The following is a 72,089-nucleotide window of genomic DNA, read 5'->3' on the forward strand; positions in this document are numbered from 1 at the left end:
ATCCTCACTGACTTCATGTTCCTCCATTAACCTCACTGACTTCATGTTCCTCCATTAGCTTCCCTGTTTTCATGTTCCTCCATTATCCTCACTGACTTCATGTTCCTCCATTAGCTTCACTGTTTTCATGTTCCTCCATTATCCTCACTGACTATTGTTCCTCCATTATCCTCACTGACCTCATTTTCCTTCATTATCCTCACTGACTTCATGTTCCTCCATTATCCTCACTGATGTCATGTTCCTCCATTATCCTCACTGACTTCATGTTCCTCCATTATCCTCACTGACTATTGTTCCTCCATTATCCTCACTGACTTCATGTTCCTCCATTATCTTCACTGACGTCATGTTCCTCCATTATCCTCACTGACTTCATGTTCCTCCATTAACCTCACTGACTTCATGTTCCTCCATTAGCTTCCCTGTTTTCATGTTCCTCCATTATCCTCACTGACTTCATGTTCCTCCATTAGCTTCACTGTTTTCATGTTCCTCCATTATCCTCACTGACTATTGTTCCTCCATTATCCTCACTGACCTCATTTTCCTTCATTATCCTCACTGACTTCATGTTCCTCCATTATCCTCACTGATGTCATGTTCCTCCATTATCCTCACTGACTTCATGTTCCTCCATTATCCTCACTGACTATTGTTCCTCCATTATCCTCACTGACCTCATTTTCCTTCATTATCCTCACTGACTCATGTTCCTCCATTAGCTTCACTTTTTCATGTTTCTCCATTATCCTCACTGACTACTGTTCCTCCATTATCCTCACTGATGTCATGTTCCTCCATTATCCTCACTGACTTCATGTTCCTCCATTATCCTCACTGACTATTGTTCCTCCATTATCCTCACTGACTTCATGTTCCTCCATTATCCTCACTGACTTCATGTTCCTCCATTATCCTCACTGACTTCATGTTCCTCCATTATCCTCACTGACGTCATGTTCCTCCATTATCCTCACTGACTTCATGTTCCTCCATTAGCTTCCCTGTTTTCATGTTCCTCCATTATCCTCACTGACTATTGTTCCTCCATTATCCTCACTGACTTCATGTTCCTCCATTATCCTCACTGACTTCATGTTCCTCCATTAGCTTCCCTGTTTTCATGTTCCTCCATTATCCTCACTGACTATTGTTCCTCCATTATCTTCACTGACTTCATGTTCCTCCATTATCCTCACTGACTTCATTTTCCTTCATTATCCTCACTGACTTCATGTTCCTCCATTATCCTCACTGACTTTATGTTCTTCATACACACAACAGCTGGTAGTCTAGTCTCCAAATGGTACTTGGGTCAGGCTCTTGGGTTCTGTGGCCAGCTGGTGAAACACATAAGGGAGGGGGGAGGATCTCTGAGAGGGTTCCTGACTTGACCTTGGGCATCAGAAACAACTGGCGAGGAGAGAGTTCGTAGCTGGTCCACACACGCACACACACACACACACAGTCATCTAAATTCGTACATGACTCGAAGAATGAGATTGTTTCTTATTGTTTCCATCTAATTCGCTACATACTAGGAATAAATATTTTCAGTAATCTAAGTTAAGTATATTTATTTCACAAAAGAAATACAAACGTAAATCAGATAGGAGGTTGTAGTACACTGTTCATGGTGCGATTACAGTGAGGAAAGTTTAGTATGACGAGATCAGTGGCTACACTTTAGTATCAAAGTGTCATGTTTATATTTGTTCAAAATAATGCTTTTTCTACACGTTTTAAGATGTTCCCATAATTATTTACATTAGGTATACTTATAATTAAAAAGGCGTGGTAATAATTAAACAGTAAATTATACGCCATTCTACTGTGAAATATATCTGAATCCAGTTTATCAGATTTTCACCTGGACAATCTGAAGTATTTTACTATTCAGAGAGGCTGGCTGCCTTTGACTAGGAATTGGTGAAAACTAAATAAAAATACAACGTATAAGGCTGAACACCATTTAAATTTACATAAATAACTCTGTTCCGAAAATCGAATTGCTGTTGTTATCGAGGCAGGTGGAGGGGGCGTGAGGGGAAGGGGTAAGGGAGTAAAGGTAAGGGAAGTGAAGAAAGGGAACCAGGGTATAGGAAGTAAAGGAAGGAGAAGAATCGAAAAAATTACTAGAAGAAAAGGTAGAGTAGGGAACTATGAGAGGATAGGGTAATAGAGGGTAAGGGTGTGAAGGGAGACATACCACGGTGGTGGATGTCGTCAACAAAACACGAGTTCGGAGTATCAACACTATAACCACACTAACTGAGATACTGTACAGCAAAGCCTCGTAGTGGGAGAAACAATCACCACACCAGGGGTAGAAAAAGCCCTGGTTGTGTAAGTAATTCACTTCTGGCGAACTACAATGATGTCCAATAACATCCCTTAAAAATATTGTAATATTTACGTAGGACAATAATACACGATATGATGCTAGTGACTATAATTTGGGTTGCTAAATTAAACGTAATCTTGAATGCCAGAAAGTAAAAGAATGTTGCTGTCATTAAGTCATGAGTCAGTTATTATCGTATATTTATGATAAGCAAATCGTATTATCTGTAGACGTTACTTAGTGAAAAATGGTTCCCCTTGACAATAGCCACACTCCACCCCACACACTTTAGCCTCCAGATATGCATCTCTCTTATATTAATGTACTTCTTGTTATACTGTAATAACCATAATAACCATCCCCTTACCCGTCTTACAGAGATTAGAATCACAAATATCATAAACTTCAAACAATCAAGACATACCGAGTAAAATACTAATTTCTATAAGTTGTCAGTTGACTGGCAGTCAATCTTGCATTAGTATCTTCGTAAGTCAATCGTACTTCTCCTACACAATATTGCATAACACTATTTATATCCCTACAATTCATTCTCCAAACCTACTTTATGTCTTAATAACCAAAATTTAAAAATATATAAATTCTCTTTCCCTCTCCAAAAATCAAAGAAGAAATCAGTACTTCTCACCCTCTCCAAAAATCAAGGCAAAAATAAAAAATAAAATAGTCTTCACACATTAAAGAACTTACAACTAATTTTCATCCTTAATAAGTGAGGCAAGTGTCATCCAGGTGGTATAACCTGTGAATCTCCTAGAGTCCCTCACGCCTCCCCAGACTTACCGAGGCTCCCGCGACCTAGTCCCTCAAGGTAAAGCCGATTCCATCGACTTTCTGTAAAGTCGTCCCACGCGTCACACCCTCTCCTCCCCCCTCCCTCCTTCCCTCCCCCGTTCCCCATCCCCCTACCTCTTTCCTCCATCCGCTCTACCACCTTCCCTCATCTTCCCTACCACCTCCCTCATCCTCCCTACCTCATTCCCTCATCATTCCTCCTTCCCCCATCTTCCCTGCCACCTTCCCTCCTCATCTTCCCCTCCTCCCTCCCCCATCCCCCTGCTTCCTCCTGCCTCCCACTTCTTCCTCCCTCATCCTCCCTACCCCCTCCCTACTTTCCCTCTCCTTTCAGCCTTCCTCCCTTTATCACCCACACTCCTTTCCTACCTATCTCCTTCCTACCTCCCACGTCCATTCTCTTATGTCACCCTCCCTCCTTTATTCCTCCCTCCCTGCGTGGCTCCTACCATCCTCCCACTTGACTCCTGATAGAACCACATAAGGTGGGGAGGGTTGGGGGAGGCAGAAAGATTCGCAACGCCCTCATGGTCAAAGATTTAATAGTACGAGTATAATCAATATAAGAGTTCAGGTACAACGAATGATCCACAGGGGGAGTCTCGTGTTAGGAGGATTAACCCATGGGGGAGTTTATGTAAAGAGATTAACCCATGGATGGAACTTAGAGGTAAAGAGATTAACCCATAAAGGAATTTAGGTACAAAATTTAACCCATGTGGAGGTGAGTTTCGGTACAAAATTTAACCCATGTGGAGGGGAGTTTAGGAACAACATTTAACCCATGTGGAGGTGAGTTTCGGTACAAAATTTAACCCATGTGGAGGGGAGTTTAGGAAAAACATTTAACCCATGTGGAGGTGAGTTTAAGTACAAAATTCAACCCATGTGGAGGGGAGTTTAGGGACAGCCAGATGTGTCCTCGACATTTAGCATGAAGGACACATCATTTGAAATTTAGGGAAGTGAGATATACTTGTGTGTGTCATGCTGCTGGGCCATTAAGTGTAATACTTTAGCGTGATTACTGATCCACCGGTATAGACAGGGGTGAGGGGGGCCAGGGGAGAGAGGGGGTTGAGACAGGGGTGTGAGAGGTTGGGACGGGTGAGATGGGGCTGGAACAGGGGTGAGATGCGGCTGAGACATGAATGAGAGGTGACTGAGACAGGGGTGAGAGGGGCTGGGACAGGGGGTGAAAAGGCATGAGAGGGGACAGGGACCAAGGGTAAGAGGGAGCTGGGACTGGGGTGAGAGGGGACTGGGACAAGGGAGAGAAAGGACTGGAAGATTGGTGTGAGGGGGCTGGGACATGGGTGAGAGGGGGTTGGGACATACTGTAGGTGAGAGAGGCCAGCGTTGCCTCCTGCATTCATCACCTGTCAGTGTAATTATAATGGTCTTGGCACGCATATTAATTATCACACCCCGCGATATACACCTGGATGTGATTACTTTAATACCTGGTCTTGTTGGAAAAATACGCTGTAAAGTGATTTACCTTCGGCACGCACTACATTGTAGGCTGGGAATAGAGTCACCAAACCTTAGCATAAAGTATTGTAAATGAAAAAAATATACATACTATTGTAACAGAGTATATGCACGTCAGCTGTGTGTCTTGCCACTGACTACATCCACGCTAATCTTGACTCATACTGCCAAGATAAGTGCCCACATCTAGTATTAAATGAACAGAATAATGTTGACATTTGACCTCTTGGCCTTAATGAAACAACGTGGAAAACTTATGTCCTGGTCAATAAATGCAGTAATTTTGTAGTGTGAATTTACAGAGGTGACGTCACCTTTTACCAAGTTACAGTCTTGATACAGACCGAAAGAGTAACAGACTACCCAGAGCTTAGAAATAATAAAATAAAACATCTAAAAAATATCAAACTTTCAAGAACCAATAAAACAAACAGACGTGAACCAAGATCCTACCAAGAACTTAAAGCGGACAAAGAAAGACATATGAGTACACCTTGAAGGACGTATGGGACACGACACAGAGCAGTTGGATGGTATTCGTCAGGGCTGATCCTCGGCAATTCTTTATTAGTGGTAATAACTTGTGACCTTACCTCTTCCTCCTACCTGTGTAACGGAGGAGTCACTTCCTTCCCTCCCTCCCTGCGTCCTGCCAATTCCCTCCCCTCCTTCATCTGGTTACTCTTTCTTCAATTCTACTTATTCTTCCCTCATTCTAATCCCCTTCACCCTTTTCAATCCTTTCCCTCACTGATGCCGCCCTTCCTTTCACACTATCCTATTATCCCCTCACTAAACCACTCCTCCTTCAATCTAATCATTCCTCTCCTTACTCTAACCACCCATATTCTCATTCACAATCACTCGTCCCCCACCCAATCCACTACTACTTCCCTTTCATACCATTCGCCCTTACCCTCACCCTCCACAACTCTACTACGCAGGGAGGGGGGGGTGGGTGGGAGGGGAGGGAGGGGAGGTGGGAGAGGCTCAAAGTTTTCCTCGGGGGAGCTTCTGGCTTGACCGAGAGTTGCACAGACTGCTCCAGATGGTTTAAAGTGATGGTTGATGGGATTGAAAGTGTGTGATGAATGGTTTACGGAGTTCAAAGTAGCCGAGAGGTGTACATGGTGTATTGGACGGCGTGGAGGAACTTAAGGTGGCGTTGGGGAGGAGTGAGGGAAGTTTAAGTGGTGTGGGAGAGGAGTGGGGAGCTATATATTGTGTTGGGGAGGAGTGAGGAAGATTTAAGTGGCATTAGGGAAGAGTGAGGGAGCTTTATTTGGGGTTAGAGAAAAGTTTGGGATCTTTGTGTGGTGTTGGAAGGAGTCAGGGAGTTAAAACATGGTGATTGAGGGAGCTTATATGGTGTTGGTGATGATTGAGGGAGCTTATATGGTGTTGGTGATGATTGAGGGAGCTTATATGGTGTTGGTGATGATTGAGGGAGCATATATGGTGTTGGTGATGATTGAGGGAGCTTATGTGGTGTTGGTAATGATTGAGGGAGCTTATATGGTGTTGGTGATGATTGAGGGAGCTTATGTGGTGTTGGTAATGATTGAGGGAGCTTATGTGGTGTTGGTGATGATTGAGGGAATGGTGATTGAGGAGCTTATATGGTGTTGGTGATGATTGAGGAGCTTATATTGTGTTGGTGATGATTGAGGGAGCTTATGTGGTGTTGGTGATCATTGAGGGAGCTTATAGGGTGTTGGTAATGATTGAGGGAGCATATATGGTGTTGGTGATGATTGAGGGAGCTTATGTGGTGTTGGTGATCATTGAGGGAGCTTTATATGGTGTTGGTGATGATTGAGGGAGCTTTATATGGTGTTGGTGATGATTGAGGGAGCTTTATATGGTGTTGGTTATCATTGAGGGAGCTTTATATGGTGTTGGTTATCATTGAGGGAGCTTTATATGGTGTTGGTGATCATTGAGGGAGCTTTATATGGTGTTGGTGATCATTGAGGGAGCTGGAGATGGCTGAGGGGAAGATTTTTAATTATATAGCCGAGTGAGTTTTATTGACTATAGCCGAGAGTGTCTATTAGTACAGGAGTCGCCTTATGGTCAATTAACTTTTTCATAGGCTGGTTTAAGGCACATTTACGGTTGTTATAATGTAATAATTCTACTACCTTTAGGTGGCACTTATAGCTACCTAATGCTTAAGTGGTACATCCCTCTCAAGTAAAGAGTTAATTGGATTAAATTAAATATTCAAGTGGTATCCAACCCGTAAGTAGAGTTGATTGGATCTATCCAAGTAGTTCAGGTAAGTACATATCTCCGGTGAATCAATGCCGCTGTATATGATCAATAGGTGTACCACGAAGCTTAGGGAGTTGGGGTTCTCACATCTTCACTGTAGTAGTGAGAACGTGAGTCTGGTAACTTGAGAGAGAGAGAGAGAGAGAGAGAGAGAGAGAGAGAGAGAGAGAGAGAGAGAGAGAGAGAGAGAGAGAGAGAGAGAGAGAGAGGCTAGTAAATACTGAAGATACCTCCATTGTGGTTAATGAGGTCTGTATTACAGTACAACACTGTTGCTCCTGTACTTGTGCCTCCGCTATATCCATACTGACGTTTCCAATTGTTCAAGTGTCCACATAAAAGAATAAAATAATAATAGTTGAGGCAGTTAGGTGTGTGGCATATGGTTTTAACTGACAGCTTGATGGAAGATGGAGGAATATAAGTAAGCGGGGGCCAAAGCATTCTGGGGGGAAACAGTTTGTGTGTTTTTGCAAAGAGGGAGGACGCGTCTAAACTATGTAAACTCAGCCCTAAGTGTACGGTGTATGGGGTGAGGGTAAGCGAGAGTTCTAGACCGTATTACACGAGGGGAGCCATTATGATGCCAACCTCAAAAGCCTCTTCCTTTCACTTACCCTCACATTAAGCGGGAGGACCCACGCCTGTACCCAAGATGCTACACTAGGAAAGGTATTTTTATCAGGAAGGGAAAAAGAGAGGCAATTATACATCACCACTGAGCTGCTGCCACTGTGTTTTCCTGATATAACAAGACATTATATAGGTAAGCAGTACAAAAACACATCTGGTTAGGATTAGAAATTATTTAAAAAAAAAATCTATTGACATGTTAGGATGATGAAGGTGTTGCTATGTAGGCTGGAAAAAAATGAAAAATGGATATTACATTGTTACTAATGTGGATGTCACGTACGACCAAATATTCATGCAAACACACACTCATACACATTTGCATTAATTTATATTCATATACACGAACTAATGCAGAGAGACGAACAGTATAACAGGCAGACAGACAAACAGGCAGAAAGACCGAGAGAAAGACAAACAGAAATAGACATACAAAAGAGAGGCAAGTTCAGGCTGATAGGCAAACAGACATAAAGACTAGTAGAAAGCCAGACAAAGATAGTCAAACAGAAAGACAAAAGGAGACAAAAAGAAGGAACACACACACACACACACAGCAGTTGCAGGAAAGAGTGTGATGAGCCAGAGAGGAGGAAGAAGAGGAAGAGGAGGAGGAGGAGGGGGAGGAGGAGGAGGAGGGGGAGGAGGAGAGGGGCAGAGGGTGGCGAGGGAGTTTGTATTACCGCACCACAACCCTGAAATCATTTTCCAATCGTCCTCTCGCTCAGCCTCGCCGCCATGTCTCTCAAGTTCTTGGTCCTCCTCTTCACTTCTTGCAAGTTGGATGATCAATTTCTTCAAAGTTTGAAGGGTGCCTCCTCAAAAATTTTGGCGTGTTACTTGTGGGACGTTGGGTGTGTTTCTTGCGGGGCATCTGGTGTGAGTGTAGCTGGACTTGTGAATGAGACTGACTGAAAGTGTAGAGTCTTACTGAGTGAGTATTACTGAATGTGTGAATAAATTTTACTGAAGATATACAGTAGATGAATCACATTGAACGTTTGGATGAGTTTTGCTGGATGATTCTTACTGAACGTGTGAAGAAATTTTACTGAAGGTATGAATGAATCTTATTGTGCGTTTGGATGAGTCTTACTGAACGTATGGTTGATTTTTACTGAAGGTATGGATGGATTTTTTGAACGTTTGGTCTTGACTCGTGCTGTTGAATATATGTACAAGATTCCCTGGACGATTGGACGAATCTTGTTGAAAGTTTTAGCTTGAAACTCACTGGACGAAAAGCTTGGTTCGTGTTAAAAGATTTAGAATACTTCTTAGCGACAGTTTGAAGTGATTTATGTATAACATTTGTCGTAAGTTGTACTCCCTTTTACTCACTACTCCTGCTTCCTCTTGACGATCTGGAGGATGTTTGAAGCCTGAAATATCTTATCGGAAACCCCAAGAAATTTCGATAAACCTAAGACGACTCATACATATCGAGGTTTCTCGTGAGGGTCTGGCGTGTCTCCGGAAACCTACGACGTTCCCAACAGTCTAAAGTATCTCTAAGCGCCCAAGATTTCTTCAGTAGTCCAAACCATCTTGAGAAATCGAAGGTCTCTTTCTAGGAGCACATCACGTCTTTGAAAGCCCGGGGTCTCCTAAATTCAAAAACATTACGTTCAAGCCCAATCTAGGCATCTAAGTATGTTTATCGAGTCTCAAAATGACTACGCCACCTCTGGAAGATCACATCACCTTTGGAAGCCCACATCACCTCTGGAAGCCCACATCACCTCTGGAAGCCCACATCACCTCTGGAAGCCCACATCACCTTTGGAAGCCCACATCACCTCTGGAAATCCACATCACCTCTGGAAGCCTACATCACCCCCAGGAAGCCTACATCACCTCTGGAAGCCTACATCACCCCCAGGAAGCCCACATCACCTCTGAAAGCCCAGATCACCTCTGGAAGCCTACATCACCCCCAGGAAGCCCTCATCACCTCTGGAAGCCTACATCACCCCCAGGAAGTCCACATCATCTCTGGAAGATCACATCACCTCTGGAAGCCCACATCCTCTGGAAGCCCACATCACCTCTGGAAGCCCACATCACCTCTGGAAGCCCACATCACCTCTGGAAATCCACATCACCTCTGAAAGCCCAGATCACCTCTGGAAGCCTACATCACCCCCAGGAAGCCCACATCACCTCTGGAAGCTTACATCACCCCCAGGAAGCCCACACCACCTCTGTAAGCCTACATCACCTCTGGAAGCCCACATCACCTCTGGAAACCTACATCACCTATGGAAGCCCCGAGCGTCAGTGACAGTTCATGGCACTCGTACATATTGAAGTTGATGGCATTTTGGGAATCAAAACGCGTCTCAGGTTCCCAAAAACCATCTTTTAAAAGCCAGAATATTTCCAGAATATCAAAGAGTCACTGAAAATCCATGAAACCCTCATGAGACCAGACCATGACATTCTTAAAACGCCAAAACATTCGTATGAATTTCTTTACTATATATAATTAACAATTGTTGTTTAGAAAGAGTATGAGACTTTAGGCCAACATATATTATGTTTTATATGGTATTAGTAGATAACTAAAATAATTAACACATGAAGAACTTAGTAGTATGCAGTAAAGGTTTTCAAATAGTCTATAAGAGCTGCGAGAATAAATGTCTATATATATACTCAAAAGTTTTTGGTCGGAGTAAATCCAGCAGAAAAAAACGGAAATCCATTTTTCATCGTTGGCGTATCACGGTGATCGAGGTTAGGGAGTGTGACGAAAGTCGGGAGGGAAGGAAAGGCGTTTAAGGTGGAGGCAGAAATGGGGTTGGGAGTGGATCGTGTGAGGTGGGGGATTAAGGGGGAAGGGGGGGTGGAGTGTTGGCCGTAAAGAGGTCGGGCTGGAGACATGAGATTCAGGGAAGTCAAGGAAGAGTTGCCAAGCCATCTCATATTCCTACATTACCTGACTTTTATCTTACTTTCAGTGGCGGAGTCTTCAAAGCATAAAACCCACCGCTCGGTTCCCTAATGTTTCCAGTGTTTCGATGAGAGCGAACTCGACCGCGCTTGTTGGGCAAGCGAGGGAGACGAAAAAAAAATCTTTGCGGGTGATGGAAATAGAGAAAAGCAAGGCGGTTATCGCATCTAAGAGGAAGCACTCAAATACCTTCAGGCGTCTTCTGTATGTACTTGGAGAGCGAAAGGCTTTTTCAATATGACTCTGCATATGATCGCCCCTGGAGAAACAATGCTTTTTATCAGTCATCTCCTAAAAATGGCTTTCCTGGATGATTGCGATATTCATATTTACTTTTATTAATTCCCCATTTGTGGAAGCTTACAGAGGCTACAGTGACCACGACGAAATGAGATGAAGGAAGGGGTTGAGCCACCATTATGGGGTGAGCAACAAACCATGGCTGCCACAAAAAGGGTGAATTAGCAACACATTTGTACTCAAAGTCATGAGGATAATAAGTTACAGGCATGTGAAGGGGCGTTGAGATACAGCTAAGGATGAGGATAACAGGAGGCACTAATATACACAAACTGCAAGACAGACCTTGAGGTGGTGTATCGTGTGAAAATTGCCAGACAGACAGACAGACAGACAGACAGACACACACACACACACACACACACACACACACACACACACACACACACACACACAAACAGAGGTCAAACCAAGAGATGATACAATTTGTAGAGCAAGAGGTTAACATGCATATGCAAACACGCAATCGACCATTAGGGGATACACTGGGTACGTACACATAGGCAGACAACCGATCTCTCAGAAGACGGGGTTTATATATCAACACATACAAAACCACACAGACACCCGACTATGAATCCTCCTCCCCCCTCCCCTTGTACCCCGGCAGCACTACTATAACATTTAACAACGTCCCCTGCGACTGCTCGGCTGGACGGTCGGGCGGGCAGGCAAAGCGGGCCCCCTGGCACAGGTTCGGGGTGCGGGTTCCGGGTCTGGGTTCCGGAGAGCCGGGTCTTCGTGACGCTCCCGCCCCGCCTCGGGTAATAAAGCAGTTCCGGATATAAAATGCTGAGGTGGTAGAGGTTATTATCTCGGGTTGGCCGCCGAGGTTGGCTGTGGCGTCCTCCTAACTCATACACTCTGAGGCAATTAAATTTAAGTAGCGTACATTACATTACAGTAAATTTAGTTACAATAAATTACTGAAAGTGTAACGAAGATAAATTAAGTAAAACAAAGACTAAAATACAGTAATGAAATGTAAAGCAAAGCAGAGTAAAATGAAAACTGTGTCAAGTTACTAAAGTAGACGTTAAATGAGCTAAGATGAAGCAGAACAAGGCAGTGTTAGTAGAAATTATTTAAACAATAAGATTTCACGAAGGAAATAATGAATATGTCGAGGAAAGTTATATGTGAAATTAATGGGACTGACAACAAAGTTATTGGCGTTTATATGACCAATGAAACTGACCAGTGAAATTATCAAAGTGTCAGGCAAAGTTATTAATATCTGAGTTATGGAACTGACAGGTGAAGTGGAGAACCTTTCACGATTTGCGTTTCATTAAGAACCGTTAACTTTCAGAGAGAGAGAGAATATTAAACACCAATATATATATTGTGTAGAAATATTCCTCAGCATCAGTGAGAATGGCCGATTTGCTGACTTCAAGGTCTCTAAGAGCTTCAATAACTAAGACCCTTAAGCACACACTCTAGATGAAATCCCACATAAGGGGAGACAAGACATCTAAGAGTAAAAAACAACAATTGAGATGAAGTATAAGGAAAACAAACTACGGTAACTCGTAAAAATCAATGTAGTTAATCTCTTCACTGACCTCTCAACCTTATTCAGACACTACAACAAGAAATCAATCGCCATACATTTATTTACTCAGAGATGAAATTTTGAAACATACAAGTAATATAAACATGTACCATAACACACTCAAAAGACTCGCGGATCAAATCTCGGATGATATCTGTAATTATTCCTTAATCTGTGACTGTGATTAAACCTCGGATGTCACGCTGACCCCAAACGCTAAAACCGGAGTCAGATCTCAGATGCCATGTGAAGTTTATTGTGTTATTCCCTCTATGATCAGATTTGGTACGCTGTCATGATATGGACAATATTAACCAACATATCCCTTACAGTGAAGAGACTTTCCCTTCTCAGTGGAAACCCGATGTATACATCTCCATTGGTTTAATAAAAAAAAAGATCACAACGAAGTAATTACGAGCTTAAACTACATGCGCAAATTACAAGTGAAACAGATAATGATAAAATAAACTAGAAAATATGTGCCAAACCTAAAAATAATGTTACAAAAAGAGTAAAAATATACCAAGGCAGAGGGAAGGATAAGGTTATATAAACGAGTATAAAGGCAGGAAGGAAACAAGTCACGACCAGGAAGCGTAGTCACGACCAGGAAGCGTAGTCACGACCAGGAGGCGTAGACTCGGTGTATTAGATCTGTTCCCCCTCCCTCACCAATTCAATCTACAGTGGTCGTGAGCCTCCAAGTACTGTCGCTACTCGCTACCCCCGGCTGGCTGCTACGATGCTACTCTAGTTGTGGAAAGATTTTAGTGCGCACACGTGTGTGTGTGTCTTTCTCTCCCTTTGTCTGTCTGTCCCAAATTTGCTAGCTCACACTGATTAGTCCTCAATAGAATATGACTTACATGTATACCGTATATGAACCACTGTCCTGTCCTGTGTGGCAGTGATCAGTGAAATCACCCTCATGAATTTGACCTATACTATTTATCAATATGATCTATGTTGTTACCCCCTTTGTGTATGAACCTGCGTGGCCGTGAGAAGTGATAGCACCCTCAATGTCAAGACCTGACTGAAGTACTCAGATTAGGCAAACTGTACTCAAAGGTTTGCCAATAAAGTTGTTTACCGTTAAATCTTGCTTTAAGAGTACACGCACCAGTCAAGAAGGATGGCTGTTAGCTGTACGCTGGCAGTGCCGTACAAACAGTTATTGACTTATTCAAAAGTAATCATTTAAACTTGCGTATGACAACTCGTGTGTCTTCTGCTGTGTGAGGTGTGCTGGCTGGTGTATTTAAGTGAACGTGCATCTCCAGGTCTCTGCTTGCCTCGCACTCATGCAGAGCATCTCTTATATTTATGTCCTAGTTCTTTGTTCCGCAACAACAGAAAATATACCCCTATAGCCTATATACTGTACTACAATGATCTCCGAAGAACAGTGTGTGTGTGTGTGTGTGTGTGTGTGTGTGTGTGTGTGTGTGTGTGTGTGTGTGTGTGTGTGTGTGTGTGTGTGTGTGCTTGTTATGTGGTGTTGTGTGTGGGCACTCTTCAATACAACAATATTATTTTTTATCAAGTTCCTTATCATTGACACGATTTCATAGCTCACCACAAGAATCTCTTCATAACAAATGAAAATTTGAATATTTTTGTAACGATCCAATTATATATTGATAATTATCTCTAAGGGAAGTTTGATCTTGAACTTGGATTAAATTTGCCCCATAGTCTGTAGACGTAAGGTCGTACAAATGGTCATTTACACTAGTATCGGAAGTGTGCGTAAGAGGTTACCAAGAGTAGTGTCGTGTCTGCCTCAGTAACAAAGGAGAAAAAAATATACGTCTGAAGCTCCTTGAATCAGAGCCCAGAGGCGTTCTCGGGGCAACACAGAACATACACATCAAGCGAACACACGTGAAAACAACGCACAGTGCTCTCGCGCCTTGAGGAGTCTAGTATGATAAGCAGACACACTTCCCCCCCAAGACCACACTGTTAATGAACCTCTCCGTCAGATATGCCAGCATGAAGCCTCTTTCTTACAAACGCTAGTCCTCACTACATTAGATTGACCTGTGCTCACACACACACACACACACACACACACACACACACACACACACACACACACACACACACACACACACACACACGAATTAATCAAATGTTTACCTTAAGCATATTTATTCCCATTCGATTTGTCTTCATGCTAATAATTCTTTTCTATATATTTCTTAATTTTCTTCTCTTTCATCACTTCTACTTCTTATCTTTACTTCACTACTTAAATAATAATAATACAAATTACGGTTCAGTCCTCCCACAGTAGCTGGCGGTGACTGGGTTAGGAGGCTGGGACGAATCTCCAGCCCTTAGGGACAACTTTACTAATTAGGTCTTCCTTAACATGCAAACCAGATTCTCCCAGCCGCCGCAGCCAACACCTAACACCACCATCAGCCACACCACCAACCCCTAACACCATCACCAGCCAATGCCACACCATCACCAGCCATTGCCACACCATCACCAGCCCTTGCCCCCACTACCACCGCCCCCTGACACACCACCACCACCCCCTACCACACCATAACCACCTCCTGCCACACTACCACCACCCACTGCCACACCATCCCCTAGTCATACCACCACCGCTCTCTAACTCCAAAACTACCCCCCTGCTACACCACCACCACCCACTGTCATACCACCACCGCCCCTTGCCATACCACCTCCCCCTGCCACACCACAACCGCTCACTGCCACACCACCAACGCTCACTGCCACACCACCACTGCTCACTGCCACACCACCACAGCAACCTAACACATCACCACTGCGCCCTGTCACATCATCATCACCTACCACACCACCACCACCCACTGTCACACCACCACCTCCCCTGTCACACCACAACCACACCCAACATCACCACCACTACCACCACCCATCACCACCAATGCCCTCTGCCATACCACACCCACCCCCGCTCCTCCACAGCCCCTACACACCACCATCTCCCTGTATCCACACCACCACCGCCCCTGCCACACCCACAACCACTCCCTGTCACACCAACACCGCCCCTGCCACAACACCACCACCCCCCATCACACCACCACCACCACCACCATCTCCCTGCAGCACCACCACCACCCACCGCCACACCACCACCCCATAGTCATACTACCACCGTCCCCACCACACAACCACCACCCCCTGTCACACCATCACCCCCTGTCCACCTTGTCATACCAACGCCCCTGCCACACCAACACCACCCCCTGCCCCACCACCACAACCTCCTGCCACACCACACCTCCTGCCACCGTCACACTACGATCAACCCCTGCAACACCACCACCACCATCACCCCCTGTCACACCTTGCCATACCAACGCCCCTGCCACACCACACCACCCCCTGCCCCACCACCACCTTCCACTGTCACACACGACCACACCCCTAACATCACCACCAACTAACACCACACCACTACCCCTGCCACAACACCACCACCATCTCCCGTAACCACACCACCACCTCCCCCTGTCACACCTCGACCACACCCAAACATCATCACCAACTAACACCACCACTACCCCCTACCACACCACATTCACCCCTACCACACCACATTCACCCCCACCACACCTCCACAGCCCTGCCACACCACCACCGCTCCCTGCCACACCACCACCGCTCCCTGCCACACCACCACCGCTCCCTGCCACACCACCACCGCTCCCTGCCACACCACCACCGCCCCCTGCCACACCACTATCGCCCATCTGTCACATCACCACCGCCCCTTGTCACACCATTGCCCCTTGCCACACCACTACCGCCCCCGGCCACACCAGCACTACTCACTTGGCACACCACAACCCAACCTCTTTACACTTTAATTTCCTCTCCGTGTTCCTGTCCACCTTCCTCAGCAGAGATTGGCTACACCCTTCCTATTAACATATACTGATCAGTAATCACCATCACACACTGACCAGTAATCACCATCATTCCATTAGCATTCTTAAATCACTGTTCATCCACAATCACCTTACAACCACTATTCTTCCAACACAACCACCACCATTCCTCCTTCCAAAATCGCACGCACACACACACATGTAACAATGGTTTGAGTGAGAATTTCCCACCATGCGTGAGCCAATCGCAGTGACCTGTGAGTGTGAATGCCTTAGGCCTGAACCAATGAGGAGAGCCGGGGAGACGTGACGTCATGACCATGTGGCAACTTGCACACCGACACCTGTTTGAAAAAGACAGTCCAGTTTTGGAGAGTAAAGTGTCGACGTGTGGGTGTCATCCCCCCACATGGCGGGATATAATTATACGTGAGTACCTTTCAGGTTTTCCGTTTTCATGAAATGTATTGATTCGTGTGACCCCTGTTTAGCTAGCTTGGAAGATAGGTTATTGTTTTGGAAGTATAATTATCAAACCCTAATAGAAAGTATTCAATAAATACAGTAGCCATTAGTAAGAGTCCTAATTCATCCCTCCCCCATTGAGCAAGGTTGATGTGTTATAAGTGTCTTGATGTTATGCGGTGATACAGTGAGCCATTAGAAATAATATAAACCATCATAAGTTATCCCTATTCCACAGTTATCCTCCTCCTAGCCTCCACCCCCTCAACCCCTCCCTCAACCATAAGCAAGTTTCCTCTCTCCCTCTCCGCTCCGAACCTTCCCCCATCTCACGAGTATAAAAGGACAGAAGAAAAGAGAATAGAGAAAGAAAAAAGGAGTTAATGTAAGTAAGAGTAAAGAAATAAGAAATAAAAAGAAAAGGTAAATAAAAATGCATTTATTGTTACTTGCACACACACACACACACTCACACACACACCATTACTACTACTACTACTTTGTTGTCACTTGGAATTGAATATGACGGTCAACCAGCTATGATACAATGATATAAGTAATTAAAGATGTCACCTTCGTTGGTGAGCTCTGAGGTGACTCGAGAGGCCGATACAGGGTCAGCAGGGCCGTCCACGGATGTTGCACATGTGTATGGCTGCATCGAGTGCAGGAAGGGTGGCGGTAGCGTCTTTCCGGCTCTGGCGCTTGTCTGCCTTGGTATGCAGTCATTTAGCTCGAAAGTATTGACACCTTCTCGTGTGGTGCTCCTCCAAGCATTACGGTATGGATTGATCTTCTCCCAAGTAAAAGGGACGAGTAGGCACTTTTTCAGGCTCGTCCGCCAGCGTTACGTTTACCATTTGTTAGGTGACTGGCAAAGTAGCTGTTTGGTATTTGTTCTTTTGTCTTCCCAGAGAACTCTGAGGATGGAACATAGACTACGTTGGTGAAAGTTTTCAGGTGCCTTGAGTGCCTTCTATATGTAACCCATGTCTCGCTGCCATACAGGGTGGGGAGGACCACTGCTCAATGCACAAGCAACTTTGATGATAATTTCAGCTCCCTACAGCTGAAGACACAGGTACGGAGTCTGCCAAAGGCTTGAGATGCACATATGATCCGATGTTGAATGTCTTCATCGATGCCTGCGGTGGTGGAAAGGTGGGAGCCAAGGTACTGGAAATGGGTAACATTAGAGAAAATAGTGCCGTTAAGCTGGATGGATGATGGAGGTATGGTTGAACCAGGGGCAGGCTGAAAGAGAATCCGAGTCTTATATGCATTCACCTCAAAGCCGAAGTGTGCATACCTATCTGCATAGCTGTTTAGGTCGCCTGTAGATCGCGTTCAGTGTGAGCGACAAGGGTGAAGTACTGAAGTTCAGTGATGGAAGCGGCCGACACCTTTGTTCCTCTCTGGAGTCGTCTTATGTTAAAAAGTCCCTTCATCCGAAATTGGCACTGGCACGAGTAAGGAAAGCAGCCAAGAAAATGGAAAAGAGAGTTGGTGCCAGAACACATCCTTGTTTTACCCCCGTTTGGATGGGGAAGAACTGAGTCTGGGTGCCATTGAGCAGGACACTGCCGTTCGTGCTATCGTGGAGATACCCCACAATGGCTTCCCTGTTGACCGAGTCGAAGGCCTTAATAAGGTCAATGAAGGTCATGTACAAGTCACGACGCTGTTCTCTTACACTTTTCCTGCATCTGGTGGGCAGTAATTATCATGTCAGTGGTGCCAAGTGATGGTCTAAAGCCACATTGAGATTCTGGGAGGAAGTTTTCCGACTCAGGAAGAAATCTGTTTAGGAGGACTTGGGCGATAATTTTGCCAGTGAGATTATTCGGTCGTTGTCACAGTCTGACTGGTCTCCATTGTTCTTATAAATAATGCCGATCGATGCGTCTTTATGATCTTGGGGGATTTCCTCCATCTCCCATATATTCTCCAGGAGAGAGTGGAGACAGATGGTAAGCAGAGGTCCTCCTGCTTTATACACCTCGGCTGGGATTCCATCAGGCCCTGTGGCTTTATTTTCCATCTGTTTGATGGCAATAGTTACTTCATCCTGGGATAGAGGGTAGCTGAGGAGGTTCAGCTCTGGGTGCTGAGGAACCCGCTGGGTAGTCAGGACTTCCAGATCGGTGTTTCGGTGTAACAGCGAATGGTGGGATAATTCCATAGAAAGTAATAATAAGTAATTAATTAATTAACTAAATCCATTAATTATTTAATTAATTAATTAATAAGTATATCCGATACACTGGCAACAGATGAAGACTTAAGATTAACAATCTAGTTATCATACAGATACTATTTAAAAGTCTCAACTAAAACATGACACTACTCTGCACCCCAAGACTAAAATAATTCCTGGATTTTTCTTCGAATCCTGTTAACACGATATTGTAAACAAGATCATTAAGCTGTCTCAACTATCAATACCCACACAGCCCTCATGTTATTAAATGCTCTCCGCTTTTTTTTTTTGCATAATATGTTGAATGTAAAGCGGTAGGTTGAAATATAATAACGATTTATATCAATTTGTTTAACAGTTACATGGCGTATAGGGAGATATCAAACAACGTTACTGTCTTCTTTTCGCTAGATTGAAGGTTATATGCAGCAGGATGTTTTAAAATGTTTGAAATTATACAATATAGTATAAGACTATAGGGTAAACAAAGCGAGGCAGGGAGCTCTATAGGGTAAACAAAGCGAGGCATGGAGCTCTATAGGGTAAACAAAGCGAGGCATGGAGCTCTATAGGGTAAACAAAGCGAGGCATGGAGCTCTACAGGGTAAACAAAGCGGGAGGCATGGAGCTCTATAGGGTAAACAAAGCGAGGCATGGAGCTCTATAGGGTAAACAAAGCGAGGCATGGAGCTCTATAGGGTAAACAAAGCGAGGCATGGAGCTCTACAGGGTAAACAAAGCGAGGCATGGAGCTCTATAGGGTAAACAAAGCGAGGCATGGAGCTCTATAGGGTGGTTTGTCCGATGTATCAGTGAGTTCTGTTAGGCGGCCGTTCTGCAAGATCGATGATTAAAAATAAAAAAATAGGCACTCTCACATGTCCCCATAGGCCCGATGGCGGGTGTGGTAAAGAGCCTATTGAGTGTAGCTCGTCAAAACGCTGGCTGTGAAAGTGTGCACGTACGTGAATGTTTAATACTAGAAGCTCTGATAAAGTTTTTGTTGGTCGTCTTGATGTGTTTTTCTGTTTTTTGTATTTTCCTGCAACGATTAAAGTATCATAACACCACACCCAACTTACAAATGACTGCAGGAGTTTATCTGAGAGACTGCCTGGCTTATGGTACTGGGAGACCATCTGACTTATAGTGCTGGGAGACCACCTGGCTTATAGTTCTAGGAGACCACCTGGCTTATAGTATTGGGAACCAACAGGCTTTTAGTACTGGGAGACTATCTGGACCATAATACTGGGAGACCTCCTGGCTTATAGTTCTGGGAGACCACTTGGCTTATAGTACTGGGAGACCACTTGGCTTTTAGTACTGGGATACTACCTGGTTTATAGTACTGGGAGACTACCAGGCTTATAATACTGGGAGACCACCTGGCTTATAGTTCTGGGAGACTACCTGGCTTATAGTACTGGGATACTACCTGGCTTATAATACTGTGATACCACCTGGCTTATAATACTGGGAGACCACCTGGCTTATAGTTCTGGAAGACCACTTGACTTTTAGTACTGGGAGACCACCTGGCTTACAGTTCTGGGAGACTACCTGGCTTATAGTTCTGGGAGACTACCTGGCTTATAGTTCTGGGAGACTACCTGGCTTATAGTACTGGGATACTACCTGGCTTATAATACTGTGATACCACCTGGCTTATAATACTGGGAGACCACCTGGCTTATAGTTCTGGAAGACCACTTGACTTTTAGTACTGGGAGACCACCTGGCTTACAGTTCTGGGAGACTACCTGGCTTATAGTTCTGGGAGACTACCTGGCTTATAGTACTGGGATACTACCTGGCTTATAATACTGTGATACCACCTGGCTTATAGTTCTGGGAGACCACTTGACTTTTAGTACTGGGAGACCACCTGGCTTACAGTTCTGGGAGACTACCTGGCTTATAGAACTGGAATAGGAGAATTCAAAAGGTCACAATGAAGAATGAAGACATTAGATATTGTGTTTACAGCAATTTCAGGACACAATCCTATTATTTCATATTGTTGAAATGTACAGGAAAACGTTTAGAGGCAATGTAGAATGTTGAAATATAAGACAAAATGGTGAAATATACAGCATAATGTTGAAATATAGAGACTTTTTTTTAAATATTCCCAAGACTATTAAATTTCAATGCATGAACAAGCATTTTTATTTATAGAGAACTAGCTCAACAAAATACAATAGATTTCTCTGTCATTGTTCATTATTGGTAAGTAGAGATTTAATTCATGTTTGCATGGTAAAATGTAATACTGATATTCTGCAGCCAAACACTGTACAGAAACAAATATAATATGATTACACAAGCTCAACCTTCAATCATTTATTTAAAAGTCAATGTTATAAGAAATAAATATAATTTTCCCTCATAAAAAGTATTTACTACTTCATTAGCACCACAGCCACGGGTGCCGGATATTGATTTTTTCCACTCCTTCCCTCGCCACGTCTCTTCTTTCTCTACATAACTCTTTCTGTGTTTTTACAACTTTTACTATTTCTGCCTCATGACTCTCCACCAACCACGGACCAAAAAACAACATAAAGAATGAGTAAAATCTTAGCGAATGAAGACTTTCACGTAAACGACTTCGTGAGAATGACTTGTCGTCCAGGGCAACTTGTGACCCTACTTGGCTGAACTGGTCTGATGGTTCTCTTTGGTGGAATTGTTTTCAAAATAACCACGTCGTAGATGATGCTTTTATATTTCTTTATATTTTTTTCTGATGTAGCTTACTACACGTTCGTGATTGTATGCGAGCAGGTTACGATCTAAATAAACTCTCATAATGTTTGTGATGATTCGTGTGCGATTCTTCACAGTTCTAGATTTAGTGGAGTCAATGGGAGGGGGAGAGAGGCGTCTCAGAGAGCCAAGTCGTTGGTTATTTCTCCTAACTCTCGACTTGACTTTTTCATGATATTTACATCCAACATTTGACTTGGGGGGGGTAGAAAATTTAGAGGAATGTGTTGGTATCCCTTTAGTAATGTGAAGATATAATGGTCAAGGGGACTTCCGCCAGTAGCGGTCGGTCCCGCCTCAGCTTCTCCTAGAGCACATCTTATTTATGCTTCTCATTATCATACCAAATGAGAACAAAAAAGAATTATGGAAAGTTTGGTAGTTTCTTTTATCATAGAGATGGAATTTGAATTTCATTTAATCTCTTAGAAGTTGACTCGACGATGTGTGAACTTCCGCTCGTTTATGAAAGATTTGTTAAGTAGGTGATGGTAACAGTGAGGTGGTACAGGTCTAGAGGAAGGTGCTGTGATACTCATGGCACACCCAACAGACACTCAGCTAAATGACTGTACCCAGTTTTTGGTGTCATATGCTGCAATATTTCAACAATAAATAATAAAAAACAAAAACTATTATAACATTTGTATCGTCGTCGTCGTCGTCGTCGTCGTCGTCATTATTATTATTATTATTATTACTATATTCCTATTGTGTATTATTATTGGGCATGGAATGTACCAATCCTCTCAACGAGGTGAGTCGAGCACTGATGTCACTTGTACAGTAATTTAAAACAAAATCCTTCAAAACATACTCTCTACCATGTGCAGTGGTTCCCTTGGTGCTACCATCCCTGTACTTCTCACCATGTACAAGTCCTTTGTCCGTTCCTGTGTCGACTACGCCGCCCCTGCCCTCGTCAACATTAGTCGGACTGCTGTCAACCATCTCGAAGTTATCCAGTGGAAAGCTGCTCGTATCATCCTTGGGGCTCCTCAGTGGACACGCTCTACTTCTCTATATACCGAACTTGGTCTTTCCCCATTACAGGATCGTGTCCAGGAGTTTTACCTAAAAACTGCCGTTTCCATTCTACGGGATCCTCGGGGCAACTATGTCCAAGCCAACTTGCTCCTGCTGTCCGAGGCCGACCTCCATCTAGAAGACAGTGGCGAGGGTCACTCATCCGAGCCTGATATTGTTGTCACCCCTGCTGTTGGTTCGTCTCCTTCTCCCTGGCTGGATTTTCAACCTGAAGTGATTGCCCTCGGTGGACCGCTCCCGAAATCCCACGTGAACCCTGTTATTCTCTGCAAATACCACCTCTCCAGGATCGCCCACTGGTCCCCAGGTAGGGTCGTCCTCTACACTGATGGTTCTGTTGACCCCGCTACAGGTAGGGCCGGGGCTGGTGTCTACATCTCCCGTCCTGATGCCCCTGAGCCTATCAAACTGTCTCTCAGAGTTTCTGACGGGGCATCTTCCACTCAGGCTGAACTAATAGCCCTCCTTGCTGCCCTTCTCGCTGAGGAAGAAGCAGATGGTTTCTGCCCCTTGTTTGTCTGCTGCGATTCCAGGTCTGCTCTCGACGGGATCGCATTTGGATCAGGGGAAAATAAGGACCTCATCCTCCGAATACGATGGTTAACATCCACACTTCAGGATGCAGGCCGTCCTGTGACATTCCTATGGGTAGTCATGTCGGTATCTTGGGGTTTGAGGCAGCAGATGGCCTTGCCAAGACTGGCTGCAACAAGGCCACACCTGACTACGTTGTTCCTCGAACACTTTTACAGCTTAGGACCCAAATTCGCCGCAAACAAAGAGAAGCTCGGGAAGCAGCCATCCCCCTGGACTCCCCGCCCACCTGGTACGATGTCCTCCGTAAACTTCCTGACTTCTCGTATGTCTATGGGAAAGGGTCGCGGAATGGGGACGTGATTGCTGTCCGTATCATCGTTGGGTATGACTTTGCTTGGGAGATTGGTATCCCCACATCCCCTGAGCAACGCTCTTGTGCATTATGCAGAAGACCCGACAGCCGCACCCTCATCCACTACCTCCTAAGATGTCCCCACACACAAGGCTTCCGTGACGCCTGCTGGACCACCACTCCACGACCCCCTGACGGAGACACGATGATCCTCCCCATACTGGCCAGATATTATGTAAATAACATTGATTATGTGTTAAAGGAATATCCTTCCTTCCTTAGGCTTCAGTAAGCCCCTTTATAATATTTATACTGTATATACTTGTCACACTTGCCAGATGCTTCTGGTGTTATTGTACAGGGGTACCTAGTGACAGCACTAGGATCCCGCTTCCTCTATCAAGGAATAAACTATTGAAATTGAATTCAAAACATAATTATGGTATGTATATTACACTTCAATCAATCAATCAGAGTACCGTCCTCATATCTGAGGGTTGACGACCACAGTCCTCCACGTTCTCGGGCTATTTTTACAAATCCTCCAAGGTTTTGTATCTCTCTGGTGACTCAGTTTTTAATTTCATTCATCCATCCTAGTTCATGCTTTCTCCTGACCCTCAACTTTGCCCATTAATATTTCTGTTATTATACCTCATCCCTAATTATATGACCAAGGTATCTCTTTTTTCTGTACATTTCAAGTATTTCTCTTGAAATTTCTTTACTTCTTCATATTTTTCCTGTCAATGTAGCTTATTCTTAGCATTCGCTTATAACATCACATTTCAAAGGCCTCGAACCTCTTTCAGGTGTCTGCTGAAAATGTTCAGCTTCTGACCCGTACACCAGTCCTTGCCAAATTGAACTTAATGTCTCTTTTTTTAAGATTATTAAAATCTGTTTTTGCTTGCCCTATTCTTGGTTGAATTTCTTCCGCACATCTACCATCACAGCTAATGTTACTTCCATAATTTTTATTTTAAGTTTATTTCCAATTTGGAAACAACTATTAATTTCGTCCTTACAGCATTAACTCTTAAACCATATTTTTCACTATTTTCCACTACTCTGTTAACCAGTGTTTATAATGCCTCTTCATTATCTGTGATAAGAACAGTATATTTGATATTACTTTACCATTAACTTTTAGTCCTTCATTACCACTTATAACTTCTCTCATTAAGAATTCTGATTATACTGTATATATGTACGATGTTGGAGATAGAACACAGCCTTGTCTTACTCCCTGTCTAACCGTGAACCAATTAGTAAGTTCATTATTTACTAACACTACAGCCTCCTGTTGCCAGTAAAGATTCTTTAAAATTATAATAACTCCTTCATTAATGCCTATTTTTTTCCAAAATCTCTTATAATTTCATTGTGCTTTACCTTATCAATAGCTTTTTCAAAATCAACAAAGCATATATGAACATTTATTTGGACCCCTAAACCATTTCACTCAAAATTCTCAAACCAAATAAAGCTTCTCTAGTTCATTTTCCCTTTCAAAATCCATTTTGCTCTTCAGATAACGCCCTTTCTATTCTTAACTTTATTCTAATTAACATTGTTCTTAATAAAACTTTGCAAGTATGACTTATAGTTCTAAATTGGGTGCACTCTAAGACTCCTGGCCTTTTAGATAATAATACAAATAATGATTCTTTTAAATCACTCGGAAGGTCTCCTTTGAAGTATGTATAATTACATATATAGTCAAACATTTTATCTCATTCTTTCCCGTTTGGTTTATAAAATTCTGCTGGAAACTGATCAACCACAGAAAGATTTTTTTTTATATAATCCAAACACCACAACTATTAAGTACTACATTGTTTCTCTTGCTGCTGCAGAACTAAACTGGCTATTAAGTTATTAACTTCCACATTTTATATAAAGATAAGCTCCAACTCGAAGAATATCTTACAGTTAAGAGTAACCATATTATTCATTTTATATAACTTTAAAATTTCAATTTATGGTAGAAACTGATATATGGAACCAATTAAATATTAAACAGTCATCGAACTGCTAATGGGATTTGGCAGCCAATCTTCCTCGCTCATTGGATCGATTATTGGGTTCTGGTACACTACTGGCCATCTTGGGTAATGTCTGGCCTCCTCACCTATTTCCGCTGTATCATGGTACTTCATATAAAATCTGACACACGAACGGACGGACGGACTGGGAGACCACTTGTGATTTGGTACTGTATCACATAGTTTTTAGGAGTTGTTAATTTACTGTGTGTGTGTGTTTGTGTGTGTGTGTGTGTGTGTGTTTGTGTGAGAGGGGAGGGGGATACTTGTCCAGAAGCACCGACACTGGAGCCATAGAACACAACAAGACGTACGGTGCCCACCTCTAGCGGAGAGAACCAGCAATACTTAAGATAGGTTTTTACGATATCCACCAGGTTTTACGATAGCTGTTATCTTGGTGATGATGTTCCCTCCTGGCAAGTTCTGGCAACCTGTAGGGGACGCCTGGCTAAGCTGCTGCCTCCCTAAAACTGCTGAGGCTCTCTTATTTATGGACGTCATCCCATCATCAATTTGCGGATGACGTACTCCCCCGACTTAAGTGAGGTGGTCAGTCCCCGGCACTCTGGATGAGAGCTAAAAGAAAAATTCTTCTTTGTTAGACTATATTAATTAGAGGATACCCAGCCTCTCTGTGCAGGGTTAACTATGCAATACTGGAGATTGTTTATCACTCACACGACCAAGTCCATGATGAACTAACATGTCTAGATGATCATTTGCTTCGTTGTACAATTTATAATCAACTAATCACGTGCTACACCGCCACAACAAAACATCCAACATCAACGTCACTACATAAAAAAGATCCCCCGGTTACATTTTCCTGTAGTTTTCTCTATAAAGAAACTCAATTAGTCCTTGTAATTAAATCTAAATAGTGAGAAGTCGAGAATTTTTTTATTAAGAGAGTAAAAACAGTGTGACGGGAGCCCTGTGTGGCAGCAGTTCTAACCCTAACATTATTCCATGCAGCCAGCTACATTAAATTACTACTCACAGCCAAAATCTAGTGACAATGGAATTTTAGTAAGAATTTTCATCATGACAGACTATCATTAAAATTTATGAAAACTTCTATTCGTATTTATAATATACTATAAAATATGTGTGCGTGCGTGTGCGTGTGCGTGTGTGTGTGTGTGTGTTTTCCGAACATGAAATCTTGCAATTTCAATCATCTGCTTTGTCAAGGACAAAGTGGGGTCTTTAAAGTCAGGGAAGGGGGAAGTGACCGATGACAGTGAGGAAATAAGCAAAGCATTAAACAGCTACTTTTTATCAGTTTTCACAGAAGAAATCCACGAGGAAACTCCAGAGGTGGAACTGATATTTAAGGGAAATGAAGAAGAGAAATTAAAGAATATCACTATCAGAAAAGAGGATGTTCTTAACAAGATACATAAATTAAAGAAGACAAAATCCCCAGGGCCGGATGAAATTTTCCCTCGAGTTTTGAAAGAGTGTAAGGAACAGATTAGCGGACCCCTCGTAAATTTATTTACAAAATCATTAGACACGGGAGTTGTGCCAGACTTGTGGAAACAGGCAAATGTAGTACCCATTTTCAAAAAGGGAGACAGAGCATCAGCGTCAAATTACCGGCCGATTAGTTTGAAGTCAGTCGTGGGGAAATTTCTTGAATCAATTATAGCAAATAGCATCCGATCGCATTTAGAGAAAAGCAAATTAATCCACTACTCTCAACATGGGTTTACAAAGGGAAAATCTTGTCTTAACAAATCTGCTGACGTTTTTAGGAAAGTCTATGAGGTAGTAGATAATGACAAAAATTACGATGTTATTTACTTAGACTTTAGCAAAGCGTTTGACAAAGTACCGCATCAGAGGCTTCTGAGAAAAGTTAAGGCTCATAGTATCGAGGGGAAAGTTTTAAATTGGATAAAATCATGGCTCACCGATAGAACACAGAGGGTCAGCGTAGATGGTGTTAAATCTGAGTGGGGCTGTGTAACCAGTGGGGTTCCCCAGGGGTCAGTACTGGGCCCACTCTTGTTCATAATCTACATAAACGATCTAGATACTGGGATCAGCAGTGACATAAGCAAGTTTGCGGATGTCACCAAAATAGGGCGGCAGATTAATTCAGGGCAGGATGCAAATGCACTATAGGAGGATTTAAATAAACTGCAGCAGTGGTAAGAAAAATGGCAAATGAAATTTAACACCAGCAAGTGCAGCGTACTTAATATTGGAAGAACAAATACGGTCAATATATAGAGCCTTAACAACAACAACCTAGAGAAGTCGACTTGTGAAAGAGACTTAAGGGTACTTGTAAGCCCGGACCTACGGCCTAGAAAACAGTGCGCTAATATTCGAAATAAAGCAAACAGAGTATTAGGTTTTATATCTAGAAGTGTAAGTAATAAGAGTGTAGAGGTCTTATTGCAACTATATCTTGCGCTAGTCAGGCCGCACCTTGATTATGCTGTTCAGTTCTGGTGCCCTTATTATAGAATGGATATCAATTCACTGGATTCGGTGCAGCTGTAGTGAGGTAGCGGATGAGCGGCCAGGTATGACGCAACGACCATCCACACAGTGGGCGCCAACATTAGGTCACAAGAATGTTTACAAGTCCAGCTCAAACATTAGCAGATCCATAGTTAATCTATATGTTGACTCTTTGTTTAATATATTTCCATTTTGAAAGCTTTTGTCAATCAAGTGACTCACTCCCCGCTTCCACCAAATGTAACCTATCACCTCTGTTCATTGCGTATAGGAATCCATGAGACCTCTACATAGTAAACAACAAGGCTCTACGAGGTGATACCATCCTACAGTCGACTGAGGGAACAACACAGGGGGACCCCGTTGCAATGGCAATGTATGCAATAGGCCTGTCAGTGCTCCAACAAGAAATAAAGTTTGAAACAACTGGGGGTCAAACAAGTGGCATATGCTGATGACCTCACAGGAGCAGGAAAAGTGGAGGACATCAAAAAGTGGTGGGACCTGGTAACATCGCGAGGTCCACAAATAGAGTACCACCCAAACGCCAGCAAACCCTTCCTCATCGTGAAGCCAGATCATTATGATCGGGCTTTGGAGGTTTTCGGCGAAAGTGAGGTCAAAATAACTAAGGACGGCCAAAGACATCTAGGCGCAGTGATTGGCACTACGGACTTCAAGACTCAGTACGTATCGGGAAAGGTGAATGAGTGGGTTAGCGAAATCCAAGCTCTATCGGAGATCGCTAACACAGAGCCACATGCGGCCTTTGCAGCATTCACCCATGGAGTCAAGCATCGTTGGAACTACCTGATGCGTACCATCCCTGAGATCGGACCCCTCCTCCACCCTTTGGAAGAAGCAATCAGTGTCAAGTTCATTCCCAAACTAGTGAAACACCCTGACTTAACCCGAGCAGAAAGAACACTTCTTGCACTTCCACCAAGACTGGGAGGGATGGGACTAACTAATCCAGAGGAGATTGCTGACTCTGAACATCAAAATTCACTTAAGCTCACGGCAGCCCTCACTGACCACACAATAGCCCAGAATGCAACAGGGGAAGTGGACACCAGCGAAGTTAATAAGATCCGTAGGTCCATTACAACAGATCGGCAGCACTGCCAAAATGACATGTTGCAGCAACTATTGCTGCTGGTTCCAGAAAATTTGACAAAAAAAGTTGCTATAGCGCAGGAGGTGGGCGCCTCGAACTGGTTAACTACGTTACCGATAAGGGCAAATGGTTTCAGCCTTAACAAACAAGAATTTACAGATGCCATTGCTCTAAGGTACGGTTGGCCAGTAGACGGTTTGCCCTCCCAATGCGTGTGTGGCTCTCCCTATGATGGCGATCACGCCATGGTCTGCAAGAAGGGGGGCTTCATATGCATGAGGCATGACGAGGTAAGGGATCTCACAGCAAATATGTTGAAGGAAATCTGCCGGGACGTCATGGTAGAACCGACCCTCCTTCCACTGGATGGCGAGATCTTCCAACATAGGACTTCAAACACTTCTAACGAAGCCCGTGTGGACGTCAGTGCTCGAGGATTCTGGACGCGGGGACAGCGAGCTTTCTTCGACATCAGGATTTTTGATCCCATGGCCGTTTGTCACCGTAACCTAGCTCTCGATGCTGCGCATAGGAGGAACGAGAACGACAAGAGAAGGGCATACGGGGAGAGAATACAAAATGTTGATCAAGGCAGCTTCACTCCTCTAGTGTTCACAACCTCGGGTGGGATGGGCCCAAGTGCAAGATGTTTCTACGCCAGACTCGCGGAGCTGATCTCCGAACAGAAGCAGCAGCCCAGAAGTTATGTTACAGCCTGGATGAGATGTCGACTGTCCTTCTCTCTCCTTCGGTCGGCTTTGCTCTGCCTCAGGGGAACGAGAGCTTCTGCCCCTACTCCGACAACTGCTGCAGATATTGACTATGAGGCTACAGTCACTGAATGCCGCATAGATCTGCGGCTCAACTAATTTAACACAGATAGGATAGCTTCTTATGTATTAGGATATTTAATATTAAGGTAAATAAATGGTGGCGAAGGTGTGGCTATTGGGGGAGGCTGGAGGCCACGTTAAAAAAAAAAAAAAAAAAAAAAAAAGTAGTATTAGTAGTAGTATTAGTATTAGTATTATTATTAACAACAACAATACAGCAGAGGCGACCGTAGCAATGACAGGAACAACATCAGGAGAAGAACTCACCGTTGCCAGCCATTCGAGTCCTCTAACAGCGCAAATTAGAGGCTTACCACTCTTCATTAACGACGGGGAAATTAACATTTTGTCATACTCAAGATAAAGAGAAAGGCTGACACTCGTCTTTACTTTCGTTTAACCCAGGAAATTAAACTCTGGCGACATCACAGGAGATGAAGAAGCCATTGTGTAATTCATTGACCGTAAATTACATACTGATAGTACGTTCAATTTTAACTTTTATTTTTACGTCAGTTTCCATTTTCTTTGAGGAGGGAGTAACCATCACAAAAATATTATGAACGTGTAATATTTAGCAAATACGTACAGAAGTAGATATTGTATGAACAAATAACTTAATGAAGAAATAAATTATTTTTTAGTTAGTCTCATAAAAACAAATATTTAGTTGTGTTTATGATCATGTGTAGTAATTGCCAATAAAGGTGACAAAATATTTCGTCGCATCTCAACAAGGTCTATAAGAAACTATAACTGAACGATAATAACAGAAATTGATTACTATCGAACTCGTCTGTGGTCTTGTGATATATCTACAGATCAAATTTGCTTAAAATCAATAGTTATCTGTTCGGGTTATCGTGTTGACAACATACGGACGGACGGAAGGAGAGAACAAACATTACTGTGCTTTAGAAGTAACCTTTCGTCCTCTCTACCTCCCGGGAGGACGGAGGACTAAATGTATCTGTAATAAGCTCATAACTTAAGAAAGAAAGAGATGCATTACCTTCGTAAGACATCAAGAACACGACCCCACCGTCACTAGACGCTGTCCAAACTCTTACTCAAAATATGAAAGGTTTTCTTAAAATGGACCATCAAGTTTAGTCGCCGGCGGGGCTGAACAAGCGAGTGTCGCACACTAATACAGTATTGATGACCTTTATAAAGTGATTTACACCTCCAAGTGTGTGCAGGGCAGACGACACAGGCGGGACACGAGCACGTTTCACAGATGGGAAATTAAACATCTTTTTATCCGCATCTCTCGCTCTTCCTAATAAACTTATTTATCAAAAATTTCAACAAACTATTAGCAGGGTTTTGGCTGCGCAGTTTTTAATAATTTCGTGTAATAATAATTTGTGAGTAACAAAACAGAGAAGCCGCACTTAATACCAACCCTCATTTATTTCACTTTCCACATGACTGTTCGTCAAAGGATTTTATTTCATCCAAAATAATAATCAGCAGGTCGGGTAAGAGCATTTGTCTGACGATTACCAAATTTCTGTTGTGGTATTAAAACCTATTATCATTTTATTCAGCCGGTCTGCCGATGTCAAAGGCTATTCATTTAACTCATCCAACATATTTTTAAGTATTATTATTATTATTAAATGAAACCCGGCAGTGGTAGGAGAATAAAGTCTCTCAATCAGTAGGGAATTCTTAATGCTATGGGTGGACGCACCAGAGGGCTACTATAACAAAGGGTTAATTATACTTCTCTAACAAACCTCCGATAAATTATAAGAATGACCACGTAGCTGGTTTTAGGAGTGCGGGGTGACAGTGGTGTTATATTTACCGATATCTCGCCAATTTTTCCGAGGAGAAATGTTGTATACTGATATAAAACACAGAGTCAGTTCATAAGCCTCCTTACCCCGGCCGGGAGCTAGATATACAGTACACTACCTACGCCTGCATGAGGTTCACACACACACACACACACTAGCGTGAGGTTAAGGGTGATACACACAGGCGGATGAGGAGGCGAGGATCAGGCCTGGGGATCAGGGAGTATGATGGCAGCTCTTTATCAAGGTCACAAGGTGTCAGCTGAGTTCAAAAGCTGACACAGATTATCGATGATGGGGTGATCCGCCCATATCCCGAAAAAAACTATTCTGACGCATTTCATCATCATCGGAAGAAGTAGAGATAACGTTTTTTTTTTATTCCTTAGGATGTGGAAGCGTTTTATCTTCGTTCTCTTAATAGACGGAATCAGTTATCTCAAAATGAGGCGTGGAGAGCCATTGAGAGGGAAGGAGGAGGAATTGGGGTGAGGGGAGAGGCTTTATATTTTGTTTTATCATGGTTTAGTAGACATATATTATTTCATAAATTCGGACAAAAAAAGGTAACCATCTTAGTGTAGGCTGTATATCTTACACGGATTCATTAATTACATTTTCACTTCTTGAACAGGTATAAACACAACTTTCAAACTGGACCAACAATCACATGCATTCACACAAACTTGCGTGCTCACTCATTCGCGTGCGCACATACACACACACACACACACACACACACACACACACACACACACACACACACACACACACACACACACACACACACACATACACACACACACACACACACACACACACACACACATGCACACATACACACACGTGAGTGGACACGAACATTCACATAGGTACAAGTACATTCAGCTACTTGCAGTCTGTGCTGCCAGAATACCAATATTTCACCCGAGAACTTTGCCTGTAGTTTGACATTTGCGAAGATAATCAATACTGCGATACAACATCAGCGCCAATGTGGGAAGGTACTGAGGACCAACACTGTGGGGTAATATACACACAAACTCCAGCCGCCGCCTAAATGATTTCCAACTGAGAAAAAATGACCAGAATAGATAAATGTTGTATTAGAGAAGTGACAAGGAAGAGATTACCCGAAGAAGTATTATGGAAGACTGCTGACAATATTGGATTAGCGATGGCTAGTGTGTGTGTGTGTGTGTGTGTGTGTGAGGGGGGGTGGTGATACCCGCAGCGGGTCGGGGTGTGAGGCTCAGGCTATAAACACAACAGGATCAAGGGGGGCTGTAGCGGGGGCTGACCGCCTCGCACAGCACGCTCCCTCCAACACAATACAGTTTTATCAGGACGTGACCGTAAAAAATGGTTACAGTTATACAGTTACAGCTTTTATGTAATATAACAGCGAAAATTAATTAAATGAAACAAAAAATATTTTGTCATTCACAACAGAGCTCACAACCGATCTTAACCTTGGGCGTATTTTTTTTAACTTAAGAGTAGCTGGACCAAGGTACACCTAACAGAGGGTGTGGGTTCCGTGGAGTGTGGTAAGGACCCAACAAGTAGGAGCTAAACAGTAGTTGGCTCACCCTTAATACCTACCGTAGGTAGTCTGACACACTCACCCAATCATCCAGTTAAAAGAGGGAGGGGAAGGAAGGTCGCGAGCATAATAGAAGCACACACAGCAGGCTTACCCTTCCAGAAGAAGGTATAGCCGGACCCCTTTTCTGAGAGTCGAACCTCATTTGGGAGCCGGGACTCACTAATGGCTGTTATGTCGATATTGTACCTAGGCATCTCTTTTGCCACAAGGAACCGGATTGTACTGCTGTCTAGATCCCAATGCATAAACGACCCTCTTATCTGTGCCGCCCATATGCAGAGTTGTGTCTCTAGACTCCCGGTAGTCATCTCTGTCTATCCCGTCGCCACTTCTCTGTCGCCAAAGGACTTTTGGGGGATTAGGGGTTCTGATGATGATGGAAAGTATGATGAGCTGGATGATGGTTGCGTGTAATTTGATTTAAGTGGTGAGACAGGAGCGCAGGCTGCAACAACACATCTTGGCTCTCACTTTTCCGGATCCAGTGGTGAAGATAGTTGCAACAGATGGGTAGAGGGAGAGATGCAATGGACTGCCGATAGCCCAGTTTGTTGGGTTTCGCCTTAGTAGCCTGTCCATCTTGCATTGCCTTCATCCGTCGGTGTAGTCGTTGGGTTCCCATGGTGGTCACCTCTTCCGCCTACTCCGCCATTGGGGTTTTAATGGAACTGTGTAAGCATGTCTGCCTGATACAGGGCTCCACCGCAGATTTTTAGTTTGGGGTTTACTCCCGTACCCTTATACCTACCAAGGTTAGTCCACAAAGCAACGGGACAATAGTTGGTAGGCGCCAGGACGTGTCCACATGCCAACGGGCCTATGCACCGTCCATCTGAGGCTCACTGCTGCTCCGAGATCCCCTGCTGGTCTATTCTGGGCCCACGAGGCACCCAGTTACCGTGTGTTGCCACGAGGAGGCACAGTAGGAGTCTTGGTGGTGAAGAAGCTGTGTACTTGCAGGGGAAGACTTACGCAAGGTTGCTTCCCTGTTCACCACGAGGGCTAGCCAGCGGCGGTAGCTGAAAGCGAGAGGGAACAAGCAGTGCCACATTAGCTGCATTACACCACCCTATGCGCGCGCGAACACGCGCACACATGCACAGACACAAACACATGCACAGACAGACAGACAGACAGACACACACACACACACACACACACACACACATACACAAATTATCAAAAAAAAAATTATCAATCACTTGTAATAAACCAGTGTATTCACTCCCAGTAAATACTACTTCTTGCACTGTCACTATGTTGAAATGCACTGTAGTTTGAGCTTTTCCCCATCTAGTTATTATATATCTTATTTGTGTCACTTATGTTACTTGTATATTATTTGTAATTCGAAACCCATTCCCCAAATATGTAACTGTATATTTTCAGCCTTCTGGCTGCCAAGCTCTTTCAATAAACCGTTAATTATTATTATTATTATTATTATTATTATTTATACACACACACAGGCTGGAGAGTGAAATACGCCAGTCACCTAGTCACGGGTAGCGTAATATGTGACTCTCCTGGTCAGGGGAAGCGTAATACATGACTCACCTGGTCAGGGGAAGCGTAATACGTGACTCACTTGGTCAGGGGAAGCGTATTATGTGACTCACCTGGTAAGGGAAGCATAATACGTGACTCACCTGGTAAGGGAAGCATAATACGTGACTCATCTGGTCAGGGAAAGCGTAATATGTGACTCACCTGGTAAGGGAAGCATAATACGTGACTCATCTGGTCAGGGGAAGCGTAATATGTGACTCACCTAGTTAGGGTAAGCGTAATACATGACTCACCTGGTCAGGGGAAGCATAATACATGACTCACCTGGTCAGGGTAAGCGTAATACATGTCTCACCTGGTCAGGGGAAGCGTAATACGTGACTCACCTGGTCAGGGGAAGCGTAATACGTGATTCAGTAGTAAGAATCACTTGGGTAACCCTGCATTGGGGAGGTGGAGGGGAGAGTGGCGTGACGGGGACTGTCGGGCTGGCGCGGGTCAAGTCGATATTCCTAACGTACTCACGCACATTATGACGCCACCGGGGAGGAGGTGGTGAGAAGAGAAGGGAAGAGGGGGAGAGGTGGAGAGAAGGAGGAGGACAGAGGAAGGAAGGAGGGGGAGGGAGAGGATGGAAGGAAAAGGAGGGGAGAGGGGGAAGGAAGAGGTAGGGGAAGAGGGAAGGAAGAGGAGGAGGAGGAGGGGAGAGGATGGAAAGAAAGGGCGGAATGGAGAGGAAGGAAAGAGAAAAGGAGGAGGTGAAGGAGGAGAGGGGAAGGAGGAGAGATAAGGAGGGGAAGGAAGAGGAAGAGAGAATGGAGAAGAGAAGAAGAGGAAGGAGGGAGAGGGGGGGGCAGGAAATGAGAATGAGGGGAGGATCAGTGGAAGAGGTAAGGCAGGAATGTGAGGAGGGGGAAGGAGGAAGAGATGAGGACGAGGGAAATAAGGGAGAAAGGGAGGGGGGTCCAAGGAAGAGGGGAAGTAAAAGAGGAGGGAGAAGATGAAAAAAAAAAGGACCTGAAGGTGTTGCCAAGGGTGGAGAAGAAGAGAAGTAGTGGGGAAATGGCAGCAGGAAATGGGAGAGGGGGGAAAGGGAGGAAGGAGAAGAAAGGGAGGGAGGTAGAGGAAAGGTAAGGAGATGGAAAGAGGCTAATAAGACAGGAGGAAGGATGGGAAAAAAAGTGATAAAGAGAAGAGAGGCGAAAGAAAAAGAAAGGGCAGGTGAGAAAGGGAGAGAAGGGCGACGAGCGAGTAAGAGAAGGGAGCAAGAAACGGAAGTCCAGAAATGATGATAGAGGAGGAAAAGAGAGAGAGAGAGAGAGAAGAGAGGCGAAAGAAAAAGAAAGGGCAGGTGAGAAAGGGAGAGAAGGGCGACGAGCGAGTAAGAGAAGGGAGCAAGAAACGGAAGTCCAGAAATGATGATAGAGGAGGAAAAGAGAGAGAGAGAGAGAGAGGTGTGGTGCGAGGAAGTTGAAATATTGGAAGCAAACGTAAGGGTGATAATAAACTTGGAGAATTACAAGATGGCCGGTATATGTAGCTCTGGCACGCACGTAATGCCAGGGAAGGGGGGGGGGTGAGGGAGGGGAGAACCAGACCATGGGATTACTGTGGTAAAATCAAAGAAGAGTAGAGAGAGAGAGAGAGAGAGAGAGAGAGAGAGAGAGAGAAAAGGAGGTGACAACACAGTACAGTACACACCACCCACCACTACCTGGATACTACAGTATATGCAACATGAGCAATAACATAGAAGAGAAATAATCGGAATACCATAAACCAAGAAAGAAAGAAACAAAATGCAAAAAGAAAGAGAAAAAACCCAGTAAAGGAAAAACATATTTAAAACTACTACAGTAATTGCCTGAAAAGGTAAAAAAAAAAATATCGTAATTACGCATTTAAACGGGAAAAATCTTTAAAATGAACGAGAAAGGAAACTCAAATATACTGTACAATAAACCTTAGCTAAAAGAGACGAGCATAGTTAGGTTAAGTAAACGAAAACAACAAGAACAACACGAAAAGATAATCGTAAAGTATCAACATAGAAAAATTAAAAACAAATAAACGGTAACTTTTTAATAACAACAACAACAAGGACAATAGTGTGAGAATTAATAACAAATAACAAAATGGAGTCAACACACACACACACACACACACACACGTGGGGTTAGTGCATGACGTGGGACGGTACATGACGGGACGGTATATGACGTGGGACGGTACATGACGTGGACCAGCACGACGTAGGACGGTATGACGGGACGGTATATGACGTGGGACGGTACAAGACGTGGGAATGTACATGACGTGGGGCGGTACATCACGTGGACCAGTACGACGTGGGACGGTACATGGCGTGGGGACGGTACATGACGGGACGGTACATGACGTGGACCAGCACGACGTAGGACGGTACATGACGGGACGGTATATGACGTGGGACGGTACAAGACGTGGAATGTACATGACGTGGGGCGGTACATCACGTGGACCAGTACGACGTGGGACGGTACATGGCGTGGGACGGTACATGGCGTGGGACGGTATGGCGTGGGACGGTACATGACATGGGACGGTACAAGACGTGGGGCGGTAAATGACGGGACGGTACATGAAGTGGGCCGGTACAGGACGTGGGACGGTACATGACGGGACGGTACATGACGGGACGGTGCATGACGGGACGGTGCATGAGGCGGAATGAAAACTAAAAATAATGAAATCTGCATTAAAAAAAAAAGACAAACTAGTTAAAATTAATCATTGTGTGTAATGCAAGAGACGATAACGAGAGATCGGGGGAATGGGATAGACAAAGGCAAGAGAGATGAAAGAAGAATAAAGAAAAGAAAGAGACAAGCAAGGACAGCCTAGAGAAACAGAGATAATTAAACATAAATCATTAACGATAACATAATTCTATGCAACAGAGACTCTTTAACACAACCCCAGACAATATAATAAACTGATGAAAGCGGGAAGAGGAGAAATGAGAGATAAAAGAGACGCAAAGGAAAAAGACTAAAGGAAAAAGTCAACAACAAATGAAGGAGGAAGGGGAGCAGTGTTGAGTAAATGAATGGAGAGAACGTAATTTACAAGTGGGGGAGGAGGAGGAGGTGAAAAATGGAGAGGAAGAAGAGGAGGAAGAGGAGGAAGAGGAAGGAAGGGAGGGGAAGGAACACGAAGAGGAGGAAGAAGAGCAGGAGAAGGAGCTAATGGAAGAGGTATAGGAAGAGGAAGAGGAGTAGAAAGGAGAAGGAAGAGGAGGAGGGAAAAGGAAGAAGAGCAGAATGGAGGAAGAGGAGGAAGGAGAAGGAAGAAGGAGATGAGGGGAGAAGAGGAAGGAAAAGGAAGAAAGGGGAGGGGAAATGAAGAAGAGAAAGGTGGAGAAGGAAGTAGGGGAGAAGTGGGAATGAAGAGGAAAGTAGGAAGAATAAAGAGGAGGAGGGAGTAAGAAGTTGAAAAGGGAATAAGAAGAGAGTAAAAAGAGAAAGAGAGAGTAAGACGAAGAATTAGAGAAGGAGGAGGATAACACAGATGAAACTGAAAACGACTAATAGCAGTAAGATCAACTAAAAAAAAAAAAAAAACAGAACGTTCGTGTATAAAAGGAAGAAGCAGAAAAACACATGAGCTAAACAAGTAGAAGCTAAACATAAAATAATCTTCAACGAGACAAACCTATAAACGGAACTATCACCAGCGTCAACAGATAATACAACAGATGTTACAACAGGAATTGTCAACAGTATAAAAAAATATCACAATGGAAAAAAAAAACATTTTGTGTAAAATTCAAAAGCTATGAGTTACGTAGAAAAGATTAATTTAGAAGTTTATGGGGAAATTACATTGTCCAGGAGACCTTTAATATAACGAGAAAAATATGATACTAGTGTATTAAAGGAAGATAATATTTAACATGATGTTATGAACAATGTGATAGAGAGAAAATGAGAGAATATGAATAACAAATACAGAACAGGAAGAAAAATATGAATAAAAAGAAATAAATTATAAAGAAAGACAGAGAACTAATAGACGTACTACTAGTTACTGCAATGAGAGAGAGAGATAAAAGGTAAAATAAATGTAATGGACATACTTACGGCCTTAAGTATAGAAAACTTTTAATATAGCCATATTATAACTACTGAAGGGATAATAGATGTTAAATAATAATGTAGAGTTGGGAGTAATATAGCTGAAGGTAATTAAAAAGAGTAATAATTCACATCCAGATGAAGGATGTACAAAAAATATGTTTGTTTTTTCAATCACTCTATTACCTGATGATCACGCATCCGAAGCTTGTCATTTTCTTTTCTTAAAACATAAGTATAAAAATGTGTTCATTTTCAATAATAATAATAATAATAATAATAATAATAATAATAATAATAATAATAATAATAATAATGACAATAATAATAATAATAATAATAATAATAATAACAATAATAATAAGCATACCATTGATTGCCTTGTACTTGAATTCCAGCTTAAAAAGTTTGTTTATTAGCAAATTAAATGTTTATACATTCCCTTATTAGATTGCAGTAATTGCTTCATCGAAAACAGCCGCCCGATCCCCACCATAGCACCTGCCGCAATACTCGCTTGGTATTGACTAATGCAATTCCAGTCTATTGATATTCTTTTTTTATATGTAAATCTCGGCAAAATACTTTATACTCCTTTATATAACTGTACTGCCGGTGAGTTGTGTTCGTTACCTTGCAATTTCTTTCATTGATTTCACGAATTCAGATGTTATGTTTCGATGGGTGGGAAGTCGACCAGTGGCACCACACTCATCCCGCAAACAAGAAAGCCACGTTCGATCCCAGCTTAGATATATGTTTTGTATCCAAATATTTTCGGCCTTTGGCAAAGGGACGACATGTGAATGGTCTCCCCCGGTTTTATTTATATGTTAAAAAAATACGTCATATGATTAAAATTGAAGGGTAAATAATTTTTTCACAAATGTTGACACAAAACAAATCATGAATATCGTAGTCAACCAATACGAAGATCAATACACTGGACCGACCTTACGGATAACTCAAATTCAGAGGATTTTTCTTTGAACAGTTCAGGACTGTTTCCTAAGTCAACATATAGCCGTACCCACCCGGGGTAATAATATACTCGATTTAGTTCTGTCAAAACAGAGAAAACCTCATTAGTAATGTCGAGGTAGGGAGCGAACTAACTAAAAGCGAATACAAGAAGTGAGATTTAAAGTAGAACGTAATGTCAGCCGTAAGGAAAATTACTGAGGGTGACCTGATCACGAAATATGTGGTTGACGAGCACCATAACAATTTAAATAATGAGTTACGTAATGCACAAAGGCAGAATATACCATATAGAAAACTCAGATCAAATAACAATGACTCCAGATCGATAAATAATTATTTAAAAAAATATTATTGGACAAAGGAAAGCTAAAGGTAGGAAAATCAATCGTGATGAAGTTTACCTCAGATAATTTTATAATGCAATGGCCAGTAATGTTAAGACAGAGATAAGAAAAGCAAAGAGAAATAGTGAACTAAATGTAGCAAGGGAAGCGAACTCAAACCCCAACGGATTCTTCGAATGTATCAAACTAAAACACGAGACAAGAATGGACCAATAAAGTCAGGTAACGGTAAACTAATTGGTAACGACGGAGAAATGAGAAATAATCTGAACAGATATTTTTCATCAATTTTCACAACCCTAAAATTTATACATGATATCCGATGCACCGACTATCTATAGAGATAGTGAAGAAAATAGATTTACCAAGATTGACGTGACTAGTAACGACATTAGTAAACAAATAGATCAACTAAAACCTAATGAGTCACCCGGACCCGACGAAATATTTGCCAGAGTATTAAAGGAATGTAAGGAAGAACTTAGTATGTCCATAGCAAACTTATTTAACATGTCATTAAAAGCAGGTGTGGTACCAGAATCCTGGAGGATAGTGAATGTAATACCGATTTTAAAGAAGGGCGAAAGATCAATATCGTCTAACTACTGGACAATTAGTTATCATAATTTTAAACTCTATTCGAAATCACCTAACCTAACCTAACCTAACCTCACCTGCAGTGTTCCCTAGGGGACCAAGATGGGACCACTGTGCTTCCTCATCCTGATCAACGACGCTCTATCGGACACTCCTCACAGGTGGAAGTACGTGGATGACTGCACTGTAGGGGTTTCAGTGGACAACACCGCACCAGACTACTCATCGTTACAAGGCACCCTAGACAGGCAACAGGCATGGACTACGGAGAACAAGGTCACCATCAACCACACCAAAACAGTAGTCATGCACATCAATACTGCCATCACTCTAGTGCAAGCTCCAGCAGTCACAGTGGGTGCCCAACTGCCCATCCTCTCCAGTTAGTGCAGTCTGCCAAACTCCTGGGTGTTACCATAGATCACAAACTGAACTGTAAGGCCCATGTAAATAACACAGTCAAGGCAGCCTCGTACCGTCTCTACATGCTACGACGACTTAGGTCACTTGGGACACCCATGCCAGAGCTGAGGACCATCTACAACGCTTTTATTCTCCTCAAACTTACATATGCGTCACCAGCCTGGTCGCCTTCTCTCAACTCCACCCAACAACGTCAGCTAGAGAAGGTACAGAAAAGGGCCTGCAGAATCATGCTCGGGGCAGAATACTTCGGCTACAACAACGCTCTCTCCACCCTGGAAATGTCATCCCTCAGTGACCTCCACCACCAAGCACTGGAAAGGTTTGGCAGTGAACTTCTGCACCACCCTCGTCATCGCCACCTCCTGCCACCTGCAGCACCCCACCCAACTCGCGCAGTCCGCTACTACAACAAAATACAGCCCATAAGAGCCCGCACCGATAGATATAAGAACAGCACCATCCCATCTATTGTTAAAATAATAAACAGCTCCTGATTTATGTACTGTACAGCCCTGTAAATGTATTCAATGCATATTATATCATTATGTCTAAATCAAATGTAAGTCTGTATATTTTCAGCCACCGGCTGCAACTCTATTAATAAACCGTTTATTATTATTATTATTATTATTATTATTATTAATTGATCAATGATTACCAGCATGGCTTCACAAGTGGGCAATCATGTCTGACAAATCTATTATGATTCTTTTCCACTGCATTCGAATCAGTGGATAATGGACACGATTGTGATGAGTTTACCTCGACTTTAGCAAAGTCTTCGACAGGGTCCCCTATGAACGACTAATACGTAAAGCGGACGCTCATGGAATTGGAGGAGATATTCAAAACTGGATTAAGGCTTAGTTACATGACTGAAATAGATAGTCAGCAAAAATGGCACTAAATCCAATTGGGGTAACGTCAGTACTGGAGTACCTCACGGCTCAGTACTTGGACCATTACTATTTTTCAAATAGGCCTACATAAATGACATATATATAGGCGTAGACAGCAACATAATAAATTTGCTGATGACACTAAAATAGTGAGTGTAATTAAATCTGACCAGGAATTCGCAAAACTACAGGAAGATAAAAAAAATCGCATAGTCTGAAAAATGACAAATGAAATTTCATCTGGAGAAGTAAACAGGGAAACCAAATACTATCTGACGAGGTCTCCCCAAAAACTACTCGAAGACATATTTTTTTTTCTCGCATATTCTGAAAAATGGCAGATGGAATTTAATGTGGACAAATGTAAAGTACTTAGTCTATGAGATGTAAACAGAGAAACTAGATATCAGATGAACAACGTTGTTATAGAGAAATCCGACTGTGGGAAAGATTTACGGGTAATGAGAAGTAGGAATCTTAAACCAAGACAAAAATGCGTATTTGCTAGAAACAAGGTTAACAATTAAGTACGTGGGTTCATACAAAGGAGTGTTGGTTACAAGACTAGAGAGGTTATCCTAAAACTATATCCTGCACTTTTGAGACCTCACTTGGATTATCCATTTCAGTTTTGGTCACAGAACTACAGAATGGATATCAAATACCTAAAAGCAAACAGTGGAGGATGACAAGATTTATCCAGAGCATTAGAAATCTTGAGTATAAAGACTGATTAAAGTATCTGAATTTGCATTCCCTTGAGAGACGTAGAGTGAGGGGCGATATGATTGAGGTGTATGATTGAGAGTCAGGTTAAAACAAAGGTGATATAACAAATGAACTTAAACTATCCAACCAGGAGCGAACTCGTAGCAATGATTTTAAATTAGATAAATTTAGATTTAGGCTCGAGATAGGAAAACACTGGTTTGGAAATAGAGTTGTGGATGAGTGGAGCAAGTTACCGAACATCATCATTAACTCGAACACGCTGGGTTGCTTCAAATATAGGTTGGACAGATATTTGAGCGATAGGGGTTGGGTGTAAACGGGGCTGCCTAGTAAGAGCCAATAGGCCATCTACAATTTCCTCCATTCTTCTGTTCTTATGTTAATACAATTCCTAATCAATATCAGCCTTAAGGTTGAAACTCCTACATCAATCATATGACCGCAGTAGCCATGCTGCGACAGGTGGATAAAATCAACCAAATATACTAAGGCGCTTGTGCGTCAGGAAATACGTGAGTATCGGAATTTACGTCGAATGTCAGTATTAGTATGGCTCTCGTGACAAGTATTAAATCTCATAACAGATGTGAATATCAGAACAGGTGTGGATGTCTGACAAGTGTTAAATATCAAAACAATTATTACATATAAAACAAGTAAGTGTAAATACTAGATGTTGTAACATTCCAAGAGGTGTTACAGATACCTTGTGAGGCACCTGTCCAGCGCTGATCATCCCAAATTCCTAGGAGATCAGAACCTGGTTAAACTTCAGAACTTTAGCATCGGTAAAAACAAACTTGGGCCAGAACAACTGTTTGTGGGCAAGACCGTCTGTTTCATATTCTTGAGCCAACTTGTGAAGTGTTGGTGGTGGTGGAGCGAGCATCAGGTGCGTCACGGCAGCTGTTGGGGTGGGGGAGGAAGCTGTTGTTGGGGGAAGGTATTGTATGAGGGAGATTGTTGGGGAAAGCTTTTGGTGGATGTTGTGGGAGGAAAACTATTGGGGAAAGCTTTGGGGAGATTTTCTTGGAGGAAATTGTTAGGAAAGGATATTGTTGCGGAGGTTGTTGAAGGAAGACTTTGTGGAAGGTTGTTGAGAGAAATAATAATGATAGGCTGTTGTGAGAGCTGTCATGGTGAGCTGTTATAGAGAACAGCAGGAAGAAGCTGTTGTGGAAAAGTTGTTAGGTGTAGCTGTTGTCGGAAGCTGTTGCGATGAGCTATTAGGGAGAGGGTTTCACCTGGTAGTTACCTGCGGAAATTATATCCAGGTTGTCATACGCTACAATTACCATTATACACGACTAGTACACACGACAGGTAACATTACCTTGATATACACTACTCTAATTATTTCCTCTAACCTCAACATCTAACTACGATCACCCACGTATAAGACCTATGTCATTCAAGGTAGTTTATTGTATTTTGACGAGTCATCATTCTAAGGTGAGGAATCAACTACTTAAGAGAATATAATCGTCTTGTGTTGTTTTATCATCTAATAATAATAATAATAATAATAATAATAATAATAATAATAATAATAATAATTATTATTAACGGTTTATTGAAAGAGCTTGGCAGCCAAAAGGCTGAAAATATACAGTTACATAATTGGGGACTGGTTTTCGATTTACAAATAATATACAAATAACATAAGTGATATAAATAAGATATATAATAACTAGATGGGGAAAAGCTCAAACTACAGGGCATTTCAACATAGTGACAGTGCAAGAAGTAGTATTTACTGGGAGTGAATACACTGGTTTATTACAAGTTATTGATAATTTTTACAATGGTTGGGACTGGGCTGTTCTTATAGCGATCAGTTCGTGCACGTATGGGCTGGATGCGGTTGTGGTGTCGAACAATAATTCTCGGGCTAGGGATCTCAGGTGGTAGTAGGAGCCGGTGTCGAGGATGGTGCAGAAGCTTCTTACCAAATTTGCAGATGAGGTCGTGGTGATGGTCAGTGAGAGTCGAAAGGGTCAGTGTGTTGAGAGCTTCTTGATATGTGGAGTCGGAAGGGGAGAGAATAATCTTGTATGCCTTCTTTTGCACCTTTTCTATGTGTTTACGTTGTGTTCAGAGTTTTCGTACAACATAGTGTAGGAGTAATAAGGTGTCCAGAGACTAACTGCATAATGGCTGCCTTCGTGACCATAACTGTCGTTACCGGTGGTTTCCATTAACGAAAATTACTCTTTACTACAACCTTTCCCAAAAGTCCTTCCCTTGTACACACCGCTCGAGCCTACCACAAAATTTTGGTTGCCTATGTGGGTGGGATGAGGTGGTGGGTGGGCTGGAGGTGGTGGGTGGGTAGGAGGTGATGGGTGGGAAAGAGGTGGTGGGTGAATAGGAAATGGTGGGTGGGTAGGAAATGGTGGGTGGGTGGAGGTGGTGAATATGGGTGGAGGTAGTGGATATGGGTGGAGGTGGTGGGTGTGGATGGAGGTGGTGGGTGTGGGTAGTGGGTGTGGGTGGAGGTGATGGGTGAGGGTGGAAGTGGTGGGTGAGGGTGGAAGTGGTGGGTGAGGGTGGAAGTGGTGGGTGTGGGTGGAGGTGGTGGGTGGGATGGACGGTTTTGCAAAGTTAACTCCTTCAGATTATCTTCTTTGTCTATTAAGTCTTATTTATCATCATACCAATGCCAGAAACCATGCCTTGTCGAACTTTTCACGGCTCTCGCTGTTGCTCCCGTTCTTCCACCATCAGTCGACGTCCCGCACTCTCCCTCCTCTCCACCTTAAAAGGATAAACTAAACCCTCTACTTCCACCCCAATCAGCCAAATTATCCACAATCCAGCTACATCCCGACTCCATCCCTGTCAACCCTTCTCCCAGTCAATCTCCAAACCAGTAATTTTTTAATAAATTAAATTCCTTAACCTCTTCACTCCGTCACTACCCAGCCAATAGTCTCACCCAGTAATTTTCCAACCAAACCAGTCCCCCTACCAAGTTAATCCTCCAGTCAGTCTATCTCCTTAACCCAGTCACTCCACAAAGGACATTCCCTCTTCTGTGTCGGTCTTGTCTTAGTCGCTCGTCACTGCCATCCCCCGAGGCATACTCCCGCGTCATTATCTCGTTTCTGCAATTAGGTGGTGTGGAGGTCCCGACACGTGCCAGCGGCGTTAGTGACCCACTTACACGCGTGTCCTGGTCTGTGTACACGTGCCATGCCCTATAGGTGCGACTACTTAGGCACGCCTCGAATCCCTAGGTCACGTCTACTGGCTAATATGTGTACAGTTGCCTAGGTGCGTTACAGTTCCCTAGAGAAGCTCCAGAGCCATTTTGCGATCATGGTACTCTGAGACCTGCAACCTAGTTAGGAACACTTCTCCACAGAACACTAACACACCACACACCTGAACCTCTTCAACTGACAAAGTAATTACATGTATTCTATAGACTTAGAGTAAGTTCATGATGCCTAAGTACTTAAAATTTGTATATTTCTTAAGATATTATATAAACTCATAGAAAACTGTTGAAACAAAACTACAGACGCGCACTAACCAGACTACCGTTATAAAACACTGAAGCCAGCGATACATTTCTTTGCAGTTATTAAATACAATAACGTCTATATGGGATCAGTGAGGAATATCTTGTACAGTTGACGAAAAGCTGGAGCTTCCCCACACATTACTCAACGATCTATTACATAAGCATCAGAGATCACATATATTCTACGATCTGTGACGCCGAGGGACGCTCAAATCCTTTTTTTTTTATCATAGCCGAGTGAATTATTTCCTCCCCTCCGGCTAATTTAATAATACTGGCGGAGTATCAGACACGGACACGGAGTTGAAGATGATGTAACATACTCAGCCTCACCTGACCAGTCTCTCAAGACACATCCTCAGCAAGTTTTACTGGACCTGAGAGATCACATCATGTCACTACAAAATCTCAGTGCAATCTAGACTCAAGTCTTGGCCACCATATTTGTCTCTCGTAGCTTAAATGAGCGAGGAAGGTGTGTTCTTATATCCCAAAGACCGCGGAGGAGGGGGGTGAGGGGGGAATGGGGGAAGAGAGAGAGAGAGGAAGAACAAATGTAGGAAAGGGGAAGAGAGAGGAAGAAAAGAAATGAGGGAAGGGGGCAGAGAAAGGGGTAAGGGGTAGAGGCGGGAGATGGGAGAGGGGTAGGGGGAGGAGGCAAGGGGTTGGGAAAGGAGAAAGAGGAGTGGTAGCATTAATGTTTGAATCTTTTAAGAATCCGGTTACTACTCACCACATTCTTTTTATATTTCTCAGACGAACAAAAGTGGATCACAAATTCGTTAAAAAAATTAAAGACAGCAATGATGAAAATGTAAGCAATTTCCTCTAGTACACACATATAACCTTAATATCTCTGGACCTTGACACTAAAGGCCCCGCTCTCTTGAATACTGCTTGAGGTACGGCCTTTGTGATTACATTGTAAGAACACTGCCGCTTTTCATACGAGCCTTCCAATAAATATAGTCTGGATCTATAGGAATTTTTTACTATAGGAGATTGGATGCTGACGGTATTCACGAGGTAGTGTCTTGAAGACTAAAAATAGGGCTTCCCGTTTAGTTCTATTGATGGCATATATTAATTATAACATTCTTAGTCACGTATACAGTATTGTCATATCAGCACCGTATAGAGGATTAGTAAATATTAATATAAAATTGATGGACAAGTGCGTTATGTTCCTTCAGTCATAGAATGAAACCTTTAATGGGATATTTCTGAGACAAAGGCAAAGTTTTTTTATTTTTTATATCTGATGCACAAAACTCTTCGATTCTGAAACGCATTGATATATTGTAACTTACACCATCAACATCAAAGTTGACGAAATATATTCAACTCACAGATACTTTCGGAAAATAATGTAAACAAAACAGACCAGGGTGTGTTAATTTATCATGGCAATCTAGGTAATATTTTATCTTTTAATTTATACGATTACTCCTTAATTCCTGTACAGGTACGCGAGGACTCCCTTCTTTACATGTTAACTCTGGACCGGGGACCTCCATGATGAGAGGCGCACCGCTTCCGCCCGCCGCAGCTAAGCAAAGGTTAATTAAGCGGAATCCAATTAGACAATACTAATCAAGTGTGTCTCCCCCATCCTATCTCAGGCCACCCTGCCATCCATCTCTATCTCCCTGTCTCCTCCTCCACCCTCTCACTCAACACTGTGTCACCCATCTCTTCCTCCCTGCCTCCTGCTTTTCTATCTCACCCAACACTGTGTCACTCATCTGTTTCTCCCTGCCTCCTATTCCTCCTCTTCCTCTATATCACCCATCACTGTGTCACCCATCTCTTCCTCCCTGCCTCCTCCTCCCCCTCTTCTATCTCACCCAACACTGCCTTTCCTGCGGCATCCATCCTTTCCTTCCTGCATCCTCTTCCTCCTCCTCCACCGAACACTGCATCACCAATCTCTTCCTCTCTCTATCAGCCTCCTACCCGGAGGTGTTACAATTCTCAACACTGGGGCCTTGCGGCCTGATTATGCCCCTCTCCTAAGCCGTGGTATGGTCTCTGCTCAAGACAACATGCAACACAGGCTTGCAGAGATACAGTTGCTCAAGGGGGTGTCATTCAACAGAAGTGTATTAACTGCAAAACAGTTGGAGTTCCTGTATGGCACCGTGACTGTCCTAGAGCTCCTACGCCCCTTCAACGCCCAGACCCGCCACCCAGGCAGGTCTCAAGAAACACAACTGCTGCTAGGGTACTCCCTACGGCCCAGCCCCCCCACCAAAGCTCCAGGATCATCACCAGCAGTCATCGAAAGATCAGCATGGGGCAACACAGACGTACCGACACAACAGGTAGCTGCCAACACACCCCGTGAACACGCACAAAGTGAAGAGATCAATGATTTGAAAAATGAAATTAAAGAACTCAAAGCTCAATTTGCAGCTCAAGCTGATATGTTAAGGAACCTATATGATGCACTACAGAAAAATAACACCAACAACACAGTGCAGCAGCTATGGCAAGATTGCAGTCAAACTGAAGACATTCAGATGTCAGTACCAGATGTGGAAACTCAAGACCCACCAGGAACTAGTGTCCACGAAGAGGAAAATAGTGATACTGGTAACAGTTCTACTGATGCCTCTGTGGACATGGTCAGTAAAGATGAACAAACACAAACATAAAATGGTGGTGATGTCGAGTGTAACCAAAGTGTGTCGTTGTCTGCCACTGAAATACAACAATTGTTGAGCCGTACATGCTCCAGAAATGTTTCAAAAAGGTTAAATGGCCTACTGCCTGCCGAAGGGACAGGCAGCATGGAAAAAAACAACAGTATCATACAGTGCCTTTTGCTTCTTTCCAAATATAGTTCTTAATGGCCAGTGTTAATACCAGACAAAGATACAGAGCGGTGAAGGTGATAAGTTGGAACATCTCATCCCTTACAAAACGATACCCTGACCTACACCACAAAGTTGTGACTGAGGACATCGATATTGTGTGTCTGCAGGAGTGTCTCACACCTAATGGTAAGCCCCCACCCAGTCTGCCCAATTTTGTGTATTATGATCCTAGTTCTACTCACACATGTTTGATGTATGTTAAGAAGTCACTACTGCATGTACCTCTTGTATCCAAAAAGACTACCAACTTTCAGTACCATGGGATCACTATTGTTACGAACCCCGCCACCAATTGTCATGATCTACCTACCCAGCACTACGAACCACGCCATCTATTGTCCTGATCTACCTACCCAGCACCACGAGCAACGCCATCTAGGGACGAAACCCGAGTATGACTACTCTTAGTTACCACTCCGGGGTTTCCTTTCTCCATATCCTGGTTGTTGCGTCACCTCCTCAAAGTCTTCTTCGTCAGCTCCAGTTCGAGGAGAGTTCAGTTCACTCTGGGAAGTGACCACAGGATCACCTATCCTGGAAACCTACGGCACAGTGACTACCTACCGTCTTCTACAATACTCAGCCTTACTCGTCAGCCATCTCAGCTCTGCACTTAAGTATTTGTTATCTTATATTGCCTCCCACCTCCACCTTGCTTCAAAATTATTGTATGTTGTATAAATATGTATATACTGTTAATGTTTAGGTTAAGTATGGTTAAGGGTAAATTATAGAAAGCTGAATATTTTGTTTAGGAATTTATGGTACTTTATTATACACAACAAAAACTCGCATCCTTTGTCTACCCTTTTATAGTCCGATTGTCTTTGTTTTTGTTTTTTTTGTTTCCTGTTGGGATCTGGGTAGACTTTTAACTATATTCTAAATCCCCAACTCGTAACACTATCCACCTGGGCAACTCCACACTCAACGTGCTAAACGCCTATGCTCCTTCAGATCAGCTTCAGTACACAGATCTCCCAGACTTTTTACACACTGAGCCCACTGTCCTGATGGGTGACCTGAATACTAGACACAATAAATTAAGTGACCCCACCACTAACACCAATGGTAGGAGACTTATCTCATTTCTCAGCGCATATGAAGATGTTCAAATTATAGGTAATAATGAACCAACACACATGTATGGCGGGGCTCTAGACAACTGTATTGGTTTTAATCTATCATACACAACTCATAGCTCTGATGTTGTCAATGATCTTATGTCTGACCACAGCCCAATCCAAGCTAGTATACATGAAGCCAATGACACCCCCACTGGCGGTAAACTCAACAGACGTAGAATCACAGTCAAGCAAGAACATGAAAGCCAGTTCATAGACTTAATCCATGACTGGTACAAGGACTACAAGCCTGACAACTACCAAAGTTTCCATGATGATCTGATAGATACGACTTATACATACTTCACCAACAATGCCCCCACCAAAAAAAGGAGAAAACGTAGCCAGCATCATGGGAACAGGCAACAGCAGTGCTATGATGACCCTAACTTGAAAAAATCAGGGCTCGAGTCAAGAGGGTGGGTAAGGGTTACAAACAAATTAGAACACCGCAAATGTTATAATTGTATCAAGCCTCCCTTGCTGCTGTCAGGGAACGTGTAAACGAACTCAAACAAAATGCATGGGAGACATATGTCAACAGCCTGAACCAACACACATCCCTCAGCAAAGCCTGGAAAGACATAAACACAATCAGAGGTAAAAACAGCAGACACGTCTCCCATCCAAACCCTCTGCAAAAGTCGAATGAGCTAATAGCAAAGTGGGCTCATGTCTCTAGCTATGACATGCTATCAGCTGGGACTCGGGGACTCCTTGATGCGAAGTCTGGAGAGAGAAGTGATGTGCCATACACTGGGTGGGAGTTTGACGCCGCCCTCGCCAGGGGAAGGTCTACTTCCTCTGGAGAGGATGGAGTCACCTACAACATCGTTAGACTACTAAGGCGTGTGCCGGGCAATCCATTATTGGTATTGTACAATATGAGTCAGGCCGGCCGAGGGCCAACTACCCACATCATGGACCAGCAGTATTGTTGTACCAATACCGAAACCAGAACAGCCTGTGTAAAACCTTGGAGAGGATGGTTCTTGGCAGACTCTTATATGGAATCAGAGAACACATGTCTCCTAACATAAATGAATTCACCCATGGTAAAGGTGTACATAATTGCATCACCACATTCCTAACTGTGCATGGTGATGAAAGGCACAGATACACCACATTTCTTGACCTAAAAGCTGCATTTGATATTGCCAATAGGCAACTGATATTGTACGAACTAGCCAAAATGGATATAGGAGGCAGGCTGTTACACTGGTACCGCTCAAGGTGGAGTACTTAGCCACACTGTGTTCAATGTTCTTATGAATGCGTTATTAAATTTAATACCAGACAACCCCAGCAATATCACAATCAGCTATGCTGATAATATTATTATCTAATATACTGTAGAAATAGCTGTCTGTCTGTGTGTCTGTTCTAGGCAGCCGAAACGGCACAATCGTTTTTCATCAAACTTGGTGGAAAAATTGCAAAAAATTCTTAGAGTGGAACAAACCAGGTCCCATGTCGATGGGTTTTTTTAGGAAGGCATTAAATAAAAATTTTATTTATGATGGAAAACAATGCAAGTCTACGGACTTGGCGCACCCTCATTCGCTGTACGCTAGCCAAGCCCGAGCGTTCAAACTTTCACCCGGCACGAAGGGCTCGCGATCACTTGTATATACTAAAACTCATCGTGAAATGCAAACCACACTGAACCATGTACACGCAGCCTGTGAGAACCTGAGTCTTATTATCTCCACTGAGAAAACTAAGGTGTTCAACAAATAAGCTGGTAACTGCAAACACGGCCCCGCCAAGAAAAAGATAGGAAACATCATTATTGACTATGTTTCTTCTTTTAAATATCTTGGCATCTCCGTCCCTTGTACCTTACCTGCCATGCAACAGCTAACCCGCCAATGTACTGGCAGACTGAAACCTCTTAAAAGTGTAGCGGGGTACAGCCCACATTATGGTGGTAGTATTAGAATTGCTAAAACAATGTACCTAGGCTAGTATACATGTAGCCAATGACACCCCCACTGGCGGTAAACTCAACAGACATAGAATCACAGTCAAGCAAGAACATGAAAGCCAGTACCACGCACCAACCCTGGTCCTTCGTGACAGGAAAGGCGTTGACAAGCTCGAGAAAATGAAATTTAAAGCCCTCAGAATTATCCTAGGATGCCCCATGAGCTCTGAAGTACTTAATATAAGGAAAGAACTAGGTATACCCAGTGTCAAAGATAGAATAATTGAAATCAACCTCATGATAGCCCTGAGGCTTCTGCGTGGTGATCCTGATAACATTGTTTCCTTAAAATTGCTAGAATGTATGAATCATGGGACTGGTGAATCTGAATGGGTTCAAACTACAGCTACACATATGAAGATGTTTGGACTAGACCACCTGTACAAAGTTGAGACACAATAGCACTTCCTTCCATCCTGGCGGAGAGTTCCCTTCGATATCACAATAGCGACATAACCGCCAGAAAAATTAATAATACAAAGCATTTATCTCCAACACACTGCCAAAGTGAGAGCTCTTGAACACATACACACTCTACAGATTGATGATAACATCACACAGACCGTCTACACTGATGGATCTCTTCACACCGCCTGTGGGAGGGCTGGAAGTGCTATTGTGTGACTCAACCTGACGGTAATATAATTGAGAAAGTAGGTAGAATTAACAACTGGGCATCCACTCTACAAACTGAATTAGTTGCCATATTCATAGTTATTAAATTCATTGAAACCACTGTTACTGACAGTCTCATCATCACTGACTCTCTATCCTCACTACTTGTCCTTGACACACTCAACTCAAGTTGTCACGCGCTTGTCTCTGAAGCCAGACACAAATATGCGTACCTTGTTGACCGGGGTGTCAGGATCAAACTGTTGTGGTGTTCCCTCTCACATAGGCCTCAAAGAACATGGGTCTGTCAAAAGGAACCCTTAAAACTGTTATTAGGAAAGAACTTATTGATGAAATTGACGCAAGCAGATAAGTGCAAACGGGCACTAGTCGATCCATAGTTTACCATGATGAGTGCAATATGTATATGGAGCAAGTAACAAAATCACTAGATTACAAGATGTTGTAACCGCTAGATTAAGGTTAGGATATAAGTACCTTTGGCAGTATGCTCCCCAAGCAGATGTAAGCAAGACTAAATGTAAAGAGTGTGGCCAGACATATGGCCACACACTTGAACACTACGTCCTCGACTGTGTGAAGATAGAACTTTCTAGGGACAGGTCCAAGCACACTGTGTGTGAAATGGCACAACACTTCATTTCTAATGGGAAGATAGCCGACATATTAAGATTGAATCCACTTTTTGCACTTAGTAACTATATCAGTTCCCAAGTATAGAACCAAACATATTTTGTGCTTGAATACTTCTCACGTAAATGTGAATAACAAAGTGTGCGGCCAGACATATTGCCTCACACTCCTGTACTCACGCAACTGTGAATAAGTTACCCTGTATGTATAGAACTAAACAAATAATGTAATTGAAATACTGTGTAACATTCAGTGCCATAATATCCTGACCACGGGGGTTAATTATTATGACCCTTTGTATACCATACTCTGTAATCCTTTTGCGCTACCTCTCACAGGATGAGTATGAGGTGCACAATAAACTAGCCGCTGTAAAAGGCAAAATCAAAATCAATTAATCGTCTTCCTCCCCGCCTCCTCCTCTATCTCTTGATCCACCATTGCCTCTATTCTCCACTCGACCAGGAACTTTAAGATATACTGTACACCCTCTCCAACTTTATCCCAGCAGGGTTCTCCGGCCTCCTAGTACAACGTTAACAATGACCTCTCCCTTTAACTAAACCTGAAAAAAAATGTCATTAATACAATCTAATGAGAACCCGGGCTGACCTGCCCTTCATAAACCCATGATAATCTCTAGTACGAGACATTTTCTAGTTAAACCACAATGATTCCCCGAACCAGTTAAAACAAGCTAAAAGTTGCAGTAATTTCACCTTCTGGTAACTAACCCCAAAAGCACTTTCATGTTTAATTACATAAAGTTTTATAATTTATAAACCAGGTAAATATTCTCTACCTTCACTAGCGTTGACCAGACAGTTGTGTTCGAGGTAAGACAAGCGGCCTTCTGCTGAGCTCAGCCCAGATGGTCTTCTCTAATCATGCCACTAATATTCCAACTCACTAAAGTAGATAATTTCCCCTTATAAAACCAAGGTCCAACCATGATTAAACCACTGAATGCTTTCTTCTCTAAACTTCTCCGTAGATTAAATCAAGAACGTAACCGTAACTATGTAAGGTCCATCCTCTTAACCGTAAAAGGTCATCCCCCGGTAAATGATTATGACCTCCGCCCTCAACATCAGATGCACATTCTCCTATGATGGTGGAAATTCTCACCGCACCCCCCCTCCCATACTAATAATCTTCAAAGGGCCAATATCCAATAAACCGAATACCTAATATGAAATTAATCCCAAGGTACCCTTTATCAAGTCTACTTAACACGAAGACCACTCAAATTTTTACTGTAGTTATCTAAATTCTTCAAAATTCTCGTGTATATATTTTTTTTCCTCTAAATTAGTAATCAGATGAACTTCCGGTAACGATTTATATCGCCCAGTCTCTCCTCCACCAGTCTTCTAATGCCAGAATATAACACATATAATCACCCCCAATACATATCTGTACCATAGACCAATGTCAAAAAATTCTGGGGGGATCACCGACCTCGTGTTGCCCAAACAACAAAGATAGCAAAACACCTTAGGTCCTTAACGAGCCAGTGACAGCCAAGGCCAATCCACCTGTACCCCTGCTGATCCACCACAACCACCCTCCGCGCTTCCCGCCACAAGGCCCACATCGCTTTCCCTCGCCCCAGATCAATCCGAGTTCGATAAGACCAAGTCTAGTGTAGTTCATTACTTAGCAATCTATATTCAAATGACACAGCCGCCAAGATCGAGGACATGGCAGAGGTAAGGCGGGGATACCAGCGCGCGCGCGCGCGTGTGTGTGTGTGTGTAAAAATAAAATAATAAAAATAATTAACGGTTTATTGAAAACAAAAATTCTGCAGCCCGAAGGCTGAAAATATACATTGGACATAAATGACTTATTACATACATTGGTGGTTTAACAAAAGCCTTCATTAGAGAAAGGTAAAGGAACATACAGTGAACATACAGATTAATGTAGGTGTTGAACAGCAAACTCGTAGTGTAGTAACTCCCTCCCAGATGGTGTTAGGAGGAACTCACGTGGTGTAGTAGTTCCCTCAGATGGTGTTATGAGGGACCTGGCGTGGTGTAGTAATTTCCTCGCAGATGGTGTTGTGAGGGGCCTCACGTGGTGTAGTAATTCCCTCACAGATGGTCTTATGATGGACCTCACGTGGTGTAGTAATTACCTCACAGGTGGTGTTATGAGGGACCTCACGTAGTGTAGTAATTACCTCACAGATGGTGTTATGAGGGGCCTCACGTGGTGTAGTAACTCCCTCACAGATGGTGTTATGAGGGGCATCACGTGGTGTAGTAATTCCCTCACAGATGGTGTTATGAGGGGCCTGACGTGGTGTAGTAATTCCCTCACAGATGGTGTTATGAGGGACCTCACGTGGTGTAGTAATTCCCTCACAGATGGTGTGATGAGGGACTTGACGTGGTGTAGTAATTCCCTCACATATGGTGTTATGAGGGACATGTGGTGTAGTAATTCCCTCACAGATGGTGTTATATGAGTGAGGTTTGGTCTTAGGCCTTCCTATCGTAGACGGATTAACACATCGCTGGTTGTTGTTGGGTCTCACGGGCCGTTATCACTGGGTACCTGGGACCTCACTGTGTGAAGGTTAACTTGGGTACGACTGTTACTGTTGAGTTGTTCTCACTGACTTAAGCACTGTTCACCACTGTTCACCTCTGTTTAACACTGGTTCCGTTCCTTTCCTAAATGAAATTGTAACTTCTGGCGAGAACTTGTTGATATTCCGGTGGGGAGGAGGGTTCAGGGGAGGGGGTTGGTATGGGCCAACTTAACAGTTGACCTGGCTGCTCCGAGAGGAGCGCCAGGTACGTCTTGACCCTTCGGTGATCAAGGATGTAGTGTGTGTGTATACACATTTACCAATACGTTAACTCAAGATATTTCTGATAAGATTTATTTAAGGGTTGTTGTACCTGAATAACGACGAGACTAAGGAGGTGACAGCCATATCTTGTCAGAGGGACGACCAAAGGTTGAACACCGTCGCACCATCATGACTCACCGTAGACAACACAGTTTTCAACCTGTCTTATGTCGCACTAAGCCTTTACGGTCTATTCCATTTTACTTCTATTACTCTGTTCTCTATTTCTCTGAAATTATTATAATACTGCTGTATCCGCACCTCTCTTCTCCATATTATTTCAAGGATTAAGTCCGCCTATGTGTCACTCGCGACAGACACCTTCAGGTAATGAAAACTTTTCTTTTACTGGAAAAATTATGTTGGATTTCGTTCAACCAGCATTATTAATCTTGATTTACCTGGTGTAAATGCCGTCAATGTGATGCTGCAAGTGACTGTATCCTACCCGAGATTATCATACAATGGGATAACAAAAATAAACTAAATGAGGTAAAACTCGGGCTCACCTATTTATACCTGTTTCAATTAGTCCACCAACAACATTTTGATAAGTGGACATTTTCTACATCACGCAGAAATCTTGCTGAAATTCGTTGCTTAACTGAGATAGTTTTAAGAGGGACAGTTTTTAAATACTCAGTCTGCATCAATATCTTTTGTTGCCGAAAGTGTCATACGTCTACCGATAATTTAGGTTGCTTTAAGAGAGTCAGATTTATTACATACATGAGATTATAAGGTTATTTTTTTAGGCTAAAGTTAAAGACTAAAAGTAATTTTTCAAACAAAAATGTATCGCAGAATTGACTCAAAATTTATAGGAGAAATACAATTTAAGATCACCGCTTTATAAACCTTCTACATAAAGAAGACATAATACTCTCTCTCTCTCTCTCTCTCTCTCTCTCTCTCTCTCTCTCTCTCTCTCTCTCTCTCTCTCTCTCTCTCCAGACCCTCCTGTTGTGTGATTTACCTCTTCAAACCTAGGGAAAACTGCGTTAATCCCGGGATATTAACTTCCAGAATAGGTAAGAGGGAAATAATTGTAATGCGTATCAACTGGCGTATTTTTCTCGCTGCGGCAATAGCTTCGCCTTTCACGCACCACAAACCTAATTAAGTTTACTGACAGCTGGGGGAAATGTGTGTGTGTGTGTGTGTGTGTGTGTGTGTGTGTGTGTGTGTGTGTGTGTGTGTGTAATCTTGATCACGCTTTAATATTCGTGTTCTGTGTCAAGGTTTGTATATAATCGCCAACAACTTGGACGTACTGTACCTCTATGAGTTACCGTGTATGTAGATCCATGACTTTGCGCATAAGGTTGTAGGTAGTATGCAGCTGCCAAACAGGGAGGTACTACCGCCTGGGAAGATATTGGAAGCATAATGTGTTGTCTAATGGTAGGCTCTGCTGCCACATGGCATCACGAAAATTGTGACCAAGTCCCAGGTTGCTGACCTGACTTTTACACACAATTGCAGGGTCTCAATTGTTTCTCTTCCTATTGACAACACAACATACATATATTGTTTTTTCACTTTTGATCTTTTTTTCATTATTGAATTTCTTTATGGTACTTTATTATTATTATTATTATTATTATTATTATTATTATTATCATTATTATTTTATTATTTTATTTTAAATTTTGAATTACTTATTAAAAAAAATTACTATGAATTATTATTATCATTATTATTACATTTTCACTCCCCAGGTCTCGATGTGGGTCAGTGACCTGTGCCCGGGTGGGCTAATCCAGTGAAAAAAAAATCTGTAGTTCTGAAGTTACCCGTGTTTACACCAGTAAGCTGGTCCTGCACCCGTACAAACGTGCCTCCACCTACACGCAGAACCATGACCTTACCTCACACTAGTGAACTCCACATAGCCGGGCCACAATCCACACAGAACTGAGCCGCAACTCATCCTTACCTGCAAAGAAAAATAACATGAGAATTACTGAAATTGTTGTCAGTGGAGAGAGAGAGAGAGAGAGAGAGAGAGAGAGAGAGAGAGAGAGAGAGAGAGAGAGAGAGAGAGAGAGAGAGAGAGTTAATATAGCTCTCAAGTAAGAAAAAGTGTCTCGCTGGGTCAGGAGTTACGTGGGGGACACCAAAGTTTTTTCTTTCCGACCTGTCTGCATATTTCACCTGGTCAAGAGTGGAAGTGACCTGACCTAGCCTGATCAACAAAACAGGTTTTCCTCTCCTCCAGTCAAAAGAATTCTTATTCGCCCTTTAACGTTTGTATCACTTTCTTTCGGTGACAATTTTATCATAATTACATAAAACTTTCTTTTTCTTTCTATTTATTATTCATTCTACACCACAGTTATCTAGGACACCTTCATCCATGTGTGTGTGTTGCTTTTGCTGCTTCACTCCTCCAGTTGGGGCGAGGCTGGTGTTAGATAACATTCTAGTCAATGAGGAGAGATTAAACGAACATCACAACCAATATGGGGCGCGTGAGGGGGGGGGGGCAGGAATTGGAGGGCAGAGAGAATGCCATAGGTAGCCAGGAAAGGTGGGATATGAAGAGTAGTGATTGGACAGAAATGAGAGAAGTTTAGGAATTTTCTTCCCCGTCGGCTCAGGTTACTGTCCGAAACGCTCCCTTTGTCGCAGATTTCTTTCCCTGTTTGGCCATTACGGCCAGATTACTGCGGTCTTCCTTGTTGTTACGGCCAGATTACTATGGTCTTCCTTGTTGTTACGGCCAGATTATTACGGTCTTACTTGTTGTTGTTGTTGATACGGCCGGTGCTCCTCCTCTCGACTTCATTATATACATACTTTGACTTAAAATAGTACAACTACACTAAATACAATTCCACTACCACCTCCTTCGACTATATGAATATAAAGGGCCAGTAGCGAGGTCTTCCGCCAGTTCTCGCTTCCACTCCACCATCAACTTATGTCCACGTGAATAAATCATTACTAAGACATGGTAATATATATATCACTATTATGCCAATGAAATTACAACAAGAGCAAGAGTCCCCGTCCTCATGTCTATTTCCTACTTCCCATCGCTGCTACAGGAGAGGTCGTAAGAGTACAGCAACATATTCTGAAACCCCCAAATTCTCCTGGACGTGCAAAATGCATAGAAAAAAATACGAGGTAAATTTTGACGTACCCAACCCAAGGTCCATCCCACTCTCACTGGGTCTTTCCTCCCTCTGGAAGAGCAAGGAGCGTCTCAACAGAAATCTGGGACAACTTTCCAACTCACTCTGCTGCTCTGCTCTTCCTCCCCGTCTGGCAGGGGTAGGAGAGAGACGGACACGACCTTCTTTGCGGCGGGTCTCGTCGTCATCCATTTGCCAGGAAACTCGCCAAGACATATTGTCATTTTTCTTCAAGATATTTTGGTTTTGTTGTCTGGTGGATGTGCAAGTCACTCCTGGAGAAAGTGCTGATGGATTATCAACTTTTGTGGAGACGCTTTACCTTCTTTATCTTGGGCGTCCTCCAGTCGCCTTCACCTCCCAGGATTACGGCGGCTACCCCACACAGTGTCGAGCTTTATAATGCCCTTGAAGAATGGCCACCATCTTCACTACGACCAAGATATAACTTTAAATATATATTTATATCACGTAATTTTATCCTGAATATAACACTGCTTGTAGAACATAACTATCACGTAAGGCCAATCAGCCGAGCTGGAAGAGAAACAATCTCCTCTAAACCTGCGATCTGAATAAGATGATAATTTACAGCTTCGTACTGAAGAATGGCTCAACAAAGGGGAGGAAAGGCAGTAGGAGAGGTCGGTGTCAAGTTTCTTGGTCACCTATACACAGAGCCAGAGATACACATAGACTCCCTGACACCATACAAACATAAAGCCTCTTCGGCTTAACGAGCGATTAAAAAATGCAGGAAAAATGGAGGAAGGGAGACAGGAAAATGAGGGGAAAGGTGAAAATATTGAGTGAGAGAGAGAGAGAGAGAGAGAGAGAGAGAGAGAGAGAGAGAGAGAGAGAGAGAGAGAGAGAGAGAGAGAGGACATGAAGGAGACGAGTATGGCAAAACAAAGTGTACTCTATCTTGACACAAACAATAAAGATAATTTTTCTAGAAACAAATTAGTGATATAACCTAGAAAAAAGAAGAGGGAATCCGTGTTTAAAAATTTATGAGAAACACACAGTCAAGTGGATGAGTAGCCAGCCTCGCCTGTTCTTACCTGGTAATCCCTCCCATAAGGAGTCACACACACACACACACACACACACACACACACACACACACACACACACACCACGACAATCAATATATACAATGGGACATCGTCGTATAAATTTAAGCAGCCACACATCTTAAATGCTTACACGTGAAAATAATCGACACCGTCCTCATCCAACACACAAGTATTCGTATAAATAAATACATACTTGCACATACATAAACCCTCACCGAAACACACAAACCTACTGCCTCTTCCCACACAAGCGTAATTTGGTCATGCACACATACACCCCTTCCATCACACACACACACACACACACGAACCCGTCCTCATATAAACACTGCCACACCGAAACACACACAAACCTGCGCTCACAATTACAAACCGTAAATATTAAGCCCAGATTGTATTGTCTCTACGTAACCATCAGTTCGTGACGTAAAATGTGACACTTGCAATGTTCTGGTCACGCCAAGGACACGCAAGGTCAGTGACGACTCAAATGTGTTCCCATTTAAGACATACAGAACACAGTAGCTACTTTCCCAAGCTGACACACTCTCGGTAAACCTTGTCAGAGTAACTTATGGCACACCCTGTATATATAATCGTGTTTAAATCACACGTATTACCATGTAACCATCCTCAGAGTAATTGACAGCAGATTCGAAACTTCCTCAAACAAACAAAAATGGTTTCATCTCCTCCTCAGAGAGAGGGAAGTTGACCGGCAGGGAAAAAAGTATGCATATGAGTTTGACGTAAATTTCCACTTGTCGCAAACAAAAACAAAAAAATACAGAAATAACACTTCAGACAGACACACATCGCATTACCCATAAATCTCTGATGGCGCCTCTCGGAAACACACAACCACTTCCACGTCTTTAGGGCGGCCGAGTTGTGTGCAAAAATGACTGGGAGGCATGAGCCGCCGCCATATACCGTCGGGAGCGCACTAGAAGGACTCAATTATTCACAAAACAATGGACCCCGTGGGCGCCGCCACACTGTAGGGGCGAAACTTGTACTGTCTTGCTCGTCCATCACCTCCTGCCCACCACCCCTCTCCCCCCCTCCTCCTCCTGCTCCCCCTCCTCCTCCTGCTGCTACTGTGGTTGCTTCTTCTGTGGTGTTGCTAAGATTCTCTTCCTCCTCTTCATCCTCATACTATTATTACTACTACTTCTCTTCTTCTCTTCTTTATCTTCAATATCTTCAATCTATCACTCTTTCTCCTCTTCCTCCCCTCCCTTCCTCTCCTAACCCTCTTCTTATCCTCCTCATTTTTAATCTATCACCTTTTCTCCTCCTCCTCCTCATAAATCAGCGAGTCTTCTTCATAATCCCCTCCATCCTCCTCGTGTTTCTTAATTTTTCTCTACCCTTCATTCCGCACCTGCTCCTTCTCATCTTACTCCTCATTATATTCGTCTTTTTTCTCTTTCTTCCTCTATTATCAGCCAATTTTGTATAATGTACTCCCAGCCTTTCTTCCTTGTCTGCTCTCTCCTATTTTCTTCCTTCTCAGTTCTTCCTATCCATCTTTGTTCTTCACCTCTCTTTCATCTTCTGTCATTTTCTCTCTATCTGATCCCATTATTCACCTTATGTTGTTTTGCTTCCAGCATAACTCTCTCTCTCTCTCTCTCTCTCTCTCTCTCTCTCTCTCTCTCTCTCTCTCTTTTATATTTTTCTTCCCAGTTATCTTTATCCTTCAGATCCACACCTTCTTACTCTCGCGTCTCATCATCCATTTCTGCCTATTCTCTCTCTCACATTCCACTCGCTCCTTCCCTACAATCGCTCTCTCTATTAGCCTTGTAGTTTAGTCACTGTTCTTTCTTCTCTCTCAGTTCACTTTCTCCCCTTTTCTTATCTCTTGGGCCATCCTCTGTTTCCATCCGAGTTTCCTAATAATTCACAAGGGAGGGAGGGAGGGAGGAAGGGAGGGAGGGAGGGCACCAGAATGATCAGTGAGTGATGAGGGACATGGCTCGGACACGTAATAATAATAGAAACGGTGAAGAGTGTCGAGGTGGTTGGTGGTGATGCTGCTCTACTGAGGTCATATAGGAAGATGGTACAACAGTAGAGGTGTTGGTGACCACAGTGACGCAAAGAAGAGGAGAGATGGAGGGATGAGTGATGATGGAGATGATGGATACAGTTATGCTAAGAGAGAGTTGAGGTATAATGTGAGTGGTGACAGACAGACAGACACAGTACAAGTTCACAATGTTGACACTGATTTCTAGAGCCGGGGGAGGGGGTGAGAGGTAAGGGGAGGCAGGGGTTGATGGGTGAGGTGAAGGGAGGGAGTGACGGAGTAACGGTGAAGCATCTCGACTACTGTATAATGCAAGGATTTTGGTGACCCCCCCGCCACGCACACGGAGGCTCACACGAAGACAAACGACAAAACAGTAAAAGTCCAAAACAAGGAGAGATGAAGCGGATATGGAGAAACATAGTGTTTATTCGTCAGAAACACACGGCGTATTAAATCAAGGGAGTATATCTTTCAACAGTTATAACTCTCCCAAATTTGTCTTCTTGACAGAATCCAAAGAAGAGAGAGAGAGAGAGAGAGAGAGAGAGAGAGATTACTGGTGTGCCCTCTTCTCACTGGCTGGCCAAGGGGTTATCTCCTGAACCACATAACCCTTCACTTCTTAGCCGGTGTAGAGGAACCAGATAATACTGTTACCTCCAAATTATCTCTACATTACCTATAGCCCCTCCTTCAACCCGCGTTGACGAGTTCCCAGTTGCCACTACACCTCCTTCACTCACCGGTAGAGGACCCATATTCCCTTAAAATCTCTCTCTCTCTCTCTCTCCTTGCATCTAGTCCCCCAGTCCCTCTGAAGGAATTCAAAGTTGTCTTTAGCTTCTTGCCCTATAGGGAAACCTATAACACACACCAACCTCTAAATCATTTCCATATTATCCAAACACAGACTCTTAGCCCCCAGCCCTCTCCCAGGGTCTGCTGGATAGCTTTAGCCATCTCTGCTCTTCTCATCTACACCAGGGAAGAAGATGTAATGATGTTACCTTGACAACTGTTTGTGTGTTATTGGATGATGCGGGCGGAGGAGGGTGTAAAGGAGGGTGTAGGGGAGGTGTGGGAGAAAGTGTAAAGGAGAGTGTAGAGGAAGGTGTTTGGGGAGGTGTGGGGAAGGGTGGGGAAGGTGTAGGGGAAAGGTGTTTGGGAGGGTGTAGGGAAGGTGTTTGGGGAGGGTGTAGGGAAGGGTGTTTGGGGGTGTGGGGAAAGGTGGGGGAGGGTGTAGGTGGGGAAGGGTGTTTGGGGGAGGGTGTAGGGGAAGGGTGTTTTGTGTGTAGGGGAAGGGGTGTTTGGGAAGGGGTGAAAGGGGTGTGTTTGGGGAAGGGGTGTAGGGAAGGGTGTTGTGGGGAGGTGTAGGGAAGGGTGTTTGGGAGGTGTGTTTTGGGGAGGTGTAGGGAAGGGTGAGGGGAAGGGTGTTTGGGAAGGGTGGAAGGGTGTTTTGGAGGGAGGGGGTGTGTTTGAAAGGGAAGTGTTTGGGGAAGGGTGTGGGGGGAAAGGGGTGGTGGAAGAGGGTGTAGGGAAGGGTGTTTGGGGAGTGTGGGGAAGGGTGTTTGGGGAAGTGTAGGTGGAAGGGTGTTTGGGGAGGGAGGTGTAGGGAAGGGTGTTTGGGGAGGGTGTAGGGGAAGGGTGTTTGGTGGGGAAGGGTGTAGGGGAAGGGTGTTTGGGGAAGGGAAGGGTGTTTGGGGAGGTGGGGAAGGGTGTTTAGAAGAGGGTGTGGGAAGGTGTGTTTGTAGGGAAGGGTGTTTAGAAGGTGTTTGGGGAGGGTGTAGGGGAAGGGTGTTTGGGGAGGGTGTAGGGAAGGGTGTTTGGGGAGGGTGTAGGGAAGGGTGTTTAGGGGGGGAGGGTATATAGGTGGAATGTGGTGTTGCGGTGGTGTTGTAGCAAGCAGGTATAAATGGATACAGCACTCGTTTCCTCTCCTAAGGGTCCCTGGTTTGCGTCTGTGGCATTCCAAGTCCAAGTTACGGTATTCGAATGTAATTCTGGTCATACTACCTCCTTGTGTAGTATTCAGTGGTATTATTGCATCGGTCGTTTGTGTGTATGTGTGTGTGTGTGTGTGTGTGTGTGTGTGTGTGTGTGTGTGTGTGTGTGTGTGTGTGTGTGAGTGTGCGTGTGAGTGTGCGTGCGTGTGTGTGTGTGTGAATTCGTCTCTCTCTGTTTATTGATATTTCCATTTAAATGTTGATTCTCGCCCGTTGTCACTTAAATGATATCCATAGAAGAATGTAACAGAAGATCAGTATACTGTTAACATCACTCAATTTTTTTATGTGTATTTATCACCGACAGTCATTTTTATAAACAGGATACGAAAAATGAACGTGTTATTTCAAATCATCACTTCAGTCATAAATCAACATTCAAAACATAACTAAAAAAATCTCTGCCAGGTTGTAAAAAAATTTCCTATAAATATTTTCCTCCTCCCTCAATACATTTTCCATTAAAAATTTTCGTCGCCGAGATCAAAATTCGCAATTCGTTTACGCAGTTTCAGACTCAATTTTGCAACTATTCACACTCCCTTACACGCTAGCCAGCCGCCCTTACTACTACACACACGCCACAAGCGACCCCTTCCCAACCCCCCCCACCTCCCCTCGCTATACGCTACGGCACCTCCTCCTCCAACCTGAGGCTAAGGAGCCTTACCCCTTTACCACCTCTTCTCTTCCTCCCTTCCAGGATTTCCATCTCCACCTCCTCTTCCCTTTACTCCTCCCTTCTAGAATCTACCCCTAACCACCCCTCCCCTTCCCCTCAGCCACCATAATAAGCTTCGCCCTGAAACATCTCTGTGAGCTGTACAATCACCTCCCCTCCCCATTCATTTCCACATCCTCCCTCATTTACGCTATCTCTCTCTCTCTCTCTCCCTCTCTCTCATTTTATTTTCCATTTATCATCTTCCTGCGTTCCTCTCTTTGCCCTCTCTCGCTGATTGTCTTGTACGCCTCGCTTCTTCATCTCGTCCTCCTCTTCGTTTTCCTTTTCCTCCTCCTTACCAGTGCTACTCCTCATTTTCTCTTCGTTTTCCTTTTTCCTTCTTCCCTTTCTCAAACATTCCGCCTCTCTCATCCACACACACCTACACTTCACCACGGGTTAACCTTCCCTCACCTTTTCTTTACCCATTCCTTGCCTCTCATATCCGACGCCTCTCACCCCTATCTCATCTCACTCCCTCATTACCCTCCCTCTATCTACTTCACTCCTTTCGCCTCATATACTTAACTATGAGGAACACAGCGAGAGGCAGAGAGCTCAGGGTTTCCTACGCTCACATATGCAACCTTGGACTTGATGGGTCCATTCAGCTTACAGCGGGGTGGAGTAATGGGAACATGGGTAGTGGGGAAACGGAAAGGAGGGGGAAAAACAGGTAAGGGAAAAGGGAGAGAGAAGGGGGCAGAGGGGTGATGCGACACAGTAATGCCATAGTTAGTCCTTCCTCCCATCTACACACAAAGGCATCCACCAGACAACAACGTACGCACGCACGCACGCACGCACGCACGTTCACACACACACACACACACACACACACACACACACACTACTACTACTACTACTACTTTGCTGTCACTCGGAATCGAGTATGACGATCATCCAGCTATGATACAATGATATGAGTTATTAAGGATGTCACCTACGTAGGTGAGTTCTAGGTGACTAAAGAGGCCGATACGGGAGGGGTTGGCGCAGCACCTTTCCGGCGTTGGCACGCTTCTGCCTCGGTATGCAGTCGAGCTAACTCGAAAGTATCGACACCTTCTTGTGTGGTGCTCCTCCAAGCTTTATGATGTGGAGTAATCGTCTCCCAGGACAGGGGGTCGATTTGGCACTTTTTCAGGTTTGTCTTAAGATTATCCTTATACCTTTTCAGTTGCCCGCCAGCGTTACGTTTACTATTCGTTACGTGACTGTAAAGTAGCTGCTTTGGCAGTCTACTGTCGTCCATGTGGGTAACATGGCCAGTCCAGCGAAGTTTGTTCATGGATAATGGTAGCCTCGATGCTCCTACAGTTGGTGTCAGCGAGAACACTGACATTTGTTCTCTTGTCTAACCAGAGAATTCGGATGATGGAATGGAGACTACAATGGCGATAGTTTTCAAGTGCCTTGAGGTACCTCTTGTATGTGACTCATCTCTCGCTGCCATACAGCAGGAGCAACTATGGGCACACGTCTGTCCTCTTACGTGGTCAGACCGCGACTGGGGAGAGAGGACGAGTGGTGGGAGAAGGATGAGGGGTGGTGGGAGAGGTCAGAGGGTCGGGTGTGGAGTGGTGGAAGTTCTGGGAGGGTGAGAGGAGTCGGAGGCAACACCATACATGGTTCCCAAAGAGTTACCAAATTTCAAAAGGTCCATTACCACCCCTGATCTATACGGCCAGGTAATAGACAACCTCCCTAGACCAGCATCCGCCAGTAGGGTCGGCGGAATATGAAATAAGGCCCTCAAAACACCCATATATGGGATAGGGTATGCTGTCTAGTGCCTGTGCCGACAGACAATAACTATCCCATGACACAACCCAAACACACAATTAGCTTAGCTAGACGGTCAGCCCACCCTCTCATACCTCCTTCTAAATTTCTTCAATTTCCGAACTATAACTTCCTTCCCCCACCTCTAATCTTCTTTCACCCCTCCCTTCTCTACAAAAAAAGGGGTGAAGGGGGAAGGATGGTGGAAGGGGAGAGGCGTCTGGAAGGTGAGGGGTGGTGGAGGGAAGGGAGAGGGGTAGTGGAGGGGAGGGGCGTCTGGAAGGTGAAGGGTGGTGGAGGGGGAGAGACGTCGGTAAGGTGAGGGTTAGTAAGTGTCAGGTGAGGGTGGTGGAGGGAAGGGGAGGGTGGTGTAGGGGGGAGGGGTGGTGTAAGGGGGAGGGGCGTCGGTAAGGTAAGGGGTGGTGGAGGGAAGGGAGAGGGGTGGTGAGGGTGTTCTCATCCGGCACGCTCTCTGGATATATACCAACTCTATTCTTTATTTTGCTGTCGACAAGAAATAGTGAAATATATATTTTTTACTGGATGTGGAATTTTTGGGAGCATCATTTTTTTATGTGTGTATCTGTCTGCCCGAGTCTATATGAGAGAGAGAGAGAGACCGACCTCACAGCATTAAGTGACAAGTCCCTCCCGTCAGAAAAAATAAAACAAGAACATCATTAGTGAAGTGGGTGAGGGAATTAATGAAGTAACTAGAGAATTTAAGTCGAGAAATTAGTGACTCGAGTCAAATAAATGCGGAGATTTTGTTGTACCAAACTGCCCATAACTTTCCTAATTCAGAGCACTGGTCGACGAGGCAACTGCTTCTTCCATCACCGAGTTTATTACCAAGCAGTGAGTAAAGATCCTTGAAATTCATTCTCACCTGATATATTCATTGATCAATATTAAAGGGATCATGATATTTCATCCTATTAGGTTGTGTTCTCTCAACGTTTACGCCTTTAAATCCTAACTGACAGTGACACGAGAGATACATCCTACATAATCTATACCCGTTATACGATTAGTGCAGCAACAATTATAGCCATCCTTATCATAGAGGCTAATGTATCTCATAATAATATTGTTCCATTCGCTTTATCAGTACACCTAGGGGTAAAGGAGGAAAAGGGCAGTCATTAGTAATTAGTAAATGGTATTCCTTTACTAGATACCGACGGCTATGCATGCACACAGGATCTACGTTTATGTATTTCCGTCTTGGTCATATTCTCTTCTCGCACACACACACACACACACACACACACACACAGACACACACACACACACACACACACACACACACACACACACACACACACATGCACACACACACACACATGCACACACACATGCACACACGCGCACGCACGCACAGGAGAAAAAACACTAATATTAAACACTGTCAGGTTCATTAAGACGCTCTCCCTTTTTTTAGCCCTCACTTAATTCTGTTTTGCTGAGCAAGTGACGAAGGTGGCCTCCCTTCCCACCCTCCCTTCCCTCCACTCCCTCTCCATCCTTCCATTCCATTCTCCCTTCTTCTACTCCCTCTGTTCCCTCCACTACACTCCCTACCCCCTTCCTTCCACTCCCCCCTTCCTTTTACTCCCCCTTCCTTCTACTCTTCCACCTCTCTCTTTCCCTTCCTTCCACTTCCTCTCTCATTCCTTTCCCTTTGTCCCTCTCCATCCCTCTACTACATCTCTCCGCTCTCCTCCTAATTTTCCTCCCCTCCACTCCCTCCCCATCCCACCACTTCATTAATCTCATTACTTATCAACAGCTCTTCCCTTGTCTCAGATCAGCCCTGGGGAGAAAATTAATCCTTGTCTTGTGTTTTATTGAGGACAAGAGAAACACGTGGCTAACTCAAACACGTTATATTATTAGGTCAAAATAGATATAAACTAAATGAGAGTAGAAGAAATTATTTGACCTTGGATTTATTTTTAATCATGACTAATGGATTGGGGGTTAATAAAACCGATTTCAGATTACTTAAGGAAATGACATAAGTAAGGTTATTATACTACAGGGAATTACGTAAGATGTTTAATATAGCTAAAATAAATTATATCCTTTGTCGCTTTTTGTTAAGTATTTGTGTCTCAAAGAGCCGGACTATAACAAGATGGACTAATAATAAGCAGGATTAATAAAAAGCCGGACTAATAAAAAGCCGGACTTCTAAAGACCGGACTAATAAGAAGCCGGACCAATAAGAAGCTGGATTAATAAGACGCAGGGCTAATAAAAAGCCGGACTAATAACAAGCCGGACTAATAAGAAGCCGGATTAATAAGAAGCCGGATTAATAAGCAGCCGGATTAACAAGAAGCCAGACCAGCATAAAACCAAAACAACTTAGAGTCACATCAAAACAAAGCAAGCCAAATACAGGGCCACACCATCAGAGGACAACACCACCACAGAGCCACACCTCAACAGGGCCACACCACCGCAGGGTTACACCACCACAGGACCACACCATAGGGCTACACTTCAACATGGCCACACCACCACAAGGCCATACTACCACAGGGCCACTCCAACACAGGACCACACCTCAACAGAGCCAAACCACCACAGGGACACACGTCAACAGGGCCACACCGCAACAGGGCCACACCACCACAGGGCTACGCCATCACAGGGCTACACCACCGCAGGACCACATCACCAGAGGGCCACACCTCAACAGGGCCACATCTCAACAGGGCCACATTTCAGCAGGGCCACACCACCACAGGGCCACTGAACCAGAATAACACTGAGGGAGGAAAACTAGTTATCCAGGAGGAGCGGTGAAACGAAAGCCAGACCACAGGTGAGCCATAAGAGAAAAACCAGCTGGCCAAGAGCCGCGGGGAGGGAGCCAGACCAGAGGTGAGCAATGAGAAGTGAGGCGGGCGGATTACGGCAGCTGACAGTGGGGGCAATTAGGAGTTGTCAGAGTTAAGCCGTGATTGGCCGGCAGCAAGTGCCACAGCCTCGGATCTGTTGGGAGGAGGAGGGAAGGAGGCCAGGAAGAACGGCAGGTGGGTGTAAGAGTCATCTGGCACAGAAAAGCGATTGTGCAATACGTATCAGACCTTTTAAATGACCTAGAAACACTACTGTACAAATTCTAACTCTGAATACTTGCTTTGTTCTCATTGTATCTCATAATGTGAGTGACTGTACTGGCGGAAAACTCTACGGTAGCCTAGGTGAGAAAACCACAATGAGGGAGTTTGTTGTACAAGTCTGATATGATGACAAATAAGGTTGTATGTGAAGTTGAACAATGCCCTTATTGTGTGTGCGGTCACACCTACTGTACAGTGATTTACTTGCATATATATATATATATATATATATATATATATATATATATATATATATATATATATATATATATATATATATATATATATATATATATATATATGTTTGCTATAGATTTGTAGATATACAGTACATAATAAATCTATATAATAAAACCCCATTACAACCAGTGAAGTGTTAGTGAGTCACAAGAAGAGATGTTTATTCAAAATAATAAAATTAGTCAGAAACTCAGTATAGAACAGACGGGGAAGGTGAGTTCGACAGAATTTTTACCAATACAACTTAATTGTAAATTGTCTTAGAAAAGCATCGTGCACACAGCCTAGTAAAATAAAATAAAACGGAATATAAGCGAAAACAAATTCCTAATTGTAATAAATAGTAATCAACTATATACATTTTTCTGAAAAAAGGTAGAAAAACTGAAACATGAGAAAAAATAATAGATGTAATATAAATAGTTAAGAAAAAACAACAATAAACACGAATTATAACACAGCGATATTCACATAGACTTACGTGTTCTGTAGAAATCACTTGTCGCGTTAGCCTGTCAGTTTGTCTGTTTATCTGTTGGGTTCTTATGTTTTTGGTAAGTCTCGTCATATTCAGGGTCTCATAATAGGATAAACAAGCATATATGCGTAAATTTTGAATACTCTCTAATTGTACAGTGGTGTTCCTTATTTCTTATGGCAGACATGGAAGAAACGAGAGCGATTACTTTATATTCCTGGAGTAATGTACCGAAGAGGAGGGAAGGATGAAGATGAGAGAATAACAGAGGAGTGAAATCCCTAACCCAAAATGTGTAAATAGAACCTAAGACGATTTCATACAAATGGAACTCAAACCCAAGATGTCTAAACAGAACACCAGATGGTAGAACTAGACTTTTTCCTTCCTCTTCATTAAAATGTAAATTGGTTGTGAACTTTCGAATAATCTGAAATGATGATGCTGTAAATAAGATGTGAAAAGAAGATAAATAAGAAGAATGAAATAAAAAGCGAATAAAATAAGGAACGAATTATAAATAAGGAGAAAGAGGTTTAATGGGATGAATGAAATAAAGAATGAATGATAAATAAGGCGAAAGAGGTTTACTAAGATAAATAAAATACAGAATGATAGGATAGGATTAATGAGATGCAGGAAAT

This window comes from Homarus americanus, unplaced genomic scaffold, assembly GCF_018991925.1.
Source record: "Homarus americanus isolate GMGI-L3 unplaced genomic scaffold, GMGI_Hamer_2.0 scaffold367, whole genome shotgun sequence".
NCBI classification, from domain to species: Eukaryota; Metazoa; Arthropoda; class Malacostraca; order Decapoda; family Nephropidae; genus Homarus; species Homarus americanus.